Source organism: Arachis hypogaea, chromosome 11 (genome assembly GCF_003086295.3).
Source record: "Arachis hypogaea cultivar Tifrunner chromosome 11, arahy.Tifrunner.gnm2.J5K5, whole genome shotgun sequence".
NCBI classification, from domain to species: Eukaryota; Viridiplantae; Streptophyta; class Magnoliopsida; order Fabales; family Fabaceae; genus Arachis; species Arachis hypogaea.
Window position 1 is genome coordinate 135,686,117 of NC_092046.1, and position 70,179 is coordinate 135,756,295.

Sequence of the window (70,179 nt, forward strand, 5' to 3'; positions counted from 1 at the left end):
CTTTGTTGAATCTCTTGATCATCTGATCTTTGACAGTACTACTAATCATCCATATTTCTACTATCAGGATTACAGGAATTACTCAGCCATATTTTTGTTTGTTTTAGAAATTCAGAGGTAGTAGCCAGATTAGATATATCATTTGTCCATTTCTTTGCAGATATAATATATCAAATTGAAAGTATTGTATAGAGAAATAAGTAGGAATAAAAATACATTCTTATTTGTGGCTAAAGTATTGTTGTTTACATAATACTTTACTATTAATGTTAGTCTCAGAATATAATCAATTCATCACATCCAATTCATTTATGCGCCAGTGTTTTGTTTCCCATTTGTTATTACAATATAAAATAATCATGTCCTTTGTCCTCGTTAATTAAAAAGGCTCTTGAAATTGATGGACATGACATTCATAATTTAAGCACAGCAGTGAAGTGTAGTTTAAACAAAGCCAGTGGACTGAGTTTGATTGTTATTGTGTTAAAATATGAAGTGCTAGATTTATATTTCATACAAGAATTTCTCCAATGAGAATGTTTGATGCTCAAGCCTCCTAATGTCTCAATATATATTAGGCGAGTTGGTTTGGTTTTAGAAGCATTCTAAGAATCCTGATTATTTGGTACGACTAGATTGTGAATTTGTGATGTTGATGATGTTTTGTTACTTCCTGAAATAACACATGGTACTTTTAACCATCGTTGACTTTGCAAAAGTCTACATAATGTGCAGTAAGGAACGATAGACAACTATGTCTACATTTTAAGTTTACCTGACTGAAGAGGCAGAAACTTTACTTTAAAGTTATCACCTAGGAGCAAGAGTATGTATACAATGATAATTGGCATTTTTTGCACAATGTTTTTTCAATGAAAAAAAGGAAGCCTTAAATGTTTCCAAGCGTACTATGAGAGATGCTGATACATAAAGTGAGTGGTGGTTCACTGCAAGGAGTGTTCCTTTGTTATAATGAATGAATGAAAGAATGAGTCAATCAATCTCACAAGCATCTGTTGGTGGATTTCACTTTCTAGATGCTAAGTGACACTGATCTTGAAGAGCTCTCTGAGAAATCCATCATCTTGGAGGAAACATCTGATTTTTGCTTTTGTTGGCGCCACCTCATAAGTTCATTCTCAAATGCCTCCTTTGCAGAATCCGCCATCTCTGCATGCCACAAAGCCATCTCCGTTGCAGCCTTTATCTCCTGAATTGCTTTCAGATTAGCTTGCACCTTCATATCCACTTCATTCTTCCTCATGCAAATTGCTTGTAACTCAGCCTTGGCAGCTGCCTCTTTCTCATGAACCAAATCTTCACACTTCTTGATTTTTTCATTCATTGTTTCATACTCATTCTTTGACAATTTGATCCTAGCACCGGTTTTCAAGTTTGTGACTCTGGCTTGCACTTCAGCCAGATGCTCCATCTCCACAAGGGCTCTTTGTTCTGATGCTTTTGCTTCCTTAGCCTCCTTCATAGCAATTTGGAGCTTAATCCCTTGCTCTTCAGACACTGCCCGGGAATTTTTAGCCTCCTGCTTCAGCTCTTGAGCCTTACTGCTCATCTCTTCAGCTTCTCTCTTCGCTTCGTCTGCCTCCTTTTTTAGTTTCCGGATTTGCAGACTCTGCTCGTAATAGGTTTCAGCTTCCTTCTCCTCCTCAGAACCAGGCTTAGGCTTTGCCATTGCCATGCTCCCTTGCAGTTCTTCAGCAAGGGAAGAAGCAAGATCTGCTGCTGCCTGTTCCTTCTCCCTCACTTCATCCTGCTCCTTCTTCACATGTTTTAGTTCTTGCCTGAGAGTATACACAAGGTTCTTGAGGGAGTTTTCCTCTGCAACAATGTCTTGCAGTGTCTTTGTTGCTTCTTTGAGCTCTGCAGTTACAATTCTCACAGTTTCCATCTCAGAAGCATGGATCTTTCTCATCTGCTCGTGAAGAGCCTCAATCTCTGCACTTGCTTCAGCAAGTTTGGCATCTAGACTCTTCACTAGCTCTGGATCATACTGGCTGTTTAAGGCCTGCAATTTTTCCAATGCTCCTTCCTTAGCACTTCTGTAGAAGCCTAGTTGGGCTTCTCTTTGTCCTGTGACATTTGATTGCTGTTCTTCTTGTTCTGCTGCCTCAGATGAAAGCTTCATTTGCTCAATTGATGCTCTCACCTTCATGTTTGCGATTTCACTCGAGAGTTCGCTGATCCTTTCGGAGTTGAGTTTTGCCGAACGCTGAGCGTCTACTGCTGCCTGCAGTGCTGCCAGCTTTGCCTCCAAAGCTGCATCAAAATCTTGCCTGATCTTGGTGAGGTCTTGCTTAGAAGCATCTAGTTCATTTATGGTTACCGTGTACTTCTTCCTTGCATTTTCCACTTCACGTTTCCATGCCTCAAATCCTATGGCTTTTACGGACAGCGACTTTAGCGACTTCTCGAGTTGTTTTCCCTGATTCTGCACAGCCTGAGCAGCATTGATCACCGATTGCTTGGATTCTCTCATGTTGGACAGCTTTCTTGTCAAATTCTTGAGTGTCATCCTTGCCTTCTCAAGGTCTGACAGCGCTTTTGCTTTCGCCGTCTCGGCATTGTCCAGCTGCTTCTTTATCTTGCTCAACTCTTTTTGTGCCAAGACAAGCTGTGTCTCCTTCTCAAACACATTCTGCAACCATAAAAGAAGAGCCAAACAATATATCTATAAATATATATTCCTTATTCAACATCCATCATCTAGATTGTGAGTTTGTAAAATTGCCTACAGATCCAAGAACATTGCATATCATTTATCTATGTAATAATTGAATTTTGGTATCTTAATTGATGAATACCTCTGAAGATCTTCTCTTGATAGAAAATCTGTCCTTGTGGAAGGCTACTTCTCCAAACAAACTAACAGCAGCTTTGACGGATTGGAACGGAGCCGTTGTGTCAATCTCTCCCACCTCTCCTCTTGGAGAAGCTGCCTTCCTTGTGTACCCGTGCATTTTCTTTGATCCTTCTAATTACCTGCACCGCACTGCACCACACCACAATTCATATAATATTTTATTGATAACCGTTTCTAGCACACAGATCTTGACATGCATGATATAAAAAATGCACAACAAAATATGCAAGCTTTTCAAACGGCATTTTCTTATTACTATGTACAAATAATATGATATCTTACGTGAAAGACACAAAGATGATGAAGAAGGCAGAAGAGAGAGAGAGAGGGGGGCCCGGGGAAGGTAGGAACTCAAAAGAACTCCCCAGAAGAAGAGGAAGAGGTTCCTTTGAGCCCAAGCTTTTCCCTCCTATACACGTATGCGAAGGCTTCAGGGACCCTTCCCCTTTGACAATGTGTTTGAATAAATCTGCAGCGACGTACATTTCGCTTTGCCTATTTTGGCTCATCTCACAGACAGGTTTGTGGTCATTACAGGGTGGTGTCAAAATACTATTTTGAAATTTCTCTCCCGGGGTATTTTCGGAATATCATTAGTAAGTATGCCACGCTGGACATAGTGAAACACCACAGGATTAACTTTAACTTTAACTTTAACCTTAACCTTATCCATAACATCATGTATATGATCTGTTATTGTTATTATGGGGATGGGGATTGTCTTTCTCTTTTCTTCTCTTGTCCATGAATTGAATTGTTACAGCCAATCCTTTGATAAGATTTGACTCCATACCATACATAACATAACCAACAAGTAGAAATCAACTACAATTTCATGTAATTACGTAACGATAATATTCCTAACTGTGATAGTGGTCATGTTACATGCCTAAATGATATGATATATGAGTTCGTTATTTTGTAATTTGTAAAAAATGATGAAATAAAAAAATAATAAAAATGTTTAAGGATAGACAAAATTTATTATTTTTTATCATCATTTTTAGCCACCAATTCAATTTATTTAGTTTAGTAATTGAATACAACTCTGCTACGTTAACATCAATCTAATTTTTTTGATAATGGATTGGAGGAATGTGTTATGCATAATTATAAAAAATTGGTGTGTTTCTTATGGATATGGAGACAATTTATTTTTTTAATTAGAACTTATAGATTGGAGGCTTAGATTTGGGTGGAAGTAGAAAATTGAGGGTCAAATTTTGGATAGAAGTAAAAAACTGAGAGTCGATTTTGAGTAGGGGTAGAAAACTGAAGATCGATTTTGAATAAAAAAAACAAAACAGAATTCAAAAAACGCAAATTGGAGAGTCCGATTTGCTTGCTCAAAAAATTTTCAGTATTGGAATACAAATCTAACCCTCGGATTTGTAGTATTCATATAAAATAAAAATACGCTAAGTTTTTACATTATTAAAAAATACTACTTGTACTACAATATAAAAAATAAAATCTCTACTTCTAACTCATTAGGTTAAACATTGATGTCCAAAAAGACAAAAACAATAAATTTTGCTCACTTTTTAATATTTCTCTAAAAATAAAATGCTTTTAAAGTTGAGAAATAATATTTGTACAAAACGAAAGTCAAAAAACAAAAAAAAAATTGGAGATCAAATTAAAATATAGGACTAGAGGATGAGAGAGTGAGAGCGTGAGAGAGTGAGAGCATGGGTGGGAAACACCGGGAGGGGTAGATCTAGAGAACATGACAAAGATCCGAGGGTTTGGAACCGAGAAGAGTATCGGCGGCTAGAGCATGAGTCCTACTCCATTTTTGTGAGCAACCTTCCTGAAGACATATCAAAGAGAGAGTTATACCAATTGTTCAACTGGACAGGATGCATCAATAATATATATCTATCCCGGAAAACAAAAAAGTGGACGGGTATACTTTTTTGCCTTCATTCAATACACAATGAAAGGAGGGACGTTGAAAGCTATAGCGAAAATGAATCGAATGAGGCTGAAAGGTAAGGTTGTATTTGTGGAAGAGGCTAAATACAGAAGGATGTCAGAAACGTCCAACATAACTAATGGACAATGAGTAGAGGCCACGAAAAACCTCACGAATCAGAAGCCACATGGAGAAGGGGTGCCGAATGATGCTTTGTCATCTGGACATGCTTTACAGAAGAAGGTCGAAAAGGACCCGCTCGGAAATGGATGGACGAAGAAGGTAGAGGTAGGAGTGGCTAAGGAAAATTTGGAATGGCTGCAACGAAGTCTTGTAGGGGGCACGACCAAGCCTATTATCTTTGAATCTTTGAAGGAAAGGGTCGCGATAAACTTGCCTAATGTTGTCCAAGTTAGGGAGTTGGGGGCGTACAAAGCTCTTCTAACTTTTGATAGCGCTATACATGCTGAAGAGACATACACCTTGAACATGAATCATCTCCTACAGTTGTTCCACAATGTATGGAGATGGGAGGAGTCGGAGCATAATGAAACTCATAGAGTGTGGCTTGAATGTTTTGGGGTTCCCCTACATGCATGGTCTATTGACACATTCAAAACGATAGGGGGCCAATGGGGTGAAGTAGTTGGGTGTGATAGGAAGACGAAATTATGCAATTCGTTCACTGTAGGTCAAGTGCAAATTGATACGTGTGTCATGGACGTCATCCAGGAATGGATCCATATAATAGTTGGTACTGGGCGCTTCGATGTTTTGGTGAAGGAGGTTGGACATGAGGCGTGTAACCTACAGTGCACGGAAAGACTTGGTGATGAAGGGATAGTAAACGGTGAGCAAAAGAACAACGTTAAAGCAAGTAAGAGGCCAGGGGTGGGTATATGGCAGAGATATCAAGCAGAATGGTCGCAGGAGGATGGTCAAGATGAAGAGATGTTGATGAAGGTAACACAGGGAGAGGAAGAAGACAAGGGTGGATTAGTAATTCCAACTAAGATTTTGAATGAATGGTCTAACGGCGGTAATCATCACAATCGCTTGAATATCGTAACATATCAAGCAGTTAATGGCAACATTCAAGGTTTGCATGATTTGGGGGCAGGAACCGTTATGGATGATGAGGCAGATTCTGAGAGAACAGTTTCATGCGCGTTAAATGGTCTGATAAGGGGGTCCACAAAAGGGGAAAAATCCACTTTCTTAAGCAAGGATTGGGCCAGCCGAAACAAAAAGGGTGAGGAGGGAACTAAGATCTTTTTGGGCCTAACATCATGTGAAGGATGCGGTGCTGCGTCTGGGCCTGCGAGAGGGAGTCCGGGTCGGGCTCTACTCCTTCCTCTCAATGACGTGAGCGAAGGGGCTAGAAGCAGCCATCATCGCAGGGCACCCGTAGACGGTGCATGCGACACAATCGCTGTGGCTGGCCACGGGGAAAGCTGGCGGACAGCGGACGTCGGAAGAAGGCTGCGCCGCAGTGGGATGCACGCACCAGGACCGACGACATCGACCCGGTTGGGACAACTCATGACAGACCCGAGATGGAGGATGATGGCAGGGATAAGTTGGAGGCAACGAATCAGATTCGGAAGGGAGCAGGTGCGACTGGTGACTTGAACGAGGTGGGTGCGGAGGGAGCCGTGCAAAAGATTGGTAGTATCACTCAAAAGGGGCACGAAGGACCAGCGTATTGAGAGGCAACCAGTGACGATCTTGTACTGGGTGGAGGTGGTGGTCAAATTATTGTTCACAGTGGAAGGATGATGGATCTCGGACATGATGAGGGTGGCTCTGAAGGGAATGACCTTGGGCATGAGGAATGCTACTAAAGACAGTGACACCCATTGTTCGAATTTGGAGGAGCAGATATTGAAGAACAGAAGGACCTGGGAGTTGGCAAAAGAGTCAGGTGCAATGCTGCTCAATGAGGAAGATGACTTTATGGCAATACTCTAAGCGCAAAACGAAGAAATAGCCTGCAAAAGAAAAATGGCAAAGCAGAAGAAAAAGCTGAGATGTTGCAGACCCAAACATGAAAAAAAGGTGTGTCAAAAGATTTTAAAATGATTTTTAGTTCTTAGAATGTTAGGGGGTTACAGGGTGATGGAAAGATAAGAATGGTGAGGGACTTAAAGAATAAACATAAGGTAGATTTGTTGGGTTTGATTGAGACTAAAAGACAGATAGTGACGAAATTTTATGTTGCAAGAATATGGGGACAAGATGGTGCGGGATGGGAATATGTTAGTTCTAATGGTGCATCAGGTGGACTTTTGTTAATATGGGATGAATCAGTATTTAAAATCGATCACTGTTATAAGGGGGAGAGATGGTTGTGTGTTGAAGGAGTCCTGGTAAAGAGTTGTTTCAATTGTGTTTTTTTCTTGGTCTATGGTGCACATAGTAGGGATGCGAAGATACAGATGTGGGAAGAGCTGAGCTATATGGCTGGGTTATGTCAAGTTCCTGGTTGTTACATGGGAGACTTTAATAAAATCATACAGGTGGAAGAGAGACAAGGTACTGCGGTTCTACCTCGGTCTGCGGAAGATTTTAAGAATTGGATACAAGATATGCATTTAGTGGATTTGCCACTCTCTGATTGAAAGTTCACATGGTTTCAGGGACGTTCTTGTAGCAAGATTGATAGAGCTCTGGTTAGTTTGGAGTGGTTAGAGAAGTTTTTCGAGACTCGGTTACGAGGTGGGTCAAGGGGTTTGTTAGATCACTGTCCTATAATAGTGGAAGACAAGAAGTTGAAGGGAGGTCCAAGGCCGTTCCGAAGCTTACATTCCTGGTTTACACATGAAGGCTTTCTCAGAATGGTTAAGGAGGAGTGGAGAGGATTAGGGGAGATGCAGTTTACAGATAAATTGAAGGCTTTGACGGTTTCGTTAGGGAGGTGGCATAGGGCCAATTTTGGGGAGATGGACAAGAAGATTACGAAGTTTGAGAAAGAAATTAAGAAGATTGATGATATGGTCAGCAAGGGAGTGTATGATGGAACGATGGAGGCTCGAAGAAAGGCACTGGTTACTTGCTGTGAGAGATGGTATGTGAGAAAAGAAGTTCACTGGAAACAGATGTCTCGGTCTCGGCAAGCCAAAGATATGGATAAAAATACAAGGTTCTTTCACAATATAGCGTCAGCAAGAAAGAGGAATAACAGGATTGATACACTGTTAATCAACGGCAGACTGGTCAGGAATCAAGCTAGAATAAAATTGGCTATTAGAGATTTCTACAAGGATTTGTATCACCAGGAAAATTCTCATATGGTAGGTTTCAGAGACGGTCTGGTGGGTAGGATTGATTAGGAAGATTCTGTGCATCTGGAGGCGATGCCATCGGTAGAAGAGATCAGAGAGGCTGTGTGGGATTGTGAGTCTTCTAAGGCTCCAGGATGTGACGGGTACAACATAAATTTTATTAAGAGGTGTTGGGGTGAGATTGGGTCTGATTTCATGGCAGCAGTAATGGGGTTCTTTCAGACATCCAGGTTACCGGCGGATTCAAATATCACTTGGGTGGCATTAGCACCTATGTTCATTGGGCGAGGGGGATTAAAGAACTGCGACCTATTAGTATGGTTGGGTGCGTTTACAAGGTTATCTCCAATGTGCTAGTTAGGAGGATGAGATCAGTGTTGCCAGTGTTAGTAGGGGAGACTCAGAGTGTATTTGTAAAGGGAAGGAAAATACATGACGGGGCTCTTATCGCGTGTGAAACTGTAAACTGGCTTAAATTGAGAAAAAAGGAGGCAGCAATTATCAAGCTCGATTTCCAAAAAAGCATATGATAGAGTGAAGTGGAGCTTTGTGGACATAGTATTGCAAAAGATGGGGTTTGGGCATAGATGGAGATCGTGGGTTATGGAGTGTGTGGCCACCGCATCTATGTCGGTTCCGATAAATGGTTCGTCGTCCAAGCCGTTCAAAATGGAAAGAGGTCTGAGACAGGGTGACCCACTTTCTCCTTTCCTGCTTGTACTGGTTGTGGATGTACTGCATCGAATGGTTGGAGAGGCAGCCAGGAATAGACGTGTATCACTTTTGTTGGTTGGGAGAGATAGTATAGAATTGTCACATCTTCAGTTTGCTGATGATACTATTCTGTTTTGTCGACCAAAAGAGGAGACTATTAAGAATTACCAGCGGCTCCTGAGATGCTTTGAGTTGATGTCAGAACTCAACATTAATTTTGACAAGTCGAGCTTGATTCTGGTAAATTGTGATGAGCAGTGGGTCCAGCATATGTGCCGATTGTTGGGTTGTAAGGGTGGTTCCCCAGTTAAATACCTGGGTATCCCCTTAGGAGCAAATCCGAGGTTGGTGAAGACCTGGAAGCCTATAATAGACAAAGTGGGGGAGAAGCTCAGTCTGTGGAAAGCTAAAATACTTAACAAAGATAAAAAGTTGGTGATGATCAATCAGTTTTAAATAGTTTGCCAGTGTATTATTTGGGGCTGTTCAAGATGTCGAGAGCTGTTGCTGAGAAACTGATTTCCTTGCAGCGAAGGATTTTGTGGAGCAAGGAGGATGGGAGTAATGGGATGGCACTAGTAAGACGGAAAGTGGTGCAGGCTCCTAAAAAATTAGGCAGACTGAGAATTAGAGATGCTATGGTTCGTAACTCAGCCATGTTGTTTAAGTGGTGGTGGCAGTTTGCGAAGGAAGAATGCCCGTTGTGGAAGAAAGTAGTATATTCTTGCAATCATCTGAATCCTAATGAGTTACTGTCAACCCAAGTACTACCTACTAGAGAAGGCCCATAGAAAGATATTTGCCAGTTACATATAACGAATCAACATGTAAGGGATAAGATGATTACAGCCTTGTCCATGGAGATTGGTGATGGGCGGCGTACACGATTTTGGGAGGATGTATGGTTACTTGGTGGCCCTTTGAAGGATCGGTTTCCCGGGCTTTTCTCTGTTTCAAACCAATGTGGATCTGTTATAGGAGATTGTGGGTTATGTGATGGGTTAGAGTGGATTTGGAACTTCCAATGGAGGAGAGAGCTCTTTCAATGGGAGTTGGAACTCCTGGGTCAATTACATGAGGAGTTGAGACTTGTGAAGCTAGTGAATAACAGAGAGGATAGAGTAGTGTGAAAATATGATAGACAAGGTGTTTATTCAACTAACTCATTTGTGCAGGTTTTGCAGGAGGAGATACTCCCAGAGGAGGTTACTAGCTACAGGTTCACTAAGACCGTCTGGAAAGGCTTAGTTCCACCAAGAGTGGAGTTATTTACTTAGTTTGTCCTGATAGATAGGGTGAATACAAAAGAAAGGCTAAGCCGATTTGGGGTAATCAGCCAGGAAGATAACATTTGTGTTCTATGTAATAAAGATGTGGAACTCGTACACCACTTGTTTCTAGGCTGTGATTTTACTTGGCAGGTGTGGACAGTGGAGTGTTTGGATATCGGTGTTCGGCCGACAATGGTGTTTTCCGGGTTCGATGAAAGAACACTTTCTATGTTGGACGGAGGAATCGAGGAGAAAGGAGGATTGTGAGCAACTGTTGAGATGCTTCTGTGCGATCGTTTGGAACATTTGGTTGGAAACAAATAGAAGGATTTTTCAAATGAAAGCAAGGATGTTGAAGAAATTATAACCATGACCGTGATGAGCTCCAACGAGTGGAAAGGTGTTAATGGCTATGCTGGAGATGACATAGAGATTCCTTTGTGTTAGTGTTACATTGAGAAGTTGGTTGTTGTGTATCTCTAGTTCTTGTTCCACTGTAATGTGTTGAGCTCTTTGGTTTCAAATATATATATATTTGTACTATTTTTTTTTAAGAGTACGTTTTTTTTGTATAAAAAAATTTCTCTTCTTATCAATCACTTTTAATATTAAAATAAAATATATATAAAAAATAATACGTATAATATTTGAAGGCATCTCACTTCTTAGGAAAAAGATGATGTCAAATAGTTATTTGTACTTTACGTTAGCTTCCCTATTGGTACCATCTTTCTTATTCAACTCATTCTGATACTCCTCGTATTAAATTTGCTAATTTTCATAAAACAAATTAAATCAATTCATGTTTCACAATGAATAACTCCACATCTTAATAACTCCTGCCTTCCTTCTTTTTTTTCTTTTCCTTTCTTTTTGCATTTCTTTTTTTTATTATTATTATTATTTGTCCCCTTTGAATCTAATCTGCTGCCATAAAATTACCAAAATCTCTCAATCATTATGTAAGTTTATAATGAATAGCACAATAGTGAATTTTTTTTAACAAAAAAACTTTTTCCATAGAATAAATGTTATAAACAAGAAGGGGAAGGCATGCAAGTCATGCTCAGAATCCCCAAACCAAATTATTATGGAAGAAACTGAATGCCATTGAAAGCTGAACCAATAATAGTGTTAAAAGATATATGAATAGGAGATGAATCCAAGAAAGAAAAATGTGATGCTTAGCTAATACTTCCATATATTTCTCTAATTGAACTTATTACATTATTCATCGATCAAAGAAAAAAAAAATGCTACAGAAGTATTGTGAAGCAGTATGTGAGGAGACCAAGATCATAATTTAGAATGCCCCAACCTGGCTGATGGCCTGCAAATTTCAAAAATCCTCAATTATTGGGGATTTCTTGATTAATAATAAGCAAACATATGTTTAATTATTCATTCAGAAACATACCAAGACAGTTGATAGAGATTGTTACAACTTACAGGAATTAAGATTGTTCAATTTCATTGACAATATTTCCATTCTTTTATGTATAACCCTCATTGTTCTACAAGGATTATCTTCTTCCCTTTATTTAAGCCATATTTATCATCTTAAACCATATTTAAGCCTTCATATTTGAACATAAGGCTTTAAGGCCCCTGACTAATTCACCAGAAATTATAGTTATAACTTTATAAGCTACATTAATTAAAAACAAGGACCAACTACACCGTATAAAGTATGTTAAGCTTGGCTAAAGCTTAACCAAAGAAAAAAAGTGCTTACATGAGCTCAAGGACAAGTGCAGATGCTCCGCCTCCGCCATTGCAGATGCCAGCAACGCCATATCTCCCATTCTTCTGTCTCAATACCTAAAACAGCCGAACCCAAGTTGGTTCATATACATGCGAAAGTATGTAAGGGCAAAGGAATAAGATGCTTAGAGTAACCAAGATTGCAATTTACCCCTATTAATGTAACTAGGATTCGAGCCCCGCTGCAACCCAGTGGATGGCCTAATGATACAGCTCCACCATGTACATTAAGTTTGTCCTGCATTTAATAAGAAATGCATGAATTATATACAATATTTAGTCATGTAATGGGGCAGAATGAAGGAATCAAATTGGAGAAGCAGCCATGCTAGCCAAAAGAAAATGTCAGATTAATGTGCAAAGAACTAGTTTAGTCACATGAACACTCACAGGACTAAGACAAAGAAGCTTCTGATTTGCAAGAGACACAACCTGTATAGAAGAAATTAGAACAACAAAAGATAAAGGAAATAAGAATGAATGAGTAAAGGGTGCTGTATTCCTTACAGAAAAAGCTTCATTTATTTCATAATAATCAATTTGAGAAGCCTCTAGACCAGCATTTGATATAGCTTTTGGTATTGCAAGGGCAGGAGCAGTTGTAAATAATTCAGGTTCCTGTAAAGATCATTTTGATTCAGCTCTACATGATCATATTTATCAAGATCAAAACAGTTTAGAATAATCAGTCACAAGACCTGAGCCGCATCCGCGAATCCTCTTATCTTTGCTATTACATGCAATCCAAGCTCACGTGCTTTCTCTTCACTCACTAGCACTATCGCAGCAGCTCCATCACTAGTCAAATCCATAAACCAGTTCATTATCAATAAAAGGGCATGCACTTCACAACCTTGTGAGTGCTATATCACAGTTTTCTAGAATGGTATGATTAAAACTAATCGAATTTCTTGCAATGATGCATGGAACTATTCCCATGAATTCACATAAGAATAAAGAATGCACTCTAGATTTTAGAGCACACATAACAGATAAGCAAAGAGACATGTATGAGGAGTGACATGGTGGAAGAGACGGACCTTATGCTAGAAGCATTGCCAGCAGTCACAGTACCACCATTCGGCTTGAAGTTTGCTCTAAGCTTCTTTAACTTTGCAGCATCAAACTAGCCACAAGAACAATAATATAGATATCAATCAAAATGCACAAGTCTCCACCATAATCCAATGCCAAGCAAGTCAGAAAGACCATGAATCAAGTAAACTGCGAACCGTAAAAAGTCAGAAGAACTTCTGAACTAAATAACAGAAGTAATCACACCAACATTAACCATTGTATGATACCATATTAACAGAGCTTAATTTTAGGGTGTTCAGAAGAACCTTAACCTTGGCGGTACCAAAAGGCTAGATGCTGAGATAACACTGAAAACACAAATAACAATGAACTGAAAAATTCCCCTTGCCTTCCAAAAATCAACAACAGATACAGATTTTTTTTTATTACGGAACTGACGTGAATTTGGTGACAAATTTCTCTAGTTACACCAATAGAGGCAGAAGTACCACAAAATAAAAAAGAAAAAAAAAAGAGTAAAGTGAAAGAAACTCTAAATTCTAATAAACTCTCCTTTATGAGTAACTCTGGTTAGTACACTATACTATAGATGCGCATACACATGGCATTACAATGTAATCCTAATATCTACCACTATGTCCAATAGAGATACGTTAACACATGTAATTACATACTGTGATCTGCTTACCTTCCCCAATCCTTCATCTTTATCAACTATTCTAGAGGGTTTCCCTCTTCCACCAGAAACTTCAACCTGTAGGAGACCAAAGTGTTAAATCAGAATTACATAAATATTACTGCATAAGTTATCAACAATTCAGTGCAGGCAGAAATCATAATCACACCGGAACTATCTCCCAAGAAAAATGACCAGCATTTTGAGCAGCTATTCCTCTCTCAAAGCTTTGAATGGCATACGAGTCCTAACAGATATACATAGAAAAAAAGAATAGCAAGATAAATACTTGATTCAACTAAGGTTTTCAATGAGTTGAAATAATATATTCCAAGGGATAGAGTAATGTCATTTGGCAAGAAGGTAAACCTTCTCAAATCGATATAATAAAGAAATATATAAGCATAGCATGAAATATATTACGCAACCTGCTCATCTCTTGTTATGACATGCTGATCTGCACATAGTTCTGCACAAACTCCCATGCCAAAGTCATTATAGACATCCCAAAGGCCATCTTTGATCATACCATCAATGATCGTATCATGTCCATACCGAGACCCCTTCCTGTTTTACAAGTGCAATATATACAAGAAAAACCCAGCATAAAATGCAAGCAACTTAGTAGGTGAAACTAGGTGGGATAAAGTATCTACTGAAACACCACAAGAAAATCATTTGAACACGGCAGAAGTGTATAATTTTGGCAATTTATGAATTAAAAGAAAACCTTGCTTCTACAATGTACTTAGGCGCATTTGACATGCTTTCCATACCACCAGCCACAACAACATCATTTCTACCCAATTCTATGGTCTGTGCTGCAAGCATGGTAGCTGCAACAAAAAACACAGGACCGTGATTTCATCACATACCCGCTAATAAATCATATATTGGAGTATGAATAGCCTTCCGAACCCATTAAAAGATGTACCTTTCATCCCCGATGAACACACCTTGTTAATAGTCGTGCAGATTACAGAAGTAGGTATGCCTGCCCCTAAGGCGGCTTGTCGGGCAGGAGCTTGTCCTAAATTTGCACTAAGAACATTCCCAAAAAACACTTCTTGCACAAGTGATGGATCAACATTTGCTCTCTTGAGAGCAGCTGCATATATTTACATGACAGCATAAAACACAAGAAGATCAAGTATTTGATTCCATAAGAGTTTATCTATCTTATGTTAAGTTTACAAATTAGGAAAGTTTTCATTGAAGATATAAAAAATTTAAGTTTCCAATGCATTTGTTTTGCATGCATTAAACAAAAACATTTAAAACTTTCTACTAATGGTAAGGGTACATGTTAGCTAAACCCTTTCCATAATTAATAAGAACACTCCCCCCAACACACAACAAAAAAAATTGGACAAAGCACATTGATCATTACCCTTAATAACAATTGAGCCTAGTTGTGTTGCTGATAAAGATGATAGGTTGCCAAGTAGATCCCCCATTGGAGTCCTTGCAACACCAACAATACAAACATCTGTAACAAGAAAAGTACACACACATGCACCGAGGCTGAGTTAAAGCGGAGTTAAATTCACTGATTAGAGAGGCTTCATGCTGTTCTCATTTATCAACTATACTTCCCTTCAGAGGGGATTTATCTTAAGTTTCTAAAAATTCAGCAAGCTAAGGAAGTAGAGAGAAGCACCAACTCATGATCTCAAAACTGAAATTTGTAAATTAATGATTGGCGTTTCAAAATTTAACGAGAGAGAGACATACCTCGGGATTTTGGCGACATGGGGTGCTTCCGGAAATAGAAAAAATAACCTTTTGACAACAAAAGTGATATGTTATTGTTATGTCACAAGAACCATCACATAGTTAAAATTACTGTTACAGTTACGGTTGCAGAGGAAACTCACAGTCAGAACAAGAAGGAAACAGAAGAGAAGAAGGTCGATGTTAGAACAGAGGCGCCAGACTTTGAGAAGCCAAGCAAAGTAGCTAAGATCAAACGAAGGAAAAGTGAATTACGTTGGGAAACTAAATACGGCAATTATTATATGTTATTGTGAAAGGGACCCACTTCCTCATCTTTTTTTTTTTTTTTTTTTGTCTTTGCGCGCTCTCTTCCTCATCACTTTCATCAATTTCCATAGTAGTATACACTTTCCTTTCTTTGATCCTATTCTTATGGATTAAATTTTAGGCACGTAAGGCAACCTCTTTTAATTATTATTTTTATTCATTTTCTGTTTGCTTTGGACTTTTGGCTGGTAATTTTTTTTTATCAATTTTATCTTTTTATTACTATCCCATTACCACATGGCATAAATTATAAGCATGAAGCAGAACACTTTCATTTAGAAATTAGATGATAAATTACATTGGCATATGCATCTATATATGATGGAATTAATCATTATCATTAAACTAGATTGATACCTGAATGATGCGCAGAATGATAAATTAATGATAATATAAAATATATTTTAATAAATATTATATTATTTAAAAATTAACTAAAATATATATATAAATTAATATTAAATTTGATGTGTTTTTATTTAAAATATTTGTAATATAAAATTTGTTTATATTAAAATTATACAAAGTTATTTTTTATTTGTTATTTTTATTTTGTATTTGTTTTAATTTTTTTAATTTCTGTTGTTATTAGATTTGTTTTTTTTTTATATGTTCTTATGAAGACATATTTTTTAAAAAAAATTGGGGATATATGTTGGTTATGAATTCCCATCAATTATAAAAGAGAAAATATAAGGAGACATTAATTTTAGTGTACAATAAGGATAAAAAAAATTAAAATCATATAATAATTAATTTAATTAACGGGCCTGCTACACATACAAGCTTACAAGCTTACAAGTTGGCCCAGCCCAAATACAAGTCACGCGCATGAAGAGAGATTACATGGAGCGTCACCTTCACGCGCTCAACACTCAAACGGTTACGTATGGCAAACTCTTCCACTTCTTCCACTTCTCAAAGCGCTTCGAAAACAAGGAAACCCTTCCATTTTCGAGCGAAAATCAAAGTTCAAAATATACAAGTCATTGTTCGAAACCTCCGTCAAAACACCATCAAACTCTCCATCAAGAATCTGAAGAGAAAACAAAGCAACAATAGTCAACGTAAGTTCATTAAGATTCCTGTATATTTTCCATATTACAAACTACGTTTTACTTTCCTTCTACGTCGTTGTTCTAGGGTTTACTGTTATTCTTGCTTCTTTGTTACACTGTTCTTCTACGTTGTTGTTCTAAGTTATCCTGTTATTCTTGTTGTTCTAGATCTTCTGGTAACTGATTTTTGGGGGTTTATTCCGTAGATTGGGGGTGTATACTGCTTGACCTTGTAATGTGGCTTGATATTGAAGCATGTTTGAGTGATATCTGACTGATATATATGGATACTATATCTGAATCATATCTATGGGAGTATCTCACTGTTATCAATGGGTGTATCTGATTCTTACATATGGGTGTATCTTACTGTTATCAATGGGTGTATCTGACTCATATATGTGTGTATCTTACTCTTATTAATGGGTGTATCTGACTCATATATATGGGTGTATCTTACTGATATCTTTGGGTGTATTTTTCGTTTCAGAGAAAATGGCAGCAAGAAACCAAACAAAAGACCTTAAGTGTGCCACACATCTCCTAAGTGATAAGTTCAGAAACATGAGTGAGGAGAAGAAGACGATTGTGAGGGATCTCGGATTCGGTGGGTTGATGCACATCCCACCACTGAGGGTGGATCACCAACTGTTAAGGGAGCTGGCAAACAAATTCAAACTTGGGGAGAACAGACTGAAAACAGGATATGGTTCTTTCCAAATAACACCAAAAACAATAGGTGATGCGCTTGGCATCAATGCAACAGGTAACTAGCTTAAAATTATAGGTGTATATTAAGTTGATGCTTGGGTGTATTTAAGTTGATGCTTAGGTGTATTTGAACCGACTTTGATACTTTGTTATTTTCCTTTTTCTAGGAGATCTATTTCCTGAGAAAGTTGAGTATAAGAAACTTTCTGATGATGACAAAATAATTTTTAGAAGATTCCAGGGTAAGACCCTCAAAAGTCTTACCGATGAAATGATGGAAATCGGCGTTGGCAACGAAGAGGAACGCCTGATGTTCAAGAGGATATTCATCCTCTATATACAGATGGCGTTCCTTTTGCCAACGACGATAAACAAAATATCGCCTGTGCACTTGGCCCCAATTTTTAAGATGGACAGCACATCGGAGAGAAACTGGGGGGGCATGTTTTGACCTTCATGGTCAAGGGCATCACAGACTACAAGGAGAAAAAGAAGAAGGCAATTGATGGCTGCCTCTTCGCCCTGATGATAATTTACTTTCATCTTTCAAAAAACAAAGGAAAGAAGAAGGCTGAAAGACCACCAAAGTCCTGGATTGCCAACTGGACTAAGGAGCAGTTGGTGGAAAGAATGACTGCAAAAAGAGAGAAAACTTTGGTAAGTAAACATAATATGTTGGTTGTATTTTATTTACCTGAATGCTGCTAACTAAAATATCTAATGTTTTAGGGGATTGTGAAGATGGCGGAGACAAGAGCAAGAGAAAAAATGAAAAAAAAAAGAAAAAAAAACAAGAAATCAAAAAAACAAAAAAAGGAAGGCGAGTTCAACATCGTCTTCGGAGACAGAAACAACTACTGACAAGGACACTTCTACCTCTGAGTCTGAGACTCAAGAAGACTCAGAGGATTCAGGAAGAAAACACCGCAGCAAAAAGGAGAAAAAGTAAGTACCATACTTGGGTGTAATTTCTTTTTCGAGTTGGGTGTATTTTGTTGATCACGTTGGGTGTATGTAGTTTATTAAGCTGGGTGTGTTTCGTTTGCTGCGTTGGGTGTATATTGTATATTCAGTTGGGTGTATCTTGTGCATTCATTTGGGTGTATTTTTTAGTATGTTCTAAATAATGATTGTTTGCCTTCCAGAATGGACTCCAGAAAAAGAAAGAAGAGTCAAGAGGGGTCAGATTCTAATTTAGAATCTGAATCTGAATCAAGTGATGAGTAATGTCCTGAAATTATTACTCCTTTCTTTTGCCTTCATTATAAAGATTTCGTGTATTAACTGAAGTGTCTCTTATTAACTTATAGGAGCGAAGAATCATCACCGGTGGAGAAGGAAAAGAAAAAGAAAAAGACAAAAATATCACCAAAAAAGTAAGCACTTCTTTGGATAATATTCTGTGATAAAATTAATTTTTTATTTCTGATTGGTACTCTCTTTTTTTCCACCCAGAACACAACCAAAAAAGAAAAAAGTTGTTGTGGAGGATTCACCTCCTTAAGAAGATCAATACTTTGATGGGTACAGTACCTCGTAAGCTATATTACTGTCTATCATCGTAATTATTTTTGTTAACATCTTCTTTTATGAATGTAGTGAGAGATATGAAATATCAAGTGACGAACTGGAAGAATGGCTAAGGAAAAACGTTGATAAATCTGCTGCAGATGAGTATGTCTTGGTGGGGTGTCTATTTCAGATTTTGGTGTGTTTTGTTTGCTAATAATTGTTTCTTGTTTCGCAGGGAGAACCAAGCAGACCTGCGATCGACAGAAGGTCGCTATGTGTCCTCTGAAACGTAAGAAGCTTTATTTAATAAAATCTTGTTATCATGATTTGGGTGTATTTTGTGGAACCATTTGGGTGTATGTTGTTTATTAAGTTGGGATATTTCGTTTGTTGTGTTGGGTGTATATTGTCCATTCGGTTGGTTGTATCTTGTGCATTCATTTGGGTGTATTTTATACCTGTATCTTATTTTGTCTGAATAACATCAAATCTGTTTTAGAATACCGGCTGTGAACTTGGGAAGTGATGATCCTTCCTCTCAAGGACGCACAGAACAGAGTAGTGTAAAGCAGCCGTCAGAGAGCATGTAATTTCTCTTTCAGATAACCGTTACTTTTGTTCTTCTATTACCTTCTACTTCTAATTCTATATATATATTTTTTTAGAAAAAAAAGCCATTTATTATTTTATTCAAGAAAAAAAAGGCAGGAAAAGAAAGCAAAAACTGCAAGTATGTAAGTTCTCAAAAAACAAAGCCTGTCTTCTTTTTGAATTGTTCGGGTGTATTTTTTGACCTTCGTTGGGTGTATTTTAGGTTGAGTCCGGCTGATTCGAACATGATGGTTGTGAGGGAACAGACACCGTCGGATGCGCTTGCAATGTGAGTTTTTCAAGAATATTTAAACCTTATAACCTTATTATTTTCAAAGGCGTTGTTAACCCTTCTTTTTTCTTCTTGTTTAGAGTCCCGATTCATGTTTTTGTGCCGGCATCCCAAACAACCACTGAGACAGATTTTGAACCAACCCCTATGCTACAGATTGAAGGGACTACAGAAACGTAAGAAATAGTATTGGGTGTATATTTGTTTAGAGTTTGGGTGTATATTTGCTAACAGTTTGGGTGTATATTGTTCATGATTAGTTTTTTTTACGCCATGATTAATTTTGTGTAACTGTGCAGCACTCCTGAAACCCCCAAACAACTTCAAGAGACCACACCCACGATTCCCCCAGCTCCAACTAAAATGTAAGTTCATCAGACTAAATTTAATCTTTGCTTATCATCTGTATATTCTTATTCTTATTCTTATACATGATGACGCAGTCATCCAGCCGCAGAAGACGCTGCTGCCCTGTTGATGATGGCACGGACAGCAACCTATGTTCCTAAAACATATCCAGGTGTGCCATCATTCAGCCTTGGATTGACTGATTCAAGCCAGGAGGGGGCGTCAACGCAGGAGACAGAAAGGGCAAAATCTCCTGAAGCTGCAAATTTGCTAGAACAATTGGACGATTTGGTCCAAAAAATAGCAAGCAGTGCGGCGAAGGGAAAAAACAAAAGTCCACAAATTCAGAGGGAGACTGGGGGAGAAAGTTCTGCGAAGTTTGAAACTCCTGGGGCAATAAATCAGATTACGGATGATATGAAACAAAAGTGCTACATCTGGGGGACGAGACTGAAGGAAGACGCAGATGGCAATACTAACGAGTATGAGGAGATGTGCACTCTCATTGCCCAAAATGAATACATTTTGATGAGAATGCACCTTGCATCCCTCCAGGCAAAAAGTGATATAGAATCTCAGGTAATATTAGAATAACATTAATGTTTTTACACCAAAGTCAATTGCAATGTTTATTAATGTAAAATTGATTTCGGCATATATTTCTAGATTGTATCTGCCATCTGCCTCATCCTCAACCAAAAAAATAAAAAGAGGTTTCAAGAACAAATATACTGTCTCCCCCCCGATATTGTGGTAAGTGTTACTTCTACGAACTTTGGGTGTATTTTCTGTATTGAATTGGGTGTACTTTTTACGTTCAATTGGGTGTAAGTTGTGTATTTTCAGTATTTCATTTCTTGTTTCGCAATTCTTGCAGAGCATGGCACTTTCAGATCACCCAAATGGGGAATTCATATCACCGAAAACGAATAAGGAATTCAGGGTGGAAGGCTACCCGAGTTTTATTCCCTTCATAGATAGAAAAAAATTAACTTCGCATCCATATGTAAGTTTTCGTTTGCTAAATTTGTTAGTACGCTTATTTACTTATATGCCAAATAAGATAACGCACTGTTGAAATGTGGCAATCCTTCAGATTTTTGCACCTGTTTGCCACTCGGGGCATTGGTGGTTATGGATGATAAATACAACGAAGCAGAAATGTCATATACTTGACTCGCTACACAAAAAAGCTCCAAGCGAAGAGAGAAAGCAGATTAATAAATTCAATGTAAGTTGTCTCTGTCTTCTTTACTTTAATAGATAAGTCTATTTCGTTAGTTGTGTTGGGTGTATGTTGTCCATTCAGTTGGGTGTATCTTGTGCATTCATTCGGGTGTATTACTGATTTGTTTTGGTATTTAAGGGATATGTATTTTCAATATTGAGAGCATATGTCGGCGGGGAACCTCTGGAGAAAGACGAGAAGGAGAAGGAAATTAAAGCATCATATGTTAAAATATCAGGCCAAAAAACAAGGTATAAATTTGTAACTCTGAACATTAAACTTTCCTAAATGAGATTTGTAATCTATTTTCTTCGTTTTCAGCTATGACTACGCTATCTACGTTATGAAGTGGCTTGAGTTAATTGAGCCGGAAAACATTAAAAAGGGGAAGTATAAATGGGATAATTGGAAACAGGTAACTATCTTTAGAATTATATAACTCTGTATTACTTTACTGAATTAATATTGCTGTTTAAACAGAATATACTTTTTAATTGTAGGAGGAGGTGGACCACTATAGAGTGGAGTATGCTTCCCGGATACTATTCAGTGAGATGAATAAACAGAGAGATCGGACAATTAGAGAGAGTAGTGCTATAAGGCTGTCAAAGCCATCCTCTGTATTATTGAGTCCGTTTTGTCAGATAAATTCTGCTGATATAGAAACTGCGTAATCCAACTGCTGGGTAGTTTGTAAATTGAACAAATGATGTAAATATTTGCCATTTATCAACAATTTTTATTCCATGTATATTTTTTTCCATAGTTAAACTATCTGTGCTGTTAAACTGTCTGTGCTGTATTCAAAAGCTGTATTACAGGTGGTAAAATATGAAGGAAAAAATCAAGGCATATATAAACGCAAATTATAAAGTGTTACACCCAACGCAGGCCTAATAATACACCCAAGATTGCATAAAATATACACCCAAACTGTCTGTGCTGTATTCAAAATGTATGAATTACATGTACTAAAATATGAAGAAAAACATCAAATCAAATATACACTCATAACCTGCGAATTTTTACAGCTTTTGTTCTATATGTATCTATATATGTATCTATATGTAAATTGTCAATGAACAAAAATACACCCAAAAGAACACTTCTTTTACACCCATATTCTCTAAAACTATACACCCAAAGAGTTATCCCCTGCTGCTGGTACCCTGAACTGATAATTTATAACGTGTGCTTGATATTGGCTGAAATTTGAATGCACCGCTGATGCAGCATCAAACAGGTTTATCTAAATATAACACTCACACATTAGCTAAACTATTAACGAGATAAATAAACTCAATCGCCACAAATTTAAAGAACATTACTTTTACCTCGCTTAAAACTTTCGTCTTCTTCTTCTTTGTGGTATTTGCGATCTGTTTGTCCAATTTTGAACCTAGCCTATTTTTTGGACGTCCTCTTGTTCGAATCCTTGGCGGGCTTTGAAGCTCGTTAACGGATTCCAAGTTGGCGTCTTCGTGGGATAAAGAAGATGTCCCCTTCCTTTTGGCTTTTAAAGATTCCATCTCGACCATGACGTTATCGTACGCACGGTGCAGAATTGCAGTCAGCTCCTCCGATTTGGATGCAAATTCGCAAATATTTTGCGAACGAAAAACCAATTGGTCGAACCTCTTGCTTCTTGGCTCCATCAGTGGCTCGTCGTGGCTGCTCTTGATGTGTGTGTGTCGCCTCTTTACCTTCTTGCTCCATCGTTCCAGTATATATCTAGGGGACACTTGGCTTACTTGTTCGAAGCTTAACACGCTTAGTGCGTGACGGCACAGTATCCCTCTCGACTCGAATAATAAGCTTTGGTATTTTACCTTGGCTACAACTGAGTCGTAAGTAACCACGAACTTGTTGAATATTGAGCTGGAAACTTGTTCTCCGACTTCGTATACTGAATAGCCTAGAGCGGAATTCTTTAATCTGGTGATGCAATTCGTCTTTCCTCTAAGTTGCGCTTGGACTTCCCTAAACTTTGCATGCGTGTACGCATCTTGAAACTGAGCTTCAATGGAGGATTTGGTTGCACACGGTATGACCGTATGAAAATCTGCAGCATCTGATTCTCTCTCTGCTTGCTCCCTGCTTCCGAGGCAATTATCGTATTGTTTGACAAACTGAATAAGCAAGCTGTTCCGGGTGATATACTTGTTAAAAAATGAATGCATGCTCTCGCTCCTTTGTGTGCTTCTCATCCCTGCCCAGAAGTGGTGATCCAGATAGATAGGAACCCATATGTGACGGTGTTCGTACAGATCTGCATAATACACCCAAACATAGACTATAAATACACCCGAGGGGACATGCAATATACACCTCTGCTGCAGATTTTAAAAAGACATTACCTGAAAGCCACTTGTTGTCCGCAAGACCAAAATTCAGCAGAAAATCATTCCAATTCCTATCAAATGAGTCTTTGCTGTGAGAGTTCCAAACAACTTGGCTCATTTCTTGTTCGATATCGGCATGTCCCTTGTACCCGTTTAATTTGCTTGGAATCTTCTTCATGATGTGCCAAATACACCAACGGTGAACTGTTGTTGGCATACAGGCCTCTAAAGCCCTTTTCATTGATGCGCACTGATCGGTGAGAAACCCTTTCGGAGCGTTTCCTCCCATGCAACGAAGCCAGCATTGAAATAACCATTTGAATGATTCAATTTCTTCGTTCTTCATCAAAGAGCATCCGAGAAGTGTTGACTGACCGTGGCGATTCACCCCGACAAAAGAACCACAGACCAAATTATACCTGAAACAAATTACCATAGTCCAGAATGCAAAATCATTAGGTACACCCCAACAAATGCTTCGTATACACCCAATGAAACAGCCAATATACACCTCTGCTGCGGATTCGTAAAAATAAATTAATTTAGCATCATAAACAGGGGCAGTTTGTTACCTGTTTGTATTGTAGGTGGTGTCGAATGAAATGACGTCTCCGAAATACTCAAAGGCGGCTCTGCTTCTTGCATCGGCTCAAAAAGCCAGCTTAATCGATTGATCCTCCTCGAGTTCGAGCTCAAAAAAGAAATTCGGATTCTTCTCTTTCATTCTTAACAAATATTTCCCGAATTCCTTTGCATCTTCTTGTTCGGAAACATTCCGCACTTCCCTGGTAATGTAATTCCTCACGTCCTTTTTGATAAAATTTAACTCGCGGTGGCCCCCGGCAGCCGCAACAAATGATTGGTAAGTTTTGCTTGGTCTGATACCGGCCTCCTCGTTATTCTCTATCGTACGACGAATGGACATGCTTAGTTCCCTGTGCTGTTTGAGCATCTCTGCTTTACTTGGACAGCAGGGGTGTGAATGATCCAGCACAACCTTTGAAATGATCCAAGCACCGACATCCTTCAATGTGTGTATATAAATTCTTGCTGGACAGTTTAAACCAGCTATCGGATTGGTCTTCTCGGTCAGAGATATTTTAGATTTCCATTTTCCTTCTCTGCTACATGTAATCAGTTGATTCTTAATCTCGTTTCCCTTCCTATTTGTGCACCGAACTCTTGTAGAGAAACCTGCAGCCTTGGCGTAGTTCCTGTAAAATTTTTCAGCATCTTCAAGGGTGGTAAAGGTCATTCCAACCTTCGGAACAAGCTCGTCATCAACAACTGAGAGAGGCTGCACAATACACCGTGTCAGAACTGTGAATACACCCATAGATATGATTCAAATACACCCAATTATGTCTAATATGATACACCCGAACTGCAACAACTCAACTACAGAATGACCTTTAAAGCCATAAACTGTAAAATACACAGGCTGCAGAATACACCATGTCAACAACTAAAAACACACCCAATCATGTCTGATATAATACACCTGAACAACAACAACTCAATTAAAATAACAAAAAACCAGTAAAGTGTAAATACACCCACACTTCTAGCAAAAATACACCCAAAAAAGACCTGATCTACACCCGAGCGTCTGCTACAAATTCCAGATAATTAATCACAACTAATACATTGAATCGACAGATTCATGTTAACGTGTTAGTTTCACAGTCAATGTTCAGCAATTTTTCAACTACACAATGCTATACAAATTACTGAAAGAAAATTCATACTAATCCTATGTAAATCAAACCTCAGGAACTTCGTTAGATTCAAATTCATAATCCACTTCGCCTGGATTCAGCTGACAATCTGAGGTTGAATGATCCATTATCTTCAAAACGAGTTCAAACTTTGATTTCAGAAAACAACAAATCAAAATAGAAAACGAAGCTCGAGTTGCAGAGAGAGAAAAAGGTAACGTAAACGAAGAACATACCAGTGAGAAAAGGAGAGGAAAAGAACGATGGAGAAGAAGGACGGAAGACGCGCGAGAAGAAGAACAACCAAATCTCAAAATAACGAAAACGAAGAAGGAAACAAATATTTTAAATTTGGTAGTTAGATATACGCGGGATCTTATATAGCGCGTGTAATCAACGTATGTGGAGCAGCGCGTATTTTGGTTTTATTGTTTAATGAACTTGTAAAGCATACAAGCCCTAATGGCTTGTATGCAGAGCTTTTCCGTTTAATTAATTATTAACAATTACCGTTCTTGAATTAAAAAAAAAAACACTAGGATTTGAAATTATGGAGAGAGCAAACCCGCTTCCCTCTGCATGTGAGTTCTCTTCGTCTCTCCTATTCTCTTCTATTCTCACTGGTCTGTGGCCGCAAAAAACACAAGCCGCCACCGCCCAGAACACCCACTGACGCAAGAGTGCTCGCCGCGGACGTCTGTGCACTTCTTTCGCGTACAAAGAGTGACCCGAACAGCCCCATTGCGGCGTTCGTGCAGCCCCTAGCAGCACTTCTTTTTCGATTTCAGTTGGAGAATTTTGTCATAAAAAAAATGTATAGTAAGCTACTAGAGAAACCATTTTACCGAGCAATTTACACCATACATCATGTATGCATGCTTCCTTTAATTTTTTTTGTTTGTTTTTTTTTCCTCCAATATAATATAGTTTTTTTTTTGGGATCAGTTTGGATGGAATTAACATGTTAGTTCTTGTCAATATCTTCACTCATTAGCAATGTTGATTGCAAACATATCAAGTAATACGTTTTTTAGCTCTTTTTTCCCTTTTTTTGACACTTCTGATTTAATTCTGTTATCTTTCACAATCTAACCGCCGTCAACTCTCTCTATTTTGCAAATGTGTTGAATGTTCAATTCACTGAATATGTAGATGGTTATTTTAATTCTTAATTGGATGGTTATTTTATTCGTTTCAGATTAAGTATATATAATTAACAAATGTTGGATGGTCATTTTACTGGTAGCCAGATGATTATTTTAATAAGGATTAAGTATTTTTTTCATCCCTAAAGTTTGGGGTGAAAATCAAATTCGTCGCCTACTTTTTTTGTTATTAAAATCATCTTCAACATTACAAAACATTATAAAATCATCATTTTGTCTAGGAACAATATTTTTTGGACAATTTTACCCTTAAACAAAAATTAAAAAAAAAAAGACTTCAAAAGCTAGGTTCCACCAGTCACCAGATCCTTCCCCTTTCCACGCCATACTCCCTCACTTCAAAAGCAGGTGGAAATCGAGCATTGCTTCCCAGTTGTTTGCATTCTCTCTCTTCCCATACATAGCCTTTCTCTACTTCATTACCAAGTCCAAGACTTCCCCTAACCTCACCCTCTTCGACTTCTACTTCTTGCTCGCCTTCGTCGGAGCCACTAGTTAGTTTCCCTTCCTTTCATATCTCTTCTTTTATGCTTCGGATTTCAATTATTTAACCACCTCCATTCCATTCTGCAGTACTAGCTGAGATTTACGGTAAGTTTTATTTCACATCCTAAATATAAATACATACATACATTAAGCTCTTAATTGCAGGCTTTCTGATGATTTTTCTTAAAGGTGCAGTATGGGACTTCACTCTCCAACGTGGATTGGTTGCATGGCGGAGCTGCTGAATTTGCTATTGTGAATTTGCTGAGTTTATTGTTTGTTGAATTTGGTTGTTGCTGTTACTGAGGAAGAGAAGAAGAATTGGAATTTTTTGGGTGGGGGATGGGGAGGAAGGAGGAATTCGAAGAGAGTAGGAAAAAAGGGGATGGGAAAGGAAGAGGAAAGAGAGATCGGGGATGAAGGTGGGGTGTGGGAGGTGGAGTGTTTTTGTTTTTGTTTTTTTTAATATTATTTTTATTATTTTTATTAATTGTTAAGGATAATTTGGTCAAAAAAATAAAATTGAAGTAGAAAATGATGATTTTATAACGTTTTGTAATGTTGAGGGTGATTTTAATAACAAAAAAAGGTCAGGGATGAATTTGATTTTCACCCCAAACCTTAGGGACGAAAAAAGTACTTAACCCTTTTAATAACTACGTGAATAGTTGTTTGATGACAATCCCACGACGGTGACGAGAGAGGGGGATACAGGAGTGACTGCTGGCTGGGGAGGAAGAGTGATTTGGGGGTGAAAATTGTTTATAATTTAGGGTTTGGATGGTTATTTTTGAAATAACTGAACGAAGGTTTTTGGATATAAGGTAATTTGTAGAATGATTTTTATTTTTTACCCTTATTAGGATAAACAACCAGTCCATTGTACACATTGTTAAGATTTCTCATTGTCTCCTTAGCGGAGTTCATTATAAAATATCTTGAACCCATGACAAGTGATTTATTTAAGACAAGATTTTTTTATTGCCATTTTGATAAAAACTTTTTCAAAATTAGGGAGAGAAAATAAGCAGTTGAAAAAGGAAATTACTTAGAATATATTGTCGTTATTACATTTAAATCCTCGCACTAGACAATGTGAAATAGAAGTACAAAGGTTAATTCATATGCAAAATATTACAAACTAATTGTCAGACGTATTTATTGACCTAAAGAGAGTAACAAAATTTCACATTCCAGCTGCAAATGTATCAATAAAAATAAGTATTTCGGAAGGTTGAATTGTTAGTACAAATGAAAGCAATCCACGCCTAATAAATGGAAGACCAATCGGTTCTAAGGATAAAAATCCCCAAAAAAGGAGAGAGATAATCAATCATCATGGTCACAATATGGAGGCAAATACTCAAAGGGGATCCGAAAACATAACTATTGACGAAACCTCTGAAGAGGTTCAGGTAGTTGAAAATGAAGAGATCTCGATAAGTTATGTCACTACCGAAAAAATATGAGATCGAAAGAATACTGTTGTCGACAACATTTTTACTTATAATATTGTTGTAGAAATAGTAAAGCAAGATAAGGATCATGAACCAAAATCTGTCAAGGAATGCAGACAGAGAGATGATTGGCCAAAATGAAAAGACGCAATTCACGCTGAATTAACTTCACTTAGAAAATGTGAAGTTTTTAGTCTTATAGTCAAAATCCCTGAATGTATAGAACCAGTGGGATACAAGTGAATTTTTGTGCGCAAACGAAATGAGAAAAATAATAAAAAAAAAAAAGATACAAAGCACGACTAGTAGTACAAAGGTTTTCACAAAAAACTTGGTATTGACGATGTGGAAACATATTCTCCTGGTGGATTCAATTAACATTTAAGATATATGATTAGTTTGGTTATGTATGAAAAGCTTGACATACCCCTAATGAATGTTGTTACAGCCTATTTATACGGCTCAATTGATAAAGAAATTTATATGAAAGTTCTTGAATGACTCAAAATTCCTAAAGCATACAATAATTTTTTAGAGATTTGTTCAGTAAAACTTCAAAAATCTTTATATGATTTAAAACAAAGAAAAAAAGAAAAATGCATTTATGAAAAAAATAATAAAAATAGTTATTTATGTGTGGTGTATATATATAAAAAAATTTGACAATGATGTTTAAGAAAAAAAGAGAAAATAAAATGAGTAGTAAGAAAAATAAAGTGAGTAATAAGGGGAGATAATTACTTAGCCGTAGAGTAGAACTCGTACTTATAATGTATTACGAAAATAAGGATTAGAATTTGAGAGAAGGAGAAAGAATAAGGAGAATAATAGATAATTCTATTATTGATTGTATGCATTAGAGAACATGAGAAGGGCTATTTATAGCCAAGGGTCTAACTCTTAGCCAAGGACCCAACTTTTAGCTAAGGGTCCAACGTCTCGCTAGAATATTCACAATAAATATATTTATAACAGGTATTAACTTTTATATAATAAGAATAGATAAATAAATTGACTAAGGTCTAAAGCTACGAAGAGGCAACAGGAGTGATCAACTTGATGGTCAATTCAAGCTCCCCGGACTCAACTCCATCAAGCCTTAACCAAACATTCTGCACCACCTCTCCATTCACATTATTTTTGATGATGCTTTCACGGACAAGACAGTTATCTCTCTCTGGCATCACCTTCCTCAGTGCTGTTTCACCACATGAACTCCCCAAAATGTCCCTCAATCTAGCTGCAGACACCAATGGCTGAAGGTTCAGGTATGATTTTCCCATCTTGTCATCAGCCTTCCAAACATCTTTATCAAATACCTCCTATTCATACAAGACCAACTTGTTAGTTAGTTTACACTATATTAGGAAGTTTGATTATTTAAGAAGAGCAAACAAATATCAAGAAACTCAACTCACCAAATTGAGAAATCCCAATGGTTCAGTGAGAGTGAAATTTAGCTCTTCATTCCAAACAGGATTCAAGCAGCTATTGATGACCCTGGTCTTTGCTGTCTGATACACAGTTAGATGAATCATACTAACATTCTGATCTGAGATTAAACTATGTTGATTAGTGTTGATATGATATTAATTAAAACAAAAAAAAAAGGATATACCTGATTGCCAAGCTTGACCACAACATAAGGATCACTGCTCTTGAAATCCCGGATCACTAATGTTTTCCCTCGCACAACTGTGATTTTCAGTAGCCTCAACCCTTCACCCATTAATTTTAATTATAGAGCAACAAGAACACAACTAGAACAAAGAAAAAGAAACCAGCAAGTGAATGCCGACAAACAGAAGCAAGGGAAAACTCAACAGAATGAGTGGAGAGTATATTCCACACAACTATATAAAGAAGCAAGTGCTAATGGAACATCCTCGTCCAGAGTCACCACGTGAAGCTTGCTTGTCATTCCACCTCGACACCGCGGGTTGACCATTGACCAGACTTCCTCGCTGATCTGCTGTCATGGAAACTGGAAGAGAGCGCGTCACTTCACTAACAAATATTGATACTCAACATTCGTTCTTGCATTTTAATCATTTCTTATTAGTCTATTTTGAAATGCACAATTTACTAGCGAAAAATGTGTTCTATATCATATATCATGTATAAATTAGTTCACTCGCTCCAAGTGCGTCCTTAATTTATTTCGTCCTGAAAAAGGACTTCAGTTCTTAACAAAGAACAAAACGTTTATTAATTACTTGGTATACTCTCACTTAAATACTCCGTTTTCAATTTCATTAATTGAATTTCTTTCGTTTAAACATTTTATTATAAAAATTAAGCAAAAACATAAAGATGCTAAAGATGCAAACATAATTATCCAGCACGTATAGGTATAGCTGTACACATTGTTGATAGCCAGAGTCGGTAATGAATCATATGCTAAAGCTAAACCTATAACTTCCTCAGCCTAATACAAGATCATTTAGCAGTGTACCAAAAACAAAGGTCATCTCATTTAGCATGAACTTACTCCTAATGAACCTAGATGCGCGCTAAATATTTTCTTTTTACATTGTATAAAATGGCCATGGCCATTAACCAGTAATCACCAGGCATGCTAAGCACATTTATATTTTATGGTGTGTTAATAATAACTATGATATCCATCATCCAAGTTGGGGGTCATCTTCATTCTTGTTGAAACCTGTCACCTCTGTTGCTGCTGCTAGTGCTGCTGTCCATATTTGCTACAATGCTCACCGTTTTTTCCCTGACGTTGTCTTCCGATGTTTCCATTTGCTCTGCACCAGACAAACTCATTGATGAGCTTAGAACATGCAATAAAGAAAAGGGTTATAAGTACTGGAAAGGATAAATCATTTACCAGAGGAGCTTCATCATCAGAAATCTCAGCAACCCCGGCACCATCAAGGCTTGATGATATATGTGATTTCTCCATTTGTATAGGACTACCTCCCACATTGCTGTTATCCTGGTGCCCTTCAGAATCTGATTCTTCTTCTCCATGATCATTTTCTTTTGAAGCTTCACTTGATTGCTCCACTTCTCTTTCTTCGCCATCAATGTCGTCTTGACCACCTTGTGGGATGCTCACATTGTCATCAGAAAGCCTTTCACCATAATCCTGCTTCTCCTCATCTGATTCCTCTAAATGACTCCAGCTCTTCTTTTTCTGAAGCCTCCTTCCTCTTGAAGTTGATGTTGCTTTCTTCTTAGACTCGTTCTTTTTTGTTATGACTTCATCAGACACTTCAGCCAGTTCCTTTTCTGAACCATCTTCAAAAGAAATTTCATGAGACACTAGAAATACAAATACATTGAAAGTAGAATACAATTACCAGGTTTCATTCCAGCCTAAATGATGAATCAATAATCATGAATCAATCAGTTGAATTTTCTTGATATACATACATGATTAAACGTGATTAGTCTGAATAAGACACAAACACACAGGCCTCATTTAAGACGCAGTACCTGAGTCCATCTCACTAGTAGTTTCTTCAGGATTTGATACTTCAGAAGAATTTTTTACATTCTCCTCATGGAAATTACTTTTCAACGCATGTGGTTGCTCACGTCTTACAGGCTTTTTCGGAGATTGTTTACCAATTATACTACAGGACAAAGATAATGATTGAAGCGTTAAAATAAATAAATAAATGAAAGAATCACAAATGTGCAAAAAGACATCAGTTATTTACACTCACCTTTTTTTTGTTCTTTTATCGGACCTTATGTTTGAACCTTTATGTTTGAACCCAGACCTATAAAACAATTAAAAAAAAAAAAAAAAAGAGGGGGGGGGGGGGGGGGGCGGAAGTCAGCATACAAATTAAAATAGATTAACACGTACTTGGCCTTTTCATTTTCTAAGATATTATGATCATTCTCATAATACATATACACTAAAACATATAATTCATGCAGATAGAACCGAAATAAAAACTAACTTGTAAAGGAATACTTACACTTCAAGCGAAGAGGATTTGAACTTCTGGAGGGGGGGAAAAAGTAAAAAGTGCATCAGATATTCAGATTTTAAATATAATTAATGTCTTTAAATGGAAACAAAAAATATTAGAAACAAGTCGGTGAAAGGTAGGAACAGCACAAGAGGAAAACCCACCTTAGAAGTCTTGCGACCCTTGTCAATGAGCTCCCACCTCTCTTTTTCCAAACGGAGTATTTCCACATCACCATCATCATATAATATCTTCAACACGATGTGAGACAGGGACATTGTATTAGAATTAAACAGCAGAAAGCAGAGGGGGAGAAGAAAAGGAAGTTTTTTTTTTCGTGGGGAAGGGGGTTTAATTAAATTAGGTAAGTTCAGCATACCACATGCTTTCCTTTTAGTGAGTCATAAGACTTAACAGTGCCTCCATAAAACCTGCAGACCATCAATATACCATCATAAAAACTTCAATTGGAATGTGGCAGAGATGAAGAAAACTCTAACAAGCAATGTCTCCAGGGTTCCAACGAGGAAGATATTGAGTATGTCAGGTGGATAGCCAGATGCAAATATTTATTGCAGTATCCAAACGAATTGAAAATGCAACACAAACATTTGAGAGATATATTGACATCAATAATTTGTTTTGCTTCTACATCATGATCTTATAATCATAAGCACTTACTTCTTATCCGAGGGCCACCAAACTTTAATTCTGCAACCAATTAGATCTTCAGTATCAATTTCATCTTCCTTCATTGTGCACTGTAGATAATATATCAAATCAAACGATCTGAATAAAGAGACTTGCAAGAATACAAATAATAACTGTGTGCGTGTCATTTAAGATACACACATTGCATATGGGTAATATTAAAATGCAAACCATTACAACATCAACTAAAATCCTGTATATAGTATTTACCATGGACAATCCTGCTGTATTTTTTCGTTTCACCATTTTTGTAGACCCTGCTGTATTTGACATCTTATTACTTTGTTTAAAACTATGGGAACTCTGCAACAGAGGGGAAAAAGGAAAAATAAAAAAGAAGGCTCAAGTCTACAATGTAGATAAATTAGATTCCACATCAGCATAAATGTACTTGACCACAAGACTGCACCTTCATTTCATGATCATCAGGTTCGTCAGACTTATCATTATGATAGCTATCAGAGTGCTTATTTTTTCGTTTTAATGAGGAGACTAACAAGTCTTTGTCACTGCCTTTGACCATTTTTCTCTGTTTACTTTTGTTTTTTCCATCAGGCTCAACTCCTGCACTCAACATTAATTCAGCTTCAGGAAAGTCTTCTCCTGATACTCTTTGAGAAGTCGTAGAGGTAGATGACCGCCTACTCTTAGATGATGAGATAGGTGTAGTTTCTCCAGCTTTTCGTTTTTTACTTGATGATGAATACTCTGAATTCTTCAGTTCATTCGTACTCAAAGAATGTTCATGACCATTACTAGGTTCAAAATTGGTAGATACACCTGATTTATCCAAGTTATTTTGTTTGACTGGAGTTAAGATATCATCATCATTTTCAGCATCTTCCACTTCAGCTGTAACATTCTTACTCCTTTTCACCTTTTTGCCACTTGTTGCCTGAGCTTTTATGCGCTTCAACATCTTTCCCAGAGGCATGTCAGTTTCATCTTGTTCGTTGTCCTTTGAAGTTTCATTATCAGCAGACTTAGATGGAACCTGACATGCAAAAGCATAACCACATGGTCCAGAGTGAAAAGCACTAGAAGTTGACATAAACTTTGCATCACACTTACCACTTCTAGTTCAAGAGATTCAAAGTGAGTCAAGACACTTTCATCAGCCAACCAGGTTTTCACTTCACTTACCTGCCAGATGAATTCAGTTGCATTACTAAGCATTAATTCCATATGAAATAACTTAGCATACTGGAAGGAGAACCTTTATTTTTCTTTAAAAAAAAAAGATCCAAAGAAAGCATACCACGGTTTCATCTCCTTCCTTGTCAGATGCTTTGTACAGCATTGGAGGTAGAGGAACTGAAGGGGAAAATCCTTGTGAATCAACAACCTTTGGCACCAATTGCTTTGTTATTGCTAACGCAACGTCACATATTGCATGAGAATTCTGGACATCCATTTATCAGAAATGTAAGATTACACTCCCTTATCACTTGGGCTTTTACTAGTTTTAATGGTCAAAAATTAAACTATATTTGTCCTCAACCTTTGATTTTGACGAATCAACTATATCTTCAGAACACTTGATATTCTCAAGAATAGAGGTGATGGTAGATATTGTTTCATTCTCTTTGTCAGTCATTGCTTCTGACTTGGCATCTACATATTTTTGCAGTATCATTGACATAACTAAGTGCAGCTGCCTGAACATTTGAAACACTAGCAATAAGCATATGCAACATACTCCATCTCTCAAGTATTTTAAAAAATAATTCCTAGCTACTGAACCCAAGTTCCATTCCTAACCATATTTGAATTCAACACCACATATGCATCTAAATATTTGTTAAGTACAAAACAAATCAGCAAAAACATAGACATGTAATGTAAGCATCAGAGCCAAAAAAGAACAAGTGCAGCCCAATATGCATAAAGGCAAAACTTTTTGAAGGCATAAATTTAATACACATGGCTTTCTTCTTATCTTTCAAATTCAAACAGAAGAGAACCAAATATTAGCAATACAGGCATTAGTAAGCAACAAGTTGATTTGCACAGGACAAAACGTATATGAAATACCATAACATCCAAGCTGCCCTATTCCCCCCTTTTTCCAGATCTCTCGAATCTTCTCACACCCTTTTTGAAGAGTATATAAATACTCATCCAGCTCAAATTTCTTATTTGGGTAAAGTAGTACCGGTATATATTATCATATGCTCCAACATCCTTGCACTCATCAACATTTGGACATGAATTGTGAGCAAGTGCATGAACTAGGTGCGGAAGGATGCCTTCGGGATAAGTTGTTGAGGAGTTTGCATCTGATTGCACAGAAAGCTGTCGTGTCTTTGCTTGGTGTAGCATTTGAATAATATCAGCCAGGTTCTGTTTATCCTGCATTAACAGAGACAAGTCATCATAAAAACACAAAGTTGACGTCAAAGCTAGGAAAACTTAAAATTGCAAAGGCGGCATTATTTATCAACAATTTACCTAAAACTTGAAAATTACAAAAGACAGAATTTATTACCTCGACAAAGTCCTCTGGCTTAGATCTAAATAGGTTGAACAAAAAAGCACACGCATATTTGGCATCCAAAAGATGTTCTTTTATATATTGGTGAACTTTACTTAAGAAAATCTTCCTAGCTTGATGGAAGCTGATCTGCAAGAGTCAAAACAGAAAGAGAAACAAATATTTCTACATTGAAATGAAAACTTCAATAAATGAATTACTGTTTACAAATATGGTAGTAGTAGTCTTGAATCTTCATAATAATTAGGTGGGGAAGAAAAAAAAACACACACACAAACGTTCATGAAAAAGATTAACTACACAGAAGAAGGAGCTAACCTCTGATACCCTTAGAGTTAGGTGGAATAGATTAACAGGTATCTTATGATCCCACAGCCTCGATAAACGAAGAACTGCCTTTGCAGCAGCAAGCTTTAAATGGGCCTTATCAACTGAACTGCAAGAGAGCATCAATGAATACACAGTATTTGAACCCACAATTCAATTTGAACTAAACTTAAATGCGTATATATACAACTCTGAAGCTTATAAAACCTGGACTGTAGCTCTTGTGAAATTTCACCATGAGATAGGATGTTCCTAAGGATATCCAAAAGACCATCTATATCAGGACGAGCATGGGCATCTTTAACTGGCAAGTAGCTCTTTACTAAGGTTTTAATGCCGTATATCTGTAGCAAAGAAAGTAAAAAAAAGGGTAACATAGAGTATAAATTATTAAAAAAGAACCAAACTTACAAACATATTCAATATATCAAATTACAGAGCAACAAAAAGCTATCCTAAGTAACTCTAACAGCAAGAGACTATTCTTCATACCAACCTTCAACATACAAATATCACTTCTATCATCCCAAGATTCTCGCGTGCGATCTTCTTTCTGAAAGAGAGAAAGATGTGTTTGTATGAAAATCAATTATTTCAACGCTTGTTCCATTAAAAAGCACACCATTCAGAGGGACACCAAAGGCTTACACTATCACATCTCAGAATCTTGTCTATAATAAATTCTTTGACTTCACCCTCTCTAGTTTCAAAGATAGATATTGCGGTCTGAGCAATACATCCCAGAGATTGCAGCACTGCAGGCAGATGTTGTTTCTGTTGCAGCATATCTACAAGTTTCTGTATATAAGGTGGGAAAGAATCAGAATATTATAAAACATGAGTATATTTATAATCAATGAATTAACCATATAAACCTTGTATAGAACAGAGAGAGGTTTGTGGCTGTCATCCTTTGATATTGCAGCCAGTGCATGGACAGCTAACTTGGCCTGTCTCCGACTACCTTCTAAACATAGTCTCTCCAATATAAGCTCTACAGAACTGGAAGAAATAAAGAGATGGTAAGAAAATTATGTGAAAAGTTTGGTTTAAAAGTTTAACAACCTTAACAGGAGAACCTTGAAGTAACTGCAAGTTGTTCACAAATAGTAGCACCAGCCTTGGCTAACACACGCAAAGCACCCTCTTTAATCAAATCATCATTTTTCTTGAGTAAATTCACTAGCTCCTCCTCACTGCCAGTAAGAAGAAATGGACTGACACGAGCAATCATCTGCAGTTTACGATGAGGGTAGTTAACGAAGAAGAAGAAGAAGAACAAGAACAAGAAAGGTAAAAAGGGAGGGATAATGCTGACTTTTTAATTTTCATGTCTCACAAATTTGTTCAGTAAGCTTATGGAAATAAACCTTGCAATTTTGAAAATATTTTGACGCCAGTTAACAACTATTTAAATATAAATCACACCTGAAGACATCAAATAATGTTCAAGAACTAAATTTAATCAAGGACACCAAGAAGCTGTGTTCTTACCACCAGTATATTCATGGAAGATAGTATATGCTGAGCACACTCAGCAGATTTTTGAGCAGCTGTTTCTGAAAGAATTGCTTTTACATGCTCCTTGTTGAAAAGCATATAGGAGCACTTCACAGAAAAAGTACTCAGAAATTCATAGAGGCGATGCTTCTCACCAAGAATTTTGAGCAAATCACCCTGCAAACAAAAATACATAAATAAATACTTTAAATCAACACATAACAAATTACAAGCTAGAGTTTCTTTCTTTACACACAAGGAAAAGAAACTATACTGGTTTGAATAACTACAGTAATGACATCTATGCAGTTCAATCGGTCTCTACCTAGAAAAAGAATTCTTACTGGCTAGAGAAAAGCAGTCCTAGAGACAGATATACAAGCATCAAGTTGTAAATTCATTAAAATGTTGGACTTAAATTTACTTTAATCTAGTTGGTAAAACAGCAGTTTGACTTGTCCTAGCATCAGTTGATAAAAACATTAAATTATAATCAAACTGTGATTCATGCTCAATTATAATGTTAAAAATGGCTACAATTAACTGGAAGAGTGAATGAGAAAATTAATGAGGATTATTGCCAAAAAGCACCAGAAAGGCACAGTAATTAGCATTTGGCAGTGCAATGTATGGTAGCAAACAAAGATGCCAATGGCAAAGGGATAAAAAATAACCCCTCAAATTCATGAAGCCAGCGGATGAAACATATCAGAGGAATTGAATACTGCCTTCAAATATTTAGTAGTTCTATGTTCAACAATTAATGGCCAAACAGTTTTAACATGTTTATAAAAATAAATATCTCTGGAACCGTCAGTATCTGTAAGTTATAGACTATTTACCTGGTAAACACGAGCTTGGTCAATGCTAGTATTTGGATCCACAAGATTTGTCAAAATCTTCCAGATATTAGCATCTTTTAATTGATGAAGAATCTGGAAACTTTCTTCAGCCTTTATAGGGTCAATAAATGAACGGGACATCACTCGGAAACAGAACAAAATCTTTTTTTGGACCATGGGAACATCTTTACCCTGCGTTTAAATAAGAGTCAATCCTTTCTGCCCATCAATTTCCCTTTGAAAAGTTCCAAAGTCACATACCTGACTTGTCCGCCTCAGAGATAGATACTTCTGCATCTCTTGTTGTAACCTGCTACCAAAGAGATAATGTTAAAACTGAAATTTGATTTACATACTGATATCAGGATGCCAGGTGCAGTACAAGCATTCACAAAGGTCAACCAATCTTACCTGCTTTTCTGTTCCAGCATCTTTTCAAAAGCCTTGACCTCAACTTTATCAAATAAAGAAAAAATCCCAATCCATTGCTTAACATGTTCACTGACTGAAAACTCTGCAGGAAACAGGGACCCACACAGAACAGATTCAATTATATCTGACCTGCAGAATGGAGGAGAAAGGAAAAAAGAGAGTGAGAGAGAGACCAACAACTATAACACCAGTAACTAAATGAAAAGAAATAACAGAAAACCAAACCAAAAAGGGAAGAGGGAAACAACATGGAAGTCATTGATCCTGAACACCCCTAACTCTATGAAAGAAATAACATAAAACCAAACCAAATAGGGGAAGAAAGCAATAACAGGGAAATCATTGATCAAATGTAACAGAAAAATAGAGTGGCCAAACTTTAGGTATTCTGTGCCCAAATACAAGAAGAAATCTTCAAAATCATAATTACTAAATATTATAACAAGAAAATAGAAACTCAAGATATGAGTGTTACTGGTATCAGTACAAGTATAACCCATGTATAGAAAGGAATAAATTTTGATTCACATGATGATAGAGATGAAGAATTAAAAGCACAAGTGTTTCACCTGAAATCTTTATCATAGAAACATCTAAGGATCTTCCCAACAATCCAGTTATATTCATTAAGATTGACATTGTCAGAGCGCTTCTCACAAATAATTCTATACATGTCAGCCAATCTCTCCAATGTGTACCTTTTAACAAGTAGCTGCAAATGCAAAACAAAATAAGGATCAAGATACCTTAGTTGAAATCATCAAACAATGAATTAAGAAGGAAACAAAAACAAAAATAGACACATAAATCTATACATACAGATTTGTCACGAAGACGTTCTGCAACAAGTTTCACAGTTTCAATTGGAACTGCATTCGGTGAATGACATGCTACATCACAGATAACAGCCACAACTTGCTTTCGGACATTTTCATCAAAATCCAGTAGCCGCTCACATAGGGAAGCTAAGTTTGACCCAAATACAATCAGTACATATAGACAATAATAGCAACAACAACAATAATAGTATTGGTACTATAGTAAAAGAATGGTGGTGTGCTTAATGCACTCACATAATATTTGAGGAGATTCAGCTCTAGAAGGACTGGACAACAAACTGTTCTTAACATGCTCAAGGACAGACATGCGAACCTCAACAACTCTATCAGCCAACCTCTTCAAAAATTCTAAAAATATAGGCTGAAATGCTTCAGGAAAGGAAGATCCAGGAAGAGTAATTATGTTGCCAACCAAATTCACTGCTTTCAAACGGGTTTCCAGCTGGTCAGTCTACAAATTATCAAATTACATGTGAGAATCCGGACATCAAGATGACACGCAAGAATAAACAATTCTGTTAATGTCATGAACTAGATTAATTAGGGAAAAAAAAGCTCCAGTAGTGACTCTGATATAACAAGTTTAAACATTTCAAAGCTAGAACCTCCACAAAGCACAAAAAAATAAAAAATAAAATAAAATTTCACAACGGAAACACTTCATAGAGCAATAAGGAACTTATAAATAAATGATAATCTGTTTAAAAAGACAGTGTCAAGGTAATAAATCACTACTCACCAGTAGCTCCCCCGTCACATAAGGGAGAACTCCAGATAGCATCTGAGGAGCACAGCAATATAGGTCATAGATAACACCGTGATATTCAACTTGACTGTTCACCAGCTTGTCATCTCCGGACATTAGCGATAGCAAAAACTGTTTAATGCTGGGTTCAAGTTTTCCTATGCATTGCTGTATGACATTCATAGCAAGCTTCCTTGCAGCCATAGTACCATCCTGGAATTAAAATTTCTTAAATATAGTTTCTTAATATCTGCCTTTAACAGGAGAAAGAAATTACATAAAGTACTTACTTTTTTTTCATGACCTAATGAAGACAATATAATAGATAAAAGATCGTCGCGGATATCCTCACTCTCTTCTAAGAGAACCACCATTATAGTTTGCATGGAGGACAGTACACTTTCTGGATGATCATCTCTGAGCATGAAACAAAATATTCATGCAACACTCATAACCCAAAGAGAATGTTTAATCAAAAAAAATAATTAAAGGTTTTATTATAAACAAGCATATCACGCAATTAACCACTTGGCAGATTTTATGATAAACTAACCTGGCAACAGCAAAGAAAGTACTGAACATTTCATTCACAAGATCATCACATTCAAGATCTAACATTACAACACACGATCTATATTTTGCAAGAGTCTCCAATATAACAACTCTTCGGCCAAAGGAAGGACCATTAGTGTCGCTTAGACCTCTGAAAGTGCCCACAATCAAGTGAAAGGTTTCCTGTAAAGAGATCTTTCCAAGATTAAGTAGGACAAAAGATAACTGTAATTATTTTCCAAATTCTTTTTAAACTTCAGCTGAAACTAAACGGGAAACAATTGTACTTTCAAGTTGTAAATGAGAAGATGATTCATGATTATAGGGTATTAGAGAAGGGAAGGCACCTTTAGAATATCATCACTATAAGGAGCTTCAGGGGCAGTGATTCGAGTTATTTCACACACACAGGTTGCAACTAGAAGCTTGACATCTTTATCTTGGTGCTTCAGCAATTCTGGCTTAACAATTGCATTAAAAAAGGGCTTCATTGACTCCAATGTTGAAACCGAAGGTGACTGATCCAACTCAGCAAGGCATGTACTTGCTTGCTACAAGTAAGAGGGGGAGAAAAGTGAGAAGGGGAACAGCAGTTGACAACACAAAAAGGGCATATTAACTTTCTAGCAAAAACTACGTTTGTAAGGCTACATCTATATAAACTTCAACGCTAGCATATGAAACTTCAACAATCCCTCATTCACCAATCACAGTCCAATATATGTTTCTCTCTTCATCTTGTTTGTTTCTTTATGCCATAATCCATCTCAAGTAAACAAACTTTCAAGCACAATAGCATTTTAAAAATAACCCCAATTTCTCCCTTTTCCGCAACGTGGACTTATTACATTCACATCCACAAACTTAAGTTGCAATTTTCAGCATCTTTATCCATTGCTGCCCAGTTTTCTTCACATCCCGAATATATTAAACTTAATAGAATCAGAGCACAAGATCATTATAATGGTCAATTCAGCAATTTCCCTTGATTTAGCAGACAATACTGGAGCACCTTACACCTTTCCTACCACTCAAGCAGTAACCTAAGAAGTCACAAGATTCTTCACAAGCTTACTCGACATTAAGACAAGCCTCAACTAATATATAGCAAATTCAAACCAACTAATTGCACTTCTCGTTTCCCAATTGCAGGAAACACCGTTGACATAAAGCAGATGCCATATTCCCACTTTCAAACAAACTTCATGACCATGAAGAAGAGAAGCGTTAAATTTGGACTAAGCCCACCGATATCGAAGGCATTTGAGCTAATAATTATAATTATATATAAATAAAAAATAATTAACGAGAAATAAGGAAGCCGCCTAGAGAGATTGAATTGCGAGAAGAGGGAAGAGGAATGGGGAAGGTACCTTCAAGAGCTTGATAAGAACGTCTTTCGAGGAAGGAAGGGTGTCAAGCTTGGATCCCAGCTCCTTGAGCTGCACCTCCGCCTTCTCAGCCATAATTTCCTCCGTCGACTAAAACGACACGTCGTTTCGTTTATTTTCTTTTCAATGCTCTTTCTCTTTCTGTTTCATGAAGACCAAGCTTCAGCTTCAGACTTTAGTCTCAGTGGAAGAACAACAACCAAAGAGGGTTTTCTAATTGCAATTTTAATTTTGTTTCTTTCTTTCGTGTGTCTTCTCCGCTGTACCCACCGGCCTTCCCATTTTCGGACACCAAAACGAAATTAACTCTAATTGTTATAAGTTATAACTAGTATTTTGTTATTTTATTTATTTATTTCTCTATTGTTATTGTTATAGAATCCATTTGGGTATTTAGCGTGCTGGCTTATTTATTTTTATATAAATCTCTCTTCTTCTTTTTTTTTTTTGCAGTGATACCACTCCTTGGGAAGATATTTCCAGATCAATCCTCTTCGGTCTTTCCACGACCCCTCCAAAAATCAAAAAGGAAGTAAATCTTTTAAAATTTTTGCTGCGTGTGCACCGCTTGAATATTTTGGCTAGTTTTCCTTTTTTTTTTTTTCCTTCTTAAGTCGATGCCACAGTTGCTCGTTATTTTTCATTGGCTCAGCACCTGAACACTGCGGTGGCATTAAATCGTAAAAATCAACATGTATTCCTCCTCAGGAAAACCTCTTTTCTCTTGAAAAATGATGTTTCTTGTTGAAAAATTTAGAGTTAACTCGTGGAATTTTCTAAATTTATATTTTCAAGAAATGGAATCAAGTTGCTTTGGTCTCAAATTTATTTTTATATAGAGTTAATTGAATTAGAGTTGACTTGAATGAACCCTTTTTTCTTTTTTTTTCTTTTTTTTTTTGGACAGTTGAATGAACTCATTTAAATTCGTGAGTTTGTGACTTTACCTATTTTGAACCAAACTGATGTTGTTTGAGTTAAAACAAAAAAAAAGTTATTGCTTCCTGTCTTATTACAATACTTTTAATTTTTATTAAACTATTCTTCTATCTTAGTTCGTAACAATAATAAAGAAATCTTACAGGATCCATTGGAATATATAAATTTAGTTACAAATTTACAATTTTAGCATTTATTATCTTATCTTATCTTTATGTTATCTTTTTATCTTTATTTTATCTTTCGTAAACAATATTCTATATATATTTAGTTTTATCTTTATAATTTAATCAATTAACAATCAATAAAAATTCTTCATCTTTTCTTTTTCTTTTCTTATTCTTTTATAATTTTATTATGGTATTAGAGCTCCTTTTAAACTCTGCTAACATCCATAAATAAACCAATCAATTCAGATCCTAAAATCCCTTCAACCTCCCCTCACTATGAATAATCAACCTTCCAATTTAACTCAAAGCGATCTTCTTCGAATTACTGAGTTGTCTCCCTATTCTGTTCTAAGTTAAGGAGAAATGGCACAGCAGCAATTTTATCAAAGCCTCTTTTAGACCTCTTTATCAGCCCAACACTTTTTTTTCATGACACTTTCTTCCAATAAAAAAACTCATCCTTCAAACCAACTTGGGCTTTTATCAAGTCCAACTACTTATTATCTTTGTTCTTTCAGTATTTTTTCTATTGTTAACAATTTTTCAAATCGAGATTCATTCTTGAATACTTGGGGTCTTGGATCATTGATTCTGGTGCCACATATCACATTGCATCAAATTTGTCTTGATTCATTTCTTACACATAAATTTCTCCTATTATTGTTCATTTAACAAATGATTCTCAAATGGCATTGTTCAATTTTCACCATCTTTAGTTTCTTTATTTATCTCATTTTAACTTTAATATTATCTCCATCTCAAAAATTAAGTCAGTATTCAAATGTGGAGTTAATATTCAAATTGGCCCCTGAAATTTGACCCCGACTCAATTTAGCCCTCAAGGTTTCAATCGACTCTAATTGTACCCTGAAATTTTGCCTCGGACCTCAATTTAGCCCTTCCGGCGTTTTCCGTCACCGGAGAGCTGACATGGCAATTTTGGTAGACACCTGGCACCCTAGCAGTTAGATGACGTGGCAAAATGTTTGAAGGTTTCAATTTAACCCCTAAAAATTTCAAATAAAACCTAGAAGTTCCAATTTTCCCAAATCGAAGAGTGTCTCCAAGAGGTGAGAAGAATGTTGCGAAGCAGCAGCCAAAGCTCAGGTAGCTCTGGTATAGCTCGTTCGTATGGTGGCTGGGTGAAGAACACACATGGTGACAGAGGTGGGAAGGTTCCGCATTGGTGCGGTTGTGGGTTGCGTCCTATTCTTTGGTGGTCTGGGACGGATTCCAATCCAGAAAGACCATTCTATGGATGCTCTAACTATAATGTGAGTTGGTTGAATTATTGCAAGTTGATTGTGTGTCTTATTTCTCAAATGCTTGTTGATTTTGTAGTTGTTCTTCCTCTCAAATTTTTTTGGATTTTTTGTGTTGTAGACTACCGGTAAGAGATGGTGTGGCTTTTTTAAATGAGCAGATGTTGAAGAAGAAGAAGCCATAGTTGGCAGAAATGAAAGTTCAGTTAGTGAAGACCATTGGAAAATATCTTTGGGATGGAAAATTAGTGCAGTTGAAGCTGAAATTAGAATATTAAAAATGTGAAATATTATGTTGTTTGTGTTTGTTATTATTTTTGGAATTGTGATTGTAGCTTGTGGATTAGGTGGGATGAAATATATGTAACTGTATATCAGTTATGTGAATGAAGCATTGTTATGTATTTAATGAAAAAATAGAAATGAAATTTTATGTTCTCTTTGCTAATGATATATCCTGTAAAAATTCTTTAAAATTGAGATTATATATGAAGCTGCTATGAGTCTGTATATGAAGACAAGATCAGGTTGGGACTTGGATGATGCATTGGAAGGGCTTTCACTTGTGCTGTTGATGGGTGATTTGATATGGGATGGACTGGTTGGTGTATTATTCTTTGTCCTATATTAGCAATTTATGTGTTCTGCTACATTAGATGAAAATATGGAAACAAGCTCCTTTTTTAATGTGATAAGGATCCGTAGAAAACTATGCCATGATAAGGGAAGAAAGGAATATCTAGAACAAGACGAACATAATGAAAAAAAATTAGCATAAACTCTGTTAACGAAACAATAATCAAAAGTTAAATACACTGTAATGACTGGCCAAAATACAAAATCCTCAGTTCATGATTATCACTTAAACATTCATGGTGGTCATTGATGCATATAATGTTCAGCACAGAAAATATTTTATTTTTACAAGAAATTATCTAATCAACAATTAAATTAAAATGGGATATGAAGGAGTATAATTGTTATTTTAAAATGGAATATGAATAATCAAAGACTGCTCAAACGGATAAAGAATTGAACGATTCGATTGATCACAGCCACACACATGCAAAAAAATTAAACCCTAACATACAAAAATTCTATCATCATCAACAATCATAATCAACCACATTCTCCCAAAATTTCACTGATCAAGTAGGGTGAAAAAAAATGAAAAACAACACAACCAATATTTTGATAAAAATAGAGCATGATAGTTGAGAGCATCGATTTTGTTACTAACCTGTTTTTCAAAAGATGACTCCCAAGTAATTAATCTTCACAATGGGGCTAGAAAGAAGTAAGAAAAGCTTCAAAGCTCCATTACTGTGACATCCATGGTGCTTCTCTGACGGGAAGAAAAACGAGAGAAAGTGGAGGAAGAGAAAGGGTCAACTGAGTCTCACCTTTGGAGTGGTTAGTGTTTGGATTTTCATTTAACCCCTTCCTAAGGGATACGACGTCGTTTCTAACAATTTCGGCGCCAACAGTAAAACGGCATCGTTTTGAGACTGCCAGGTGTCATTTAAATTTGCCAGGTCAGCTCTCCGGTGACGGAAAACGCCGGAAGGACCAAATTGAGGCTCGAGGCAAAATTTCAGGGTACAATTAGAGTCAATTGAAATCTTGAGGGCTAAATTGAGTCGGAGGTCAAATTTCGGGGCCAATTTGAGTATTAACTCCTCAAATGTGTACTCACTTTTTTATCTTCTTCTTGCACTTTACATACCAATAATTTGGGGACGATTGATTTGGGCATAATAAGAGAGGGATTATATCTCATTGAACCCAATTTCAGTAAAAATTTATCCACTATACATTCCATAAATTCCATCCAATCCCCACTCATTACACCTTCAAATATATGACATTTTCGTTTATGACACCTTTCTGGACGAAGGCTTAATCATTTACATAAACATTTTCCTTTTATCTCTATGCATCATGATGAGACTTGTGATGTTCGTCATCTTTTTAAGCAAAAGAAAATTTGATTTTCTCAATGTTTTAATAAAGTCAATGCAAGTTTTGATTTATTATTTTGATATTTGGTGTCCGTTTCAACAAAAGTCTATTAATAATCATAAATATTTTTTTATTATTGTTGATGATTTTAGTCGCTTTACATGAATTATTTTAATTATGTAAAAAAATTTATTACTTTAGTTGAAATACAATTCAACTCTAAAGTCAAAGCTATTCATTCTGATAATGGACCAGAATTCATTTTATATGATTTTTATGCTTCAAAAGACACTATTCATCAATGTAGTTGTGTTGAAACTCCTCAACAAAATAGAAGGGTAGAATATAAATATCAACATATTTTGAATATAGCTCGTGCTCTTATGTTTCAATCTAATTTACCATCATCTTTTTTGTCTTATGTTATTAAACATGCTGTTTATTTACTTAACAGAGTTCCATCATCTACAATTAATTTTAAAACATCATTTGAGATTTTATTTAATCATCTACCAAATTATCATGGCCTTAAAATTTTTTTTATGCTTATGTTTTGTTTCTACTCTAATGGCAAACAGATCAAAATTTGATCCAAGAGTCAAAAGGCTGTGTTTATTAGTTTTCAACATGGTTTTAAAAGATATATTGTTTATATTTTAGAATATAAAAGAACTGAGATTTCTAGAAATGTGATTTTTTATGAAACGATCTTATCCTTAGTCACAAAAATATCCAATTCCATACATACACTTAACCCAACATTGCAAAACATGTCTTTTCAAAAACAATATTCAGTTAGTCTTCCGGTTAGACCCTCACCCTTATCCATTGACCAACTTCTATCCAATTCTTCCTTTTCTCCAACAACTCCTCTTTCTTTCTCACTGCCGTGTCCTACCCAAATTGAACCCTAAACCCCCGAATCTATTTCAAGCCATACAACCTTCCCACTTTCCGCAATAGGCACTTACCCACCATCACCTCTTCATCCCACGTCACCTTTCTCGTCATTTGAGTAACCCCGTCCTCATCATTCCGATCGACCTCACCGACCTTCAGCATATCTCTCCGATTACTTGTGTAATTTTTCTCTCACATCCACAAATTTCTCTCCCTCAATGTGTCGTTATCCTCTATCTTCAATTATGTCTTTTTCTTCTCTTTCATCTTCTCATCATAAGTTTCTTTATCTCTACATTTTGATGTTGAGGAAAAATCTTTTAGAGACGCCAATCAACACTCTAATAGGCGTAGTGTCATGAAAGATGAGCTAGATGCTCTTGAGTTGAACAAAATTTGGCGTCTTGTTGATTGCTCGGTAGGCGTTAAGCCGGTTGGCTGTAAATGGGCCTATCGCATTAAACGCAAGTCTGATGGTTCAGTTGATCGATATAAAGCACGCCTTGTGGCTAAAGGATTAACTGAAATTGAAGGTATTGATTTCTTGAAAACCTTCTCCCCCTGTTATCAAGCCTGCCACCGTCAGATTAGTTTTGGCATTGGCTTCTATGAAATATTGGTCCATACATCAGTTGAATGTCAATAATATGCTTTTTTACATGAGAATCTTTTTGAGGATGTTTATATGACTCTGCCACCCGAGTTTACAACTTCTCGACCAATGCTACAAGCTGTTGAAATCACTATATGGTTTACGACAATCTAGTTGTATGTGGTATGACAAACTTTCTCATTTTTTGCTATCTCATGGATATCAGCAGACCTTATCTGATTATAGTCTATTTGTTAAATTTACTGGTACTCAAATTTCTATCTTTCTAGTCTATGTTGACGACATTATTTTCACTGATAATTTCATTTCTAAACTTGCTGTCATTAAGTCTATTTTGCACCAACACTTCCGAATTAAAGACTTGGGTCCATTAAAATATTTTTTTGGTATTGAAGTTGCTCAATCAACGAAGAAAATTTGCTTATCTAAGAGAAAATATTGTCTTGATCTTTTAGATAATTCTGGTTTATTAGGTGTTAAACATGCCTCTGTTCCAATAGATAGTACCACAAGAGTATATCAAGACAAAAGTCCCCTGCTATCTGACCTTTTGTATATCGTCGTTTGGTTGGGCGTCTTATCTATTTCACCACTACTCGACAGACATCACGTATGCCACTCAATAATTAAGTCAATTTATGGCATCTCCTACTGAATCTCATCTCTAAGCTGCCAAGCAAGTGTTATGATATCTGAAAACTAGTCCCGACAAAGGATTTTTTTTCAAGAGAATCAGAAATTCAGCTTCTCTCCTCCAGTGACTCAGATTGGGGTGGATGTCTTGACACTTGGCGATTTTTAACATGCTATTATTTCTTTTTAGGCAGTTCTTTAGTCTCTTGGAAGACCAAGAAATAAACCACCGTTGTCCGCTCATCCACTGAAGCAGAATATCGTGCACTTGCCAACACAACTTGTGAACTTCAATGGATATTAAATGTGTTAAAATTTTTACGCATCTCTCCTATCCGCCCACCAGTTTTATATTGTGATGATCAGAGTGCTCTTCATATTGCTTCTAACCCGGTTTTTCATGATCGGACCAAACATTTAGAGGTTGACTGTCACTTGGTTCGACAAAAAGCTCAAGTTGAAGTGATGAAACTTCTCCCCATTCCCTCTTCTGGCAGCAAGCTGACATCTTCACCAAGCCTTTGTCTTCTCAATCCTTCCATCTTAATCTCAATAAGTTTAGTGTTCTTGACATCTTTTATCGTCCAATTTGCGGAGGCGTATTAAACCATTCTTTCACCTTATCTCATGACAACAATAAAGAAGTCCCACGACCCACAAATTCAACCCAACAGAATACATAAATTCAGTTATAATTTTTTAACCTTTATTATCTTATCTTATCTTTTTGTTATCTTCTTATCTTATGTTTATTTTTATCTTTTATAAACAATGCTATATATACTTAGTTTTACCTTCATCATTCAATTAATCAATAATCAATAAAATTTTTTATTTTTATTTTTTTTTCTTATTCTTTCACAATTTTATTAATTTTTATTTTCTTCATGCTTCTCGACCAACTTCTTCCTCCATCCATCCTTCTTCATCGCTCACTTATTTTGGTTTTATTTCGCTTTTTTTATTTTTGCTATGGTTGCATGTGCTTACGAGCTTTTACTCCTAATTTAAATTTCTAACTTCTAACTCATATTTTTGCTCTGTGTCTGTATCTTTACTCTTGATTCAAGTCTTATTTTTGTTTTGTGTTTGTATTTTGTTTCATACTTATTACATAATTATAAAAGATATGGATATACTTATTATAATTTGAATTATTATTTTAGTTTATTATATTTTATGTGATGAAATTATTAATTTATATTATTTTAATTTATTATGTGTTATGTATTTGTTTTATCGATTTTTAGTAAATTGAAAGTGATTCGATATTTTAATGATTTAGAAGTGAAGCTTATTCTTTTATGAGTATCAGTTTTCTAAAGTATATTAAAGGACATTTATTGAACAAAATAAAAGAAAATATGAAAGATAAATAAAATAAATTTCAAAAATAAATTGACAAAATTTAAAATAAAGTGCATTGAATTTAAATGAAATAGTAGAATGCCTTCGATTAAATCAAAAAATTTTTGAAATTGAAAATAAAGTTTCAAAACTTAAAATTAAACAAGAAAAAAAAATAACTATTGCTTGAAAGATAAATTTGTATGAAAAATAAAAATTAAAAAAATGTAAATAGAAAATAAAAATATGGAAGAAATCCTACAGAAAAATATATTTGAGTGTTTTTTTGAAGCAAAATTTCAAACACTTTTTTATTGATCTTTTGTCTATTTATAAAAATCTTTGACCAATCAAATTTAAGAGTAACTCCCGTGTATGTTGGTCTTCGAATAACTGTTTCGGTTCTTTTGCACAACGTGAGAAACTGTTAAAATAAACTTCAAATAACCAATTTGTTTCTCGACTGAGCACATCAACTATCTCCTCGACTTAATCCATTGACTGGCTCCTTCTCATTCCTTGACAAATCTTACTTGATACAGCCTCTATTCCTTGAAATAAAATTCTATTAGGTAGCGTTTGTTTTGAGGTACTGAGACAGAGACTGAGACTCAGTATCGTGTTTGTTAGTTCAGAGACTGGTACTAAAATTTCTGTCTCTGTCTCTAAAATTTCAGTATTTCAGTACCTCCAAAAAGTAGGGACATAGAGGACTGGAATTTTAGAGATAGAGACTGAAACTTTAATAACATTTTATACCTAAAATACTTTCATTTCAATTAATTAATTCCAATTTTACCCTTTGTGCAAATTAAATTAGAGTTTCATTCTTGTTTTAATTCATGTCTCCCATTTTGCACCAAACAGAATACTGAGATTTATTTCAATCCCTGTCTCTTAGTCTCTGTCTCTCAGTCTCAGTCTTTCCGTCTCTGTCTCTCCACCAAACGCTACCTTATATTTCGAGTATGAAATTTCTTGAAATCAGATATTTTCGATTAACAGTATTAATTCTAAATTATTATATGTTAGGATAAGTTTATACTAATTTACGAATTCAGTCAATGAATCGAGTTTCACAAGTTGTTATATTTGCAGATAAGACTGGAAATGATTCAAGCTAACTCATGAGCCAGTTTGAATTCGACTCGTTAGTAGCTCAACAAGCTGAACTCGTAAGATAGTGAACAGAGTTTTTTTTTTTTTTTTGAACAGAGTTTGAACATGGAATTGAGCCCATAAATTAAATGAGTTGAGTTTGGATAAGCTAAACTCATTAGCTCATAAGCTAGTTCGATTATATATAATATAAAAATTATAGATTAAATGCATATAGAATATGCATATTAATAATTTAATATACATATTATATATAAAAAAATAATAATATATAATTTTATATATATTAATATTTTTATTTATTTAAAATTTTATAGTTTTTTTTTATATAATTTTGATATAAAATATAAATAAACAATTTATAATTGATAGTTAGATAATATATAAATTTTTAAAATATTTTTAATATATATATATAAATTATAATTTATTGATATAAAATTATATATTATGTTTCTATTATTTAAACCCATTTATAAATAATAAATTTGATTGTTAATTATGAGCCAAATTTAATTTTCATGAATCAATTTTAAATTTGAGTTAGTTCAACTCAACTCAGAACACTTCAAATTTAACTGACAAATACAAATACAACTTTGGTTGTAACTCAAAACCATTCAGAAGTTACCTCTGGATCAGTTTTGTTACGGTGGGTAACCAGAGATTGGTGGGCCGGATGGCGTTGGTTGGCCCAAACGTGTGAGGGAGGTGACTATCGAGTGAACCTGAAACTCGGTGTTCCTCCGTCCGACTTGTACGTGTGAAAGAATGGGGTGGTACCTGCAAAGACACTCCGATGCCTAAGTTAGCAAGAGTGTGAGCAAGTTTAGAATGTATTGGACTTAGTGATACCTGAGGGAAGTCAGGGTATTTATAGTGGTGAACCAATAACCACCGCTGAAGTAGTGCCACCTTTTTAGGCGGATAACCGTTCCCATATCTTAGGGAGGTTAAGATATGGCTCTATGAAGTGGTTAGAGAGTTTCTAGGGGCAGTTACTCATTCGAATGAGTGTTATCTGCCAGCTAACCCTCGTATCCGACTTCTTTGGAGCAGGTCGTGTTTAGCACCGACTTCTGGGACGAAGGCTGGTACGGGAGGAGGGCCAACCCTTTGGGTTGGGCTTCTTTGCTTAGATCTTGGGCCCTATTTATTGGGCCAGGGTATGAACAGTGCCCCTACTCGAGCCCAATTTCTTTTTAAGAGTTGGGTTCGAGTATTCAACTCGGGGTTTTGGCCGATTTGCAGGAGGACCGACGTGATGGTTTAGGAACCGACGTGATCTTTCTTGACCTTTCGGTTCTGACAGTTACGTCTAATCAAGCGTCGTGTCCGTTAGGGGTGTGTGTAGAGATTTAATGGCCTTGGTAACGGTGCATCTTTATTAATGACTGCCCCCATTTTACCAGTATGCCCCTAACGTTTTTATAAATACTTTCCCTCTCTTTCGTTGTTTCGTTTCTGCAATCTTTCAAATTTCCCTTGCATTTGTTCGTGCTGTATTGTTGCGTTTCGAAGGTTCTTACTTCCTCCTGTCTTGATTTCAGACTCAAAGGTTAGTTTTTTCCCTTCTGTGACATGTTTTCTATTTGCGTGCCTTTATCTTGTAGGTAGATTTGGTTTGTAGGCTTTAGTTCCGTGCCCCTTCCCTTAGAGACCGTGTGTTGATTTTTCTTTTCTTTTGTAGGTTTCTTGTCACCCCCTTTTTTAAGAAAAGAAAATGGCTTCCGTAGATGCTCTCTCCCAGTGGGTAGACGTTACGGTTCTAGGGGAGGAGCCCTCCGTTGACACTGAATTTATCACCCACCTTCGTACTCACTATAGAATTTGTACTTCTGAAGAAGATGAGCCCAAGTACGAGTTGGTAGTCCCGGGTCCAGAAGACCGGGTTTGTTTCGGGAGGGCTGACGAGACGGCCCCTCATTTCTTTTTTATGTATGAGAGTATGGTCACTCGTTTGGGCGTTTTCCTCCCTTTTTCAGAGTTTGAAATGTCTGTATTGCGTCATTGCCGAGTGGCTCCCACCCAGCTTCACCCCAACTCTTGGGGTTTTCTAAAAATTTATCAATTTATCAGCCAGGCTCTAGAGTTTCCGACTTCTCTAAGGATTTTCTTTTACCTTTTCCATATGACCAAACCCTTCAGTGGGCTAAATAATAAGCAACAGTGGGTGTCCTTTCGAGCCATTCAAGGTCGGAGGCTTTTTACCCTTTTTGACGAGTCCTTTCACGACTTCAAGAACTATTTTTTCAAAGTGCAAGCTGTAGAGGGTCACCACCCCTTTTTCCTGGATGAGCATTCCTCTCCCCGATTTCCTTTATATTGGCTGGAGGCCTCCCCCTGCGAGAAATATGGTCTAGATGACCTAAATGAGGTCGAGGTAGCCATTGTGGGGTTCCTCCGAGAAGTGTGGGGGAGGGCCCCATACTTGGATACTAAAAAATTTCTCCAGGGGTCGCCGGCCTTTGTCCAGCCACAATTAGGTAGCTTTTTGCACTTCTTGCTTATTTCCGACTTGCGATTTCTTTTTCCGACTTTATCTGATTTTAGCTATCATTTTGTTTTTGTAGAGATGGCAAAGAAAAATGCTCAAGAGTCTTACCAGAGGGTTCAGGAAGCCAAGGCAAAGTCTCGAGCCAGGTCTGGAGGTGTTAGAATGGTTGTCTCTCCCCCTCCTCCTCCTCGGAACGTCGGGACTTCCTCTCAACCTATTGTAATTTCTTCCTCTGCTTCTTCTCTGCCGCCCCCTCCCGTCCGACCTACTCCTGAACCAGAGCCAAAGAAGCGCAAGACCTTAGAGTCTGGCGCTACTGGTGAGGCGGACGCTCTTGCGTTCGTCCGAAAGAACATCTATCCTCATGCTCGTATGAGTATGGATGATGTCTCTGTTCGGCACTACCTCACTACTGTGGTTGAGGAGAGTCTCAAGACGGCGGGGGTTTGTGGCAAACTCTTGGATATATTTGAGAAGACTCCCATCAGCTCTTTAGGGACGACCTCGAGGGTCGAGGAGCTGGAGGGTAGGCTTCGTATATATCAGGAGCATGAGAAGGAGTTGGAGGGGAAAGTCGCCAAACTGACGGAGGAGAGGGACAGCCTCAGAGAGAAGGGGAAGAAGTTGCAAGCCCAGTGCAACATGGAGATGGATTTGAGGAAAGCAGCGCAAGCCAGCTACAACAGTTTGTTTGCTGATCTTGTGTCTGTAAAGAATGACTTGCTGAACGCTCGGAAGGCCTATACCGAGTTGGAGGACTCTATTGCGGATGGTGCTGACGAGGCTTGGAGGATTTTCAAGGAACAGGTCGGAGTTATTGCTCCTGACTTGGACCTTTCTCCTTTGGACCCTGATAAGATTGTAGTTGATGGTGCCATCGTGGATCCTCCTGTCCCCGTGGTGGAGTCTGAGTCTGATTTAAAGACTCGGGGTCAGAGGATCATAGAGTCCCCTCCTCGTTCCAAGGATGCTCCGAGTTCCTCTACCGCTCCTCTGACTTCCTCTTCGACTCCTGCTTCTGGTGTTCCCCCTGACTCTGCTGGTGGTGATCCTCTTGAGAAGTGATTTTGGCTATTGGGGCCCGGCCTGTGGGCCCCTCTTTTTTAAACTCTTTATTTATTTTGGTAGCGTTTGAACAATTTTTTGGCCTTTTAGGGCCGTAAACAAAACACTTTATGATACCCCTTTTTTATAAGGGTTATTGTAAGTTAAAAAAATAAGTACCCCTTTTTTTTGGATAAAGGTTTTGAGTTACCTTATGTGCGCATGCTTTTTCTGTTCGTGGTTCTTTTGACTCCTTGATCTTTTCTAGGAAAAAAAACCTTTTCTTTGGGGCTTGCCTGCTTTTCTGAATTTTCTTAAGGCAGCCTTGCTATTCTTTCATAGTTTTTCCTTATCTCTTTTTGTTATTCCTAGTACTCAATTTTGTTTTATTGAGTTTTTCGTCACTTAGGCTACTTTTGCGATTCATTTTAGCTTTACTCGGCTTCGTTTTCCGACCTATGAGTTGGATTGCTTCCGAGTTTATCATGATCGACTTCTATAGCCTCTTTACGCCGACTTGTACCTCGTCGTTTTATCCTGACGACCATCTAGGTCGGTTCATGGGATTTTCACGTTTTGTCGAGCTTAAATCGGCGCGTTTCGTAGAAGGAAAAATAAAAAAAGGGAATTTAAAAGAGATATTTAAAATGAAAAAGATCTTTACTAATTGAGGAGGTACCTTATTGCTACTAAGGGCTTTTGATAATTTATTTCCCTTAGCCCCTACTATGATGCCTCGTTAAAAACCCTTCTCCAGAAAAAACCCTTTGATTCTGGGAAAAAATCATGAAGCTGGGAAAAGAGTACATCAGGGAGTAGAGTTCGCTTCTTAGCTGTAGTACCTTTTCATATTACAAGCATGCCATGACCTTGGTAACTCGGTGCCGCCTAAGTCGGTCACCTTATAATAGCCCTTTCCTAAGACCTCCTCGATCTTGTATGGTCCTTTCCAATTAGCAGCGAGCTTTCCCTCCCCAGATTTGTTGACTCCAATGTCGTTTCTGATTAAGACTAAGTCGTCAGGGGTGAAATTCCTTCGAATGACTTTTTTGTTGTATCTTGTAGTCATCCTTTGTTTTAGCGCTGCTTCTCTTATTTGAGCTTCTTCTCGGACTTCAGGGAGCAGGTCGAGCTCTTCTTTGTGCCCCTGTATATTCCTGATCTCGTCGTGGAAAATCACTCTTGGGCTTCGCTCATTGATCTCTATTGGGATCATTGCTTCTACGCCATAGACTAGTCGGAAGGGCGTTTCTCCAGTGGCGGATTGGGGTGTTGTTCTGTAAGCCCATAGTACTTGTTGGAGCTCTTCAGCCCAAGCTCCTTTTGCATCTTGTAATCTTTTCTTCAGTCCTGCCAGTATGACTTTGTTGGCCGCTTCGGCTTGCCCGTTGGCTTGTGGGTGTTCCACCGAGGTGAACTGGTGTTTTATTTTCATACTGGCTACCAGGCTTCTAAAGGTGGAGTCAGTGAACTGGGTCCCATTATCTGTAGTGATGGAGTAAGGTATCCCATACCTTGTGATGATATTTTTGTAGAGGAACCTTCGACTTCTTTGTGCAGTGATGGTGGCCAGTGGTTCTGCTTCTATCCACTTTGTGAAGTAATCTATTCCCACTATTAGGTATTTAACTTGTCCTGGCGCCTGGGGAAAAGGACCTAACAGATCCATTCCCCATTTTGCAAAGGGCCATGGAGAAGTGATACTAATGAGCTCTTCTGGGGGAGCCACGTGGAAATTTGCATGCATTTGACATGGCTGGCACTTTTTCACAAATTCTGTGGCATCTTTCTGCAAGGTTGACCAGTAGAATCCTGCTCGGATCACTTTCCTGGCCAATGACCTGGCTCCGAGATGATTCCCGCAGATTCCACTGTGTACCTCCTCCAACACCTCGGTGGTTTTTGAGGTCGGCACACACTTTAGCAATGGTGTTGATATCCCCCTTCTATAGAGAACATTTTTCACCAAGGTATAGTGTTGTGCTTCCCTTCGGATTTTTTGGGCTTCTTTTTCCTCCTTAGGGAGGATGTCGAATTTTAGGTATTCGACTAAGGGGTTCATCCATCCGAGGTTCAATCCGACCACTTCAAGGACTTCTAGTGTGTCTTCCATTTTTACCACTGAAGGTTCCTGGAGAGTCTCTTGAATCAGGCTTTTGTTATTTCCTCCTGGCTTGGTGCTTGCTAGCTTGGATAGGGCGTCTGCTCTGCTGTTTAGATCCCGAGTTATGTGCTTCACCTCGGTTTCTGCAAAGCGCCCCAAGAGTTCCGAGGCTTTCTCCAAGTACCTTTTCATAGTTGGGTCTTTTGCCTGGTACTCCCCACTTATTTGAGAGGTCACCACTTGGGAGTCGCTGTATACCATCACTTTCGTAGCACCGACTTCTTCAGCCAGCTTCAATCCTGCGATCAAGGCTTCGTATTCTGCCTGATTATTTGAAGCTGGGAATTCGAACTTGAGGGAAACTTCTATCTGGGTTCCCCTTTCATCTACCAATATTATGCCTGCGCCGCTTCCTGTTTTATTGGAGGATCCATCCACATAGAGTTCCCAAGTAGTCGGTTTGTCCTCTTGATCCCCTGCATATTCGGCAACGAAGTCGGCGAGGCACTGGGCTTTAATCGCCGTCCGAGTTTCATACTTTAAGTCGAACTCGGAGAGCTCTATTGCCCATTGTACCATTCTTCCTGCAATATCCGTTTTTTGGAGAATTTGCTTCATGGGTTGATTCGTGCGGACTCTTATTGTGTGAGCCTGAAAGTAAGGCCGTAGCCTTCGAGAGGCTATTACTAAGGAGTAGGCGAACTTTTCTAATTTGTGGTACCTTAGCTCAGGGCCCTGTAGAACTTTACTGATGAAGTAGATTGGGTGTTGCCTGACCTCCTCTTCTCTTATCAAGGCTGCTGAGACAGCCCTGTCTGCCACGGAGAGGTATATGATGAGGTCTTTTCCGGGTATAGGTCGGGTCAAGATAGGAGGCTGGCTCAAAAACTTTTTGAACTCCTGGAACGCCTCCTCGCATTCGGGAGTCCACTCAAACTGGTGCCCCTTTCTCAGTAGGGAGAACAGCGGAAGGGATCTTAGTGCTGATCCTGCCAAAAATCTGGAGAGAGCTGCTAGTCGGCCATTCAGCTGTTGGACCTCTCTCAAACAAGTCGGGCTTTTCATCTCTAGGATAGCTCTACACTTGTCGGGATTGGCTTCAATCCCTCTTTGTGTTAGCATGAATCCTAGAAATTTTCCTGCCTCCACTGCGAAGGCGCACTTTGCAGGATTTAGTCTCATCCCGTGCAACCTTATGGTGTCGAAGACTTGTGAGAGGTCAGACAAGAGGTCGACTTCCTTCTTGGTCTTTACCAACATATCGTCGACGTATACTTCCATTAAGTTTCCTAAGTGAGGGGAAAACACCTTGTTCATCAGCCTCTGATATGTGGCCCCTGCATTTTTCAATCCAAATGGCATGACCACGTAGCAAAAGTTAGCTCTGGGCGTGATGAATGATGTTTTTTCCTGGTCTGGTTCGTACATCGGGATTTGGTTATATCCCGAGTAGGCGTCCATAAACGACAAGTATTGATAACCCGAGCTAGAGTCTACTAGGGCATCAATGCTTGGTAGTGGATAAGGGTCCTTGGGACATGCCTTATTTAAGTCGGTGTAGTCGACGCACATTCTCCATTTGCCATTTTGTTTTTTGACTAGCACTACATTGGCTAGCCATGTTGGGTATTTGACTTCTTTGATGAAGCCGGCTTCTAGGAGCGCCTGCACTTGTTCTTCTACTACTAGGGCTCGTTCTGGGCCGAGCTTGCGTCTTCTCTGTTGCACAGGTCGGGACCCTGAGTAGACCGAGAGCTTGTGAGACATGAGCTTGGGGTCTATCCCAGGCATGTCGGAGGCCTTCCAGGCGAAGAGATCGGAGTTATCTTTTAGGAGCTTAGTCAATCCTTGTCTTAAGGTTTCCCTTAGGTTGGCTCCTATGTGAGTATTTTTTCCTTCCTCTTTGCCGACCTGAATCTCCTCGGTTTTTCCCCCGGGCTGGGGTCGCAACTCTTCTTTAATCCTTGCTCCACCGAGCTCTATTGTGTGAACCTCTTTGCCTTTTCCTCTCAGGTTTAGGCTTTCGTTGTAGCATTTTCTTGCTAGCTTCTGATCTCCCTTCACCGTTGCTATCCCTGCTGGGGTCGGGAATTTCATGCAAAGGTGGGGTGTCGATACCACCGCTCCGAGTCGATTAAGGGTAGCTCTGCCGATTAGAGCATTATAGGCCGACCCCACGTCGATGACTATGAAGTCTATACTCAGAGTCTTTGATTTCTCCCCCTTTCCAAAGGTGGTGTGGAGGGGCAAAAATCCTAGTGGTTTTATTGGCGTGTCACCTAGTCCGTACAAGGTGTCGGGGTAGGCTCTCAACTCTTTCTCCTCTAAACCTAGCTTGTCGAAGGCGGGCTTGAATAGGATGTCCGCCGAGCTTCCTTGGTCTACTAGTGTTCTGTGTAGATGGGCATTTGCCAGGATCATGGTGATTACCACTGGGTCGTCGTGCCCAGGGATTATTCCTCGCCCATCTTCCTTTGTGAATGAAATGGTGGGGAGGTCGGAGGACCCCTCTTCAATCTGGTACACTCTCTTGAGGTGTCTCTTACGAGAGGATTTCGTGAGTCCCCCTCCTGCAAACCCTCCTGAGATCATATGGATATGTCTTTCCGGAGTTTGCGGTGGTGGGTCTCTTTTGTCCATATCATCTCGCTTTCTTTTTCCATGACTGTCCGACCTTTCTATGAGATATCTGTCAAGCCGACCTTCTCTGGCCAGTTTTTCTATCACATTTTTAAGGTCGTAACAGTCGTTTGTAGAGTGCCCATATATCTTATGGTACTCACAGTAATCCCCGCGACTTCCCCCTTTTTTATTCTTAATAGGTCTGGGGGGAGGCAGCTTTTCGGTGTTACAAATTTCTCTGTATACATCCACTACAGGGACTTTCAATGGAGTATAAGAGTGATATTTTCTTGGCCTATCAAGGCCGAGCTCTTCCTTCTTCTTCGCTTCCCTCTCCCTCTCTTTCGTTGAGGGAGGGTGCCCGAGTCGCAAACTTGGGTCTCTTAGCCTAGCGTTTTCTTCCATATTGATGTATTTTTCGGCTCTTTCCTGTACATCATTTAAAGAGGCGGGGTGTCTTTTTGATATGGACTGTGAGAAGGGACCTTCTCTAAGACCATTGACTAGCCCCATGATGACTGCTTCGGTGGGCAGGTCTTGAATCTCCAAACATGCTTTGTTGAACCTTTCCATATAGGCCCGTAAGGACTCTCCGACCTCCTGTTTTATTCCCAGGAGACTTGGTGCATGCTTTACTTTATCCTTCTGGATGGAGAACCTCATCAAGAACTTTCTTGAGAGGTCTTCAAAACTGGTAATTGACCTCGGAGGGAGGCTGTCGAACCACTTCATCGCTGCTTTTGACAAGGTTGTCGGAAAAGCTTTACATCGCGTAGCGTCAGAAGCGTCGGTCAGATACATCCGACTTTTAAAGTTGCTCAGATGATGCTTTGGATCGGTGGTTCCATCGTAGAGGTCCATATCGGGGATTCTAAAGTTTCTCGGAACTTTTGCCCTCATTATGTCCTCGCTAAACGGATCTTTCTCTCCTAAGGGAGAATCTTCTCTATCGCCGTGGGAATTCCGACTTTTGAGGGAGGATTCTAATTTTAAGAGTTTTCTTTCTAACTCTTTTCGTCGCTCCATCTCCTCTTTTAGGTTCTTTTCAGCTTCCCTTTGTCGTTCCCGCTCCTGTTCTAGCTGCTCGAGGCGGCTATGGATTAATCCCATAAGCTCACTAGTGTGGGAGGGTCCTTCTTTTTCTGATTCGCGCCCCTCCGAGGAGTTCACCTTCGGATTTTTGATTCCGGAGGTGCCTTCCCTATGTTGATCATTAGCTTCCTGGTGGAGGTTCTGATCTGCTTCATTGTTTCCGGTGTTCAAATTCTCTTGATCAGAATCTGTCTCCACATGACCTTCTTCAGGGGATCTTTCCGCCATCACTGGTTGATCTCTCGGGTCCCCGGCAACGGTGCCAATGTTACGGTGGGTAACCAGAGATTGGTGGGCCGGATGGCGTTGGTTGGCCCAAACGTGTGAGGGAGGTGACTATCGAGTGAACCTGAAACTCGGTGTTCCTCCGTCCGACTTGTACGTGTGAAAGAATGGGGGTGGTACCTGCAAAGACACTCCGATGCCTAAGTTAGCAAGAGTGTGAGCAAGTTTAGAATGTATTGGACTTAGTGATACCTGAGGGAAGTCAGGGTATTTATAGTGGTGAACCAATAACCACCGCTGAAGTAGTGCCACCTTTTTAGGCGGATAACCGTTCCCATATCTTAGGGAGGTTAAGATATGGCTCTATGAAGTGGTTAGAGAGTTTCTAGGGGCAGTTACTTATTCGAATGAGTGTTATCTGCCAGCTAACCCTCGTATCCGACTTCTTTGGAGCAGGTCGTGTTTAGCACCGACTTCTGGGACGAAGGCTGGTACGGGAGGAGGGCCAACCCTTTGGGTTGGGCTTCTTTGCTTAGATCTTGGGCCCTATTTATTGGGCCAGGGTATGAACAAGTTTATTATTGATTCTTCATCAAGAGAGTTACATACCTAGCACGCAATTTATTTAATAACAGCTAAGAAGATATGTTTTCTTAAATTCTACTGTATATGGTGTACTCTAGGGAAGATCAGGTCAAAGTCAAACTAAATAAAAGGAAGTCAAGAAATTTAATGCAGGACTTATATCCAAGTAGCCGGGGGTGTTTCTACTTTCTTTCAATAATTTTTTTATTACAAGAATTGGTCATTTATTTTGTTATTTAACTTTTTCATAAATTATACACCAAAAAACTACTATTTTTAACTTTTGACTTATAAAAAGTTACATTAATGTGTTTGGTACAATATTTTAGATACACTTTTAACTTTTTAAAAAGTTATTTAAGAGCTTTTGAAAAAGTTATAAAATGTGATTTCTCCTATTTTCAAAAGCTATTTTATTACTCTTATTTAATGCACAACTTTAAAACAAGGACTTTTATAATAATTATCCAAACTCAAAATAACTTATTTAAAAGTTATTATTAATAAAAGTCCTTATATTTTAAACTCATTTTTCAAAAGAACTTATTTAAAAAGTTTATCTTCTCTAGTAAAGATTCAATTTAATCAGTATACATTATGAAAATGTTGATGATAAAAAGAAAAAAAAAGAAAACGCATGTATGCGGTCATCGCTTCTTTTCTGTGGTTTTTTAGCTCAAAAATTTTGATTAAAGAACACAAAACTCTATTGGCATAATATATAAATTTTGATATATAGTATATAAATTTTTATATATAGTACACAATTTTTTATATATAATATATAAATTTAAATTTTTATTATAAATATATTTTATTAATTAAATGAGTTAATTCTAATCTTTAAAAAAAAGTTTACTATTGTGTATTAAATTTTTTTATATTATATATATTTTATTAATTGTATATCAATATTTTAAATTTATAATCCTTTAAAAATTTTTATATTGCACTAGCCACTATGAATGAATCCAAAAAAAAACCAAATAGTGACCTTAGCCGGCCAAAATTTTGATATATATATATATATATATATATATATATATATATATATATATATATATAAAATAAAAAATATTTAATAATTTTATATGTAATTATTTTTAATAATGTAATGGATTTAAGTTTCAATTATTTCTTTCATTAATATTTTTACTTAACCAATTTTGTATCATAAATTTTATACCTTTTTAAATTAATTTCTATATCGGTACTTATCTCTATGAATATTTTTATAATGATTTATAAAATTTTTTTTTAATAATCATATGGTCTATTTTAGATATTTTTTTCTTGTAAAAAATACTATTTTTTTTTAATTTTTATTATTGAAAAGAAAATTTTTTTCCTGGCTTTTTCATAATAATTTATTTTGATTATAATTTTATTTTGAGAGTTGTATTTTGCATTCTATAAGAATACCAGTATTTTGAAATAATTAATAATGTATAATTTATTTTTAAGTTTGTGAAACTTTTAAAAGAACTAATCTTAATTAAAAAGATATATAATAACTTCTTAATTAAATATACTATAAAAATATTGGTATCTTGTAATTTTATAGAGTATTATTGATATTGTTAGGTTTCTTTTATGTAATTTTCATATAAAAAATAAAATTACTGAATTTTTTTATATATATTGATAAAACTTTTAAAAAGGAGCAATTCAGTAATTATATAACATGCATAAATTACTTTTATGTAAAAAAAAAATAACAAAAAAAATTGAAAATTTTGTGTAAAATTCAACCCCCATATATCAATTTTTTTATTGGTTGGATTAATATTTCAAGCATATGATCATTTCAAAAGATTGTGTTGAACATTAAAATTTTTGTGTTGCAAAATATGTTGTACTGTAATTTAAAATTTTTTATTATAATTTTTTAAATTTATATAAAAGAAAATGATGACAAATGAAAAAAAAAATAAAAATAAAAAATAAAAAAAACACACACAAAAAAAGGTGAAGAAGGAGGAAGTGAAAGTTATTGAAAAAAAAAAAGAGATTGAGGAGGAAGACCATGATAACAACAACATTGTTTAAGAAGGATGTGTAAAAGAAGAAGATCGTGTTCAACAAAATTTTTATTGGATGTTTCCAAAATAATAAAGTACTTAGCACATTTCAACAAAAATCAAAAGTATAATAGTTTTTTAAGAAAAATGATCATTGCACTTTTTTTCGATATACTTGTTTGATGCATTTTTATGATATGAAAGACCATTTTTTCTCTTTAATTAATTATTTTTAATATTAAAAATAAAAAAATCTTAAAAAATGCATATATCAATTTTTTATTAGATTAGATTCACATTTTAAAACAATGTAAAAAAATCCATCTGTGCATGTTTTATTTTAGTACTAAAGCACGTACATGGCATAAAAATACTAGGAGATAAATATGATGTATTGTAAGTCGTTATTTTAGAAATTTACAAAATATCAAAAATTATAATTAAATTTATGAAAAAAAAAGTGTATTATACATTTTTATTTTATCTCTTCTCTATACATAAATTATTAATTTTTTCTGATTGGAGAGTTAAAAGTTAAAACCAAATAATTCTGAATTTTTGTTGTGTACTGTAGGAATTATTGATTCCTCCTTGTCAAGGTCAAAAAGTTTTGGAAAACCACAAATTCAGCTTCATAGTAAAGTGAGAACAGAAGATAAATAAGATAGAATAGAATCATTTAACGAATAAGAAAGTTAAGATTCACGTTTTTCTCAAACACACAAACTACAAAATCAAATTAAAACCACTGATCAAAGAGTTCAGATTCACATTTCTCACACACACAAACAAGAAAATTAAATTAAACCACCAGTCCTAGTTAAATTAAGCAACTAGATTATTATATGATAATAAAACCTTAATTATTAGTAGCCACCCGTGCTATTATTATTGCATGATAGTATCATTTGTATTGAGTATTTGGTTCAGCATAAGCGAGTGAAGGAGGTTGAAGAGACGAGCCAGCATTGGATGCATCTCTAATGTAATTCCCCATGGGTGTACCATAGTAGCCACTGGGACGAGGATGATGATGGTGATGTCCAATGTGAAACTGTGGAACAAAAGCAGAAGTAGCAGCAACACCAAGAGTTCCATAGTCAACAGTCCTCTTTCCAAGTGGCTCTCCTCTCATGGAGGTACGGTCACCTTCAAGCTCACGGTACCTATGAAGGTACATCGTCAGAGGCTCAATGTAATCGTCAAAGCCAAGCTTACTCATTGCCCAAAGAACGTCCTCCGCTGTGATGGTCTTCCGTTGCTCCCTCTGACACCGCTCGTTGGCTTCTCCGGTGATAAAGCTGATGTACTCCGATACGCACTCTTGTATTGTTTCTTTTGCGTCGTCGGAGATTTTAGCGTGCGGTGGCAGGATCTTGCGCATTATCCTAATCACATTTGCTATTGGCATGAACCGATCTTGCTCCCTCACAGTGCATTCGTTATCATCTGTATGAGTATTATTATTGCTTCCTGTGTTGTTGTTTTCTACTGCTCTCATGTTCATCTCTGACACAGATAGCTTCAACCCTGTGTATGAATATACATATATCAAACTAACTGTGATTCGTGCATATAACTTTGCTACCAAGTTAATTGAAAAAAAAAAGTACAAATGTATAGAGAGGAAATTAAATAGCATTCTTGGATGTGGCGCCCAAATTTATATGGTCAAAGAAGCTACACATTGGGGAGGGGAGTTACTTAAAACATGTTTGCTTGTGAGTGGTTATTGGGGGCTGCACATGCAGAAACTTTTTGTCTTTCGAGATGGAGATGAAAATAAAGTATACAGTCATACGTGTAAAGGGAACAAGTTGTAGAAGAAAACGGTTACCATTAATTAGTAACTTTTGTTTCGTGTGATTCAGATGAAAAATAAAATAAAATAAATTAGTATTTGTTAAATTTTGTACTTTATGCAATATGAATGTATATCATTATAGTTGATATTTCAAAGAAAATTGGTGTGTTTATTTAGTTTGTTATTAATGGATAATTTAAATAAATATAGAAATATCATATTAATGATCAAAATTTTTATAATTAATTATAGATACATTATTTTTTGAGTACTCTTTTATAATAATAATAATAATAATAATAATAATAATAATAATAAAGTGAAAACTCAGGTGAAGTCGAGTTCACGTAACTAACTCTAAATATCACCTTCACGTGAAGTCGACACTAACTCTAAATATCACCTTCACGTGAAGTCGACAGTACCTGAATTTCTACCTAATATAATAATAATGTATAAGAGAATACTATATCTATATTTATCTAAACTATCTATTTAATACTAGTGCATGCAATAATAATAATGGACCACGAATATTAGTATGAAGATCGAGTAGCAGTATGTGTGTCTTTCTAAGTAAGAATGCTTGGATGGGAAATGAGAGAAGGAAGAAGACAAGATAAGATAATGAAAATGAGCAAAAGTTGGCAGAGAAAATTAAAGAAGGGAGATGTGTTTGTGATGTTAATTATTTGGAAGAATGCATGTATGCCACCTGTAACTCTCCAGTCAGCACCACCCCTGCATGCACCATCTAGGCATGCTTGCCACTTGTACATTCCAATCTAGAAACATATCAATCGTATATAAACATAAAATAAATGCATCATTATAGTGTCACCATTATTACTGTCCTATATTACTAGTGTTTCAAATGCCTGTTAATTCATTCTAACAATGAATAAATATTTTATTGTTAAGAAGGGGAAAAAATTAAATATAAACCTTATTCCATGTAACTTAAACAACGACGATAAAACAGGAAGTAGTGTCATTACCCATCGATTAGACCCGTTACCATGGTGGGGATGGATAGAGAAACCAACGAGAAAAATGAGAGATGGATCAGAAAAATGAAAATGACTGGCTAAAGAAAATTCGATAACCTTACATGCATGTGGCAAAATAATAGAACAAGTAGTTACAGACATATATGTATACTATTCCTGCATGCCAAATGAAAACCAAAAAACAGAGAACATATAACATTAAATAATAGAATATATGTAGCTATACATGTGTATATATATACCAGAGGTAGTGGTAGGAAGGTTGTGATAACCGTGAAAGCCTCCTCCAGTTTCCATGTGTGAAGAAAGATGCAGTGAGAGAGAGCAGGTAAGTAGCTGCTAATCTAGTTAGCAGTGATGATGAAATGAAGTGAAGTTTGGGCAATGAAGTAGTTGGCAAGTGGCAAGATATATAGTGAACAAAGGGGCGATGCAACCGAGGAAACAGCCAATAACCAGTCATTACACTCTTTTGACCCTAATGCACCCACACTTGTACGTTTTTTTTTTTCACAAGTATTCCAAATTATTTTACCGTATGTCTATCCAATGTTATTATTTTAAGCTCCTACTTAATCAAAAATCATTTATATTTATATTTATATTTATATTCATCAGAATTTATGTATATAAATCAATTAAATTTATTTATTAAAAATAATTTTATTTTTATACTGATTAATTATTTAACAAAATTGCTAAAATTTATTAATCCCAACATTTATTGCCAAGATAATATTTTATCATTATTGTGGAAGAAAAAAATCATAACTAAATATTTATCTTTTTTTTATATAATTAGTGATTTTAAGAATAATTTCAAACACTTGTTTTATATATAACTATTTACAGAGTCATTAATAGTAATGATACAAAATGTTTTTTGATAACTAATATATATTAAAATATTCCAATAAAATATAATTATATTTAGAGACTTTAAAATTATTAACTTTAATTTTTTGTAGTTACATTCTTATTATTTTTTTTAACGGGTTTAATTCTAATTAGTGTCTATTTTTTTATTTTTGTAAATTAGACAGATCACTTGAGCCGCACTATACAGTTAAATTTACTTCAACAAGCTATCCAAAAATTACAAGATGGTGTTTTTGAAATACAAGTGATATAAATTTACTTTTTTTTCCTTGGGAATTACAAGAGTACATGTACTTAGGTGTAACTGATAAACTTGAACAGAAGTAATGCTCTTACAATAACGGGTAATAAAATTGCAGTGGGCCAGTGACCAGTATTGGCAGGAAATCCTTTTGAGTTATGATAAAGTGATAATAGATATGAGGCGTGCCATGTATTTTAAGAGATTGGAATTTAAATTGAGATTTAATATTGTATTTGATAAGTAAAGATTATAAATAATTTTTTTTTTAAAAATATAAAATTTTAGTTTTTTTAATATTTTTAAAAAGTGAGATTACAAAATATTAAAATTTTTGAAAATAAAAACTAAATGTTTAATATATTTTTTTAATAATTAAAAATATTTTAATAAATATTTTTATTTTATTTTTATATTTATCTTAAACTAAATAAAATACTGAAATATAATTTAATTTTATATATTTTATATCAAATATAATATAAAAAATTTAAAACTTAAATTAGTTTCGATCTTTAAATATCAATCACTCAGTTTTAATTTTTATTTTAAATACAGTTTAATAATTCATTAATTTATTTACACGAGTGTTGAACGTTTAAATATTATAGGCAGTAACCCATTTAAATATCAACTCAAAGTTTAGTGTGTATTTAGATTAAAATTTACAAATTTTTTTTATATAAATTGATTTTACAAACTTGATTTTAATAAAAAAGCGTGTTAATACGATATATGTTTAGTAATTTATATATAAAAATGAATTATAATAAAATAATGTTATTTAAATTATATTATTTAAAATCAAAATTACTAACAAAATATATGAATTTATATTATTCAAAGCCACATTTTTTTCAAACACTTCTTTGTCATAATTTTTTTAAAAGAACTTAAATTTATGTGCTGACATTTAATACTCTTAATAATAACTTTTCAATACTCATTTTTTTAATATTTTTTATTTAATATGGCCTTTCTAAGATCAATAATTTATATTATAAAATATTAATCACAATAAACAGAGTACATTTTAATTCAAGAATTCACGATAAGAATTATACAAAACCAAACGAAAAAATAACAAAAAAAATTCATAAAAAGAAATTTGTATTAGTAAAAATATTAGAAATTTTATATAAATAATGAGTATTAAGAATTTCATAAAGAAAAGATAACAATATACATTATATAAGACTGAAGGATAACATTGACAAAAAAAATAAAATTTTTGATTATTTTTTCAATTATAATTATTGATGGCAAAAACTACAATTTCTTAAAATATAGAATTGCATTTGTCTTTAAAAGGAAAAAAAAAAAAAAGCTAAACAAAAAAAAGGAGACATCTCAAACCATTGAACGCCTCAAACCATTGAACGCCTTGTAACTCAAATACTCAACTAAATACACCTTCAATTGACACTTCATGGTCATAGTTAATTAAGAAACACTTTATTTTTCTTAAATAAATTTGTGGTCTATATAAAATGTTCAACTTTTTAAGCTTTATAAAATCTTATGTTTAATTTTGGTTTCAAACATAATTTTGTCATATGACTAATAGATCAAAACTAAAATATAAATTTTAAATTTTATTGAACCAAAATTAAAAAGATTATAGAAATCAAAATTTTATTTAAGTTTTTTTTTTTACTTTTTATTATATATCTACTTAATATACTAAAATTGAGTTTTTTCCAAGTTAATGGAAATGAGGTGTCAATTCCTCATGAATCCATTTTTCCGTCAAAATAAATGCACTATTTTATTTTCTAAGTTTATTTTATAAAAATATCTTTATTATAATTATACTAATTTAGAAAAATATCTTTATTTTTAGAAAGTACTATTCTCATGTAATTAAAGCGCTATTCTCTCTTTTAAAATTATTTTTAGAAAGATATCTTTATTATAATTATATTACAATTAGCATTTAATGAATAATGCATGATTACCTAATTTAAAAATTATATTACTCGATTGTAGAATAAAAAATAATCATATGTATAATTAATATATATATATATATATATATATATATATAGATATAAAGAAATTATTATAATTTATGAAAATTATACATACGATGACATTAATAATAAAAAATAAAAAAATTATTGAATGATTGTAGGCTTAAAAAAAATTAATCATGATAAAAAATAATTAATATATGCGATTTAAATATATTTACATACAATTAATATATATATATATATATATATATATATATATATATATATTATATAAAGAAGTATTTAGAATTATTTAACAAAATAACTATATTCTAAAAATAAAAAAATTATTAACTAAACAATTAATATATATACATATAAATAACTACGAAAATTAGTATGATTTATGAATATTATTACGCGTATGATAGTATTAATGGAATAACAAAATTATTGAATTATTGTAGGCTAAAAAAATATTTATAATAAAAAAATTAAAAAATAATTAATATATGTGACTTAATATATATGTATACTTAAATAAGGAAAGATTTAAAATTATTTAAATAAAATAAATAAATATATCCTAGGAATAAAAAAACCATTGACTAATCGATTAATATATACTGGTAGTATAAATAAAAAATTATTAAATAAAAAAATAGTATATTTTTAATTTTGGGAATAAAACGTAAATAATTATAATATAATAATTTGTTTAATTATTAATATTTATAATTGTTATTTTAAATCATAAATTTAGAAAAAAAAGTAGATTAACAAAAACGATTTAGTTAATATACTAAAATTATATTTTTTCCCAATTAATGAAAGTGAGGTGTCAATTTTTCGTGAATCTATTTTTCCTTCAAAATGAATGCAT

The 70,179-nt window shown here is 36.0% G+C and overlaps 7 protein-coding genes and 2 long non-coding RNA genes across 13 annotated transcripts in view; 4 read left to right on the forward strand and 5 right to left on the reverse strand.

Moving 5' to 3' along the window:
- Positions 1-312, forward strand: part of LOC112722799 (phosphatidylinositol/phosphatidylcholine transfer protein SFH9) — a 3,946-nt gene extending 3,634 nt beyond the window's left edge. For all 3 annotated transcript variants that reach the window (XM_025773968.3, XM_025773969.3, XM_029290288.2), the window contains one exon: positions 1-312. This exon is cut by the window's left edge and continues 354 nt beyond it. The gene's annotated coding sequence lies outside the window, so the exon portion shown is untranslated.
- Positions 313-795: 483 nt separating this feature from the next.
- LOC112722798 (WEB family protein At1g12150) lies at positions 796-3,402 on the reverse strand. Its single transcript, XM_025773967.3, has 3 exons — positions 3,161-3,402; positions 2,820-3,007; positions 796-2,653 (listed from the first exon to the last, which is right to left on the reverse strand). Exons 2-3 carry the CDS (start codon positions 2,973-2,975, stop codon positions 1,034-1,036), a joined length of 1,776 nt encoding a protein of 591 aa, XP_025629752.1. The 5' UTR covers positions 2,976-3,007; positions 3,161-3,402; the 3' UTR covers positions 796-1,033.
- Positions 3,403-6,587: 3,185 nt separating this feature from the next.
- Positions 6,588-8,610, forward strand: LOC140176223 (uncharacterized). The gene is made up of 4 exons (XM_072206148.1): positions 6,588-6,755; positions 6,911-7,339; positions 7,436-8,110; positions 8,311-8,610. Exons 1-4 carry the CDS (start codon positions 6,588-6,590, stop codon positions 8,608-8,610), a joined length of 1,572 nt encoding a protein of 523 aa, XP_072062249.1.
- A 2,546-nt stretch (positions 8,611-11,156) lies between these two features.
- Positions 11,157-15,691, reverse strand: LOC112722800 (acetyl-CoA acetyltransferase 2). The gene is made up of 15 exons (XM_025773971.3): positions 15,421-15,691; positions 15,278-15,325; positions 14,934-15,032; positions 14,478-14,651; positions 14,274-14,379; positions 13,972-14,110; positions 13,713-13,790; positions 13,556-13,621; positions 12,870-12,955; positions 12,528-12,627; positions 12,337-12,447; positions 12,220-12,261; positions 11,981-12,067; positions 11,801-11,886; positions 11,157-11,395 (listed from the first exon to the last, which is right to left on the reverse strand). The coding sequence occupies exons 2-15, from the start codon at positions 15,294-15,296 to the stop codon at positions 11,362-11,364; spliced, it is 1,227 nt and encodes a 408-aa protein (XP_025629756.1). The 5' UTR covers positions 15,297-15,325; positions 15,421-15,691; the 3' UTR covers positions 11,157-11,361.
- A 4,214-nt stretch (positions 15,692-19,905) lies between these two features.
- Positions 19,906-20,823, forward strand: LOC140175979 (uncharacterized). The gene is made up of 3 exons (XR_011867106.1): positions 19,906-20,115; positions 20,194-20,677; positions 20,765-20,823. It is a non-coding gene; the product is annotated as an uncharacterized lncRNA (long non-coding RNA).
- Positions 20,824-21,403: 580 nt separating this feature from the next.
- Positions 21,404-22,062, forward strand: LOC140175980 (uncharacterized). The gene is made up of 3 exons (XR_011867107.1): positions 21,404-21,577; positions 21,648-21,741; positions 21,827-22,062. It is a non-coding gene; the product is annotated as an uncharacterized lncRNA (long non-coding RNA).
- Positions 22,063-29,311: 7,249 nt separating this feature from the next.
- Positions 29,312-30,572, reverse strand: LOC112722802 (protein C2-DOMAIN ABA-RELATED 11). Of its 2 annotated transcripts, none has more exons than XM_025773979.3 (3): positions 30,114-30,572; positions 29,914-30,009; positions 29,312-29,817 (listed from the first exon to the last, which is right to left on the reverse strand). In XM_025773979.3, exons 1-3 carry the CDS (start codon positions 30,222-30,224, stop codon positions 29,524-29,526), a joined length of 501 nt encoding a protein of 166 aa, XP_025629764.1. In that variant the 5' UTR covers positions 30,225-30,572; the 3' UTR covers positions 29,312-29,523. The 2 variants fall into 2 exon arrangements, with proteins under 2 accessions (XP_025629764.1, XP_025629763.1); XM_025773978.3 differs by having other exon boundaries at positions 29,914-30,042; positions 30,114-30,349.
- Positions 30,573-30,818: 246 nt separating this feature from the next.
- On the reverse strand, positions 30,819-42,917 carry LOC112722801 (sister chromatid cohesion protein PDS5 homolog A). Of its 2 annotated transcripts, none has more exons than XM_025773974.3 (33): positions 42,255-42,917; positions 41,229-41,432; positions 40,883-41,064; positions 40,620-40,746; positions 40,324-40,542; positions 39,819-40,035; positions 39,565-39,710; positions 39,315-39,457; positions 38,725-38,874; positions 38,575-38,623; positions 38,314-38,505; positions 37,466-37,648; positions 37,051-37,205; positions 36,847-36,973; positions 36,620-36,769; positions 36,468-36,524; positions 36,179-36,315; positions 35,963-36,080; positions 35,639-35,773; positions 35,306-35,502; positions 34,652-34,808; positions 34,409-34,552; positions 34,222-34,293; positions 33,560-34,144; positions 33,361-33,453; positions 33,121-33,200; positions 32,819-32,870; positions 32,604-32,690; positions 32,446-32,471; positions 32,185-32,241; positions 31,952-32,091; positions 31,341-31,753; positions 30,819-31,257 (listed from the first exon to the last, which is right to left on the reverse strand). In XM_025773974.3, exons 1-33 carry the CDS (start codon positions 42,345-42,347, stop codon positions 31,213-31,215), a joined length of 4,932 nt encoding a protein of 1,643 aa, XP_025629759.1. In that variant the 5' UTR covers positions 42,348-42,917; the 3' UTR covers positions 30,819-31,212. The 2 variants fall into 2 exon arrangements, with proteins under 2 accessions (XP_025629759.1, XP_072063606.1); XM_072207505.1 differs by having other exon boundaries at positions 31,341-31,744; positions 42,255-42,659.
- Positions 42,918-64,085: 21,168 nt separating this feature from the next.
- Positions 64,086-66,619, reverse strand: LOC112722804 (nuclear transcription factor Y subunit B-6). Its single transcript, XM_025773981.2, has 2 exons — positions 66,464-66,619; positions 64,086-64,937 (listed from the first exon to the last, which is right to left on the reverse strand). Exons 1-2 carry the CDS (start codon positions 66,516-66,518, stop codon positions 64,312-64,314), a joined length of 681 nt encoding a protein of 226 aa, XP_025629766.1. The 5' UTR covers positions 66,519-66,619; the 3' UTR covers positions 64,086-64,311.
- Positions 66,620-70,179: the final 3,560 nt, after the last annotated feature.

Bases quoted from the DNA above. Each gene is read 5' to 3' on its own strand.
- LOC112722800 (XM_025773971.3), bottom strand. The intron at 11,887-11,980 runs GTAAATTGCAAT...CGGCTGTTTTAG, and splicing joins TCCTAGTTACATTAATAGGG to GTATTGAGACAGAAGAATGG. The intron at 11,396-11,800 runs GTAAGCACTTTT...TGAAATTTGCAG, and splicing joins GCACTTGTCCTTGAGCTCAT to GCCATCAGCCAGGTTGGGGC.
- LOC140176223 (XM_072206148.1), top strand. From the start codon at position 6,588: ATGATGAGGGTGGCTCTGAAGGGAATGACCTTGGGCATGAGGAATGCT. The intron at 7,340-7,435 runs GTTCTACCTCGG...ACATGGTTTCAG, and splicing joins AAGAGAGACAAGGTACTGCG to GGACGTTCTTGTAGCAAGAT. The intron at 8,111-8,310 runs GTGGGTAGGATT...TCAGACATCCAG, and splicing joins TAGGTTTCAGAGACGGTCTG to GTTACCGGCGGATTCAAATA.
- LOC112722801 (XM_025773974.3), bottom strand. From the start codon at position 42,347: ATGGCTGAGAAGGCGGAGGTGCAGCTCAAGGAGCTGGGATCCAAGCTT. The intron at 34,809-35,305 runs GTACTACTTTAC...TCAAATGTTCAG, and splicing joins GCATATGATAATATATACCG to GCAGCTGCACTTAGTTATGT. The intron at 32,871-33,120 runs GTAAGTGCTTAT...GATGGTCTGCAG, and splicing joins TGGTGGCCCTCGGATAAGAA to GTTTTATGGAGGCACTGTTA.
- LOC112722804 (XM_025773981.2), bottom strand. From the start codon at position 66,518: ATGGAAACTGGAGGAGGCTTTCACGGTTATCACAACCTTCCTACCACT. The intron at 64,938-66,463 runs GTATATATATAC...ATTCATACACAG, and splicing joins CCTTCCTACCACTACCTCTG to GGTTGAAGCTATCTGTGTCA.
- LOC112722802 (XM_025773978.3), bottom strand. From the start codon at position 30,224: ATGGGTGAAGGGTTGAGGCTACTGAAAATCACAGTTGTGCGAGGGAAA. The intron at 30,043-30,113 runs GTATATCCTTTT...ATCTCAGATCAG, and splicing joins TGGTCAAGCTTGGCAATCAG to AATGTTAGTATGATTCATCT. The intron at 29,818-29,913 runs GTGAGTTGAGTT...TTGTATGAATAG, and splicing joins CATTGGGATTTCTCAATTTG to GAGGTATTTGATAAAGATGT.
- LOC112722798 (XM_025773967.3), bottom strand. From the start codon at position 2,975: ATGCACGGGTACACAAGGAAGGCAGCTTCTCCAAGAGGAGAGGTGGGA. The intron at 2,654-2,819 runs GTATTCATCAAT...TTATGGTTGCAG, and splicing joins TCAAGAGAAGATCTTCAGAG to AATGTGTTTGAGAAGGAGAC.